Source organism: Gorilla gorilla, chromosome 8, assembly GCF_029281585.2.
Source record: "Gorilla gorilla gorilla isolate KB3781 chromosome 8, NHGRI_mGorGor1-v2.1_pri, whole genome shotgun sequence".
Classification (NCBI taxonomy): Eukaryota; Metazoa; Chordata; class Mammalia; order Primates; family Hominidae; genus Gorilla; species Gorilla gorilla.
The window spans coordinates 72,894,674-72,952,935 of NC_073232.2; the positions used below are offsets into that span (position 1 = coordinate 72,894,674).

The following is a 58,262-nucleotide window of genomic DNA, read 5'->3' on the forward strand; positions in this document are numbered from 1 at the left end:
CCTGAAAGCCCTGTGAAGACAGAGGTCTTGGCTTTTTTATTCCTTAACAGTTTTCTTACTCCCAAATTAGCATGTAGCAGCAGCTACACAGATGAGAATCTCTTTCTTTGTTCCCCACAGTTTCTACCTTGAACAATTCTCCCTGCCAACATGCAGCATCATCCTGTAGCCTTATAGTTTCCCCAACATCTAATATATGTTCTTCCAGTAACTGGAGACTGAGATGCTGCAGGGCCAGACAGCTGTGTTCTTAGCCAAGTGACAAGCAAGGCTTTGTTGGGCTCTTTTTACATTATTCACCTTAGAGTCCAAGCTGAGCAACTCAAAACTATACACATGGGGCCAGAAAATCATCAGCTTCTGAGGGTCAGCTATATGATCTTACAAGAGCTCATTAGAGAGATGAAAAACTGCCTTGTAAATTCCAAAGCGTATCTCTAGCTCAAGATTGCCTCTCTTCATATTGTCTCCTTTTTTCCAGTGGCTCCAATAGACAAAAACTGTAGCAAAAATTGTTAATTTTGGGGACTTGTTCTGTTTCCAGTATTGAGAATTTAAATTCCAAGCTGCCCACTAGCTGCAAAAAGCAAGGAAGTTGTGTCACATTCACTTTCCTCTGCAGCTTTTCCTGATAAGTGTGTTCCCTCTAGAATTTATGAAATTGAAAGCATTTAACATTTTATATCAATTTTATCATATTAATACATCTAGATGTAATAGCCACAAAACACAAAGCCATTAAATTTTTTTTTCTATTGCAAACTAAATCCATAGCAGTAAACCCAGCATTTGCAGTTAGGTTAGCATTACTGCTGTGGGAAAGATTCAGGTTGGAAAGCAGATGGGGGAGGGTACAGGGGGTGGTGAAGAAGGAGGCAGCTCTTGTAACAGGGCAGCAGCGGGGCTGAAGAAGAGGCTGGATGGAGTCTTGGCGCCCTCCCCACCCTCCCACCCCAGCTTTGCTCCAGCCCTGAGAACTTCTAACATTTTTGGGGCCACCTAACACTCACTTTTATAATTTGTCACTGTTGTTTTTTTTCCCCTCCCACCTGGAGAAGAGAATAAAAAACAAAGCCAATCCCCAGATGTATACTTTCCCCCTCACTTCATCCAGCACAGCTCAAAGAAGCCAGGGTTGGATCCATTTCTAACCCCAAAGGTCACTGTGGCTTCTAACAGCAGATGGCAGTTCAGCTGCTGCTCTCAAACCATGGAGGGCTCGATAGACACCCAGTTATCAAACGCTTATCACCATTCCCCTTCATTCTTCCTTTTCCCAAACAGTGATGGAGCCAAATCTTAGTGAATCAGGGTTGTTCTAGCAAATTCCACTTCTGGGCCAGGTGCAATGACTCACACCTGTAATCTCAGCACTTAGAGAGGCTGAGGCAGGAGGATCACTTAAGGCCAGGAGCTCAAGATAAACCTGGGCAACATAGCAGGACCCCATCTTTACAGAAAAAAAAAAAAAGAGCCTGGGATGTTGGCACGTGCTTGTAGTCCCAGCTATTCAGGAGGATACATACCTGTAGTCCCAGCTGAGGCAGGAGGATCACTTGTGCCCAGGAGCTCAAGGCTGCAGTGAGCTATGATTTTGCCACTGCACTCCAGCCTGGGTGATAGAGTCAGAAGTAAAAAAAAATTGCTTCTGATGCCAACTGTATTGGGGATTCCCAAGAACACTTCTGGGCTAAAGAAATTGCTAGGAGGACTGACAGGACTTGGCATATAGTCACGGTATGGCTACAACTTATTACAGCAAGGTCAGCAAAGGGGAGAGGTCACAGGGCCATGTCCAGAGGAAACGTGGTACCAGCTTCCAAGCATCCTCTCCTAGTGGAGCCACATAGGATGTGCTGAATTCCTCCAGCAACACGCTGTGACAACAAATGCAAAATGTTGTCACAGAAGCTCCTTAGAGACTCAGTGCCTGGGCTTTTTATTGGGGGGCTGCTCATGTAGACACTGTCCATTGTGCACAAATCAAGATTCCAGATTCCCAGAAAAAAAGCAGGTGTTCCGCAGAAACCATATTGTTTAGGTACAGTGAGCCATTTGATCAGTGAGGGAGGAGGGAACCCTTCTGAAATCCAGGTTCCCAAACCTTCCCAAAATTCACATTCCCAGATACCAGACAAGGATAGGATAGCCGTCTCAGGCCACTTCAAAGGCAACTCTACTTCAATTGATTTTTTTCTTTCTTTTTTTTTTTTTTGAGAAGGAATCTCACTCTATCACCAGGCTGGAGTGTAGTGGCGCAATTTTGGCTCACTGCAACCTCTAACTCTCGGGTTCAAGCGATTCTTATGCCTCAGCCTCCGGAGTAGCTAGGGTTACAAGCACATGCCACCACGTCCAGCTAATTTTTGTACTTTTTTTAGTACAGAGTGTCACCGTGTTGGCCAGGATGGTCTCAATCTCCTGACCTTGTGATCCGCCAGCCTCAGCCTTCCAAAGTGCTGGGATTACAGGTGTGAGCCACCATGCCTGGCCACTTCAATTGATTATTAGTTTGCAAGTTTCTAATGCTTTCAATGGTTCAACCCCTGTTTGATGTTAGTTCTGAGTTCAGACTTATGAATGACAGACACACTAAGGCAGCTGTGAGATTATCAAATTCACTCGGCTGAATTTTTGTGATGGTTGCTATTATCTATTTTTATTTGTGTATATTTGAATGCCAAATACCAAAATTCAAGCATATACTTTGCGATGAATTGTTTGAAAAGCGGAGATTTATTAAATGAGGAAAGATTCCTTTCGAAGCTTTTTGTGCAGTATGCAAAAATAGAGAAAGGCACCAGCACATAGTAACAGCTAAACGTGGAAGATATATGATTTCCTCAACTAATACTATATAAAGTGGTAAACAAATTTTTTTATTAAAAAGAATTCAAGGCCGAGTGCGGTGACACACACTTGTAATCCTTGCACTTTGGGAGGCCTAGGTGGGTGGATTGCCTGAGCTCAGTAGTTCAAGACGAGCCTAGGCAACATGGTGAAACCTTGTCTCTACTAAAATTACAAAAAATTAGTGTGGCATGGTGGCGAGCACCTGTAATTCCAGCTACTCGGGAGGCTGAGGCAAGAGAATTGCTTGAACTTGGGAGGTGGAGGTTGCAGTGAGCTGAGATTGCACCACTGTATGATGGTGTCAACTGGGCAACAGAGCGAGACTGCCTCAAAAAAAATAAAAAATAAAAAATAAAAAGTAAAAAGAATTCAGATTGAGATATAGTAATTGCAGTGGAAGTTGTAACTATCTGCCACACTATATAACAGCAGCAGTCTTTCAGCTCAAATGACAATTTGAAAGTACTACTGCTAGAAGTATTTTCTGATTCCAAAGATGCAATAAAATTTTGAAGAGCCAGGATGAAATCTACTGCAACAACAACAAAAGTAATAGCTTCACTATGATCACAGAGATGATCAATGATCTAAATGCCTCACCTATTTACAGCAGAGCCATGGATACAAGTAAGCACAAGGCAGAAGATATTTTCCCTTTGCTTCTGAACTGCTTTTGGTGGCGATAACACAAATACAAATTGTGGTTGATGTTTGCATAAAGGCACAGACATGCTTGGTCCAAGCTGAAGTACAGCATGAATGATTCCAACTTGTGGGCCGTCCGACCCACATTCTGCATCATGAGGTCCAAATAGCATCTGATGTTCTTTGCATTTTCATTGAAGTAACTGTCATAAAATTGTTCTCTTACTTCAGCATTTACACGATTAGAATTGAGTGATTAAAGGATTGTTTGATTTTTTTTGGCATTCGATATTCTTCATTTCCTTTGTAGTTAGAAACTCATTGGCTCCTGTAACGAACACAGTTGAGAAAGTTGTTAGTTTATGTAAAGTCTTGAAATGATATTTTAATTCTCAAGAAAAGATTCCAACATTTTTGTTTACTTTAAAAATAATCCATTGATTGAAGTTTACTTGCTTTTTTGTTCATGGTTTTTTTTTTTACTAGGAAACAAATATTTTATTCCTTTTTTCTGTTGTTCAGACAGATCGTGATACAGAAAACAGCAGTCTGGCACAGAGGCTCGGTTGGTTGATTTCCACAGGCACATGGAGGACAGGAAGGGCAGGATCTTGTTTGAGCTCCCGCTGTCATTATGACCTTTGACCTCTTCCTGTACCCTCTGCAGCAGCGCTGCATGGAGCCTACTGGGTCTCTAACCTACCTCACTCACCTCTCTGACCACTGACAGGCAGCGCAAAGGATGCAGGAGTTCTCTGCTGACCAAGGGGACATGGGCAGAGAAGCAAAGGCCCCTTACTCTCCCTCTGTCCATTCCAGTGTGCTGGCAGCAACAGAATGGGAATCCTTCAGTCATCACCTGCTGGAGACTCAACTTCAAGGACAGAAGCCTGTGTCCACAAAAACTCAGCTGTAGGTTGAAGTCTCAGAAGCAGGAAGGTTGGAGGTGGGTGGGATACCAGAGCCCCTGTGGTTATTGCTGATAAGATATGTAAGGGCTACATTCCCCAAGGGCAGATTAGAAGCCCTGGGCCTGGGCTGGGCATGGTGGCTGACACCTGTAATCCCAGAATTTTGAGAGGCCAAGGTAGGTGGATTGCTTGAGGCCAGGAAAAACCCCATCTCTACTAAAAATACAAAAATTAGCTGAGTGTGGTGCTGCCTGCCTATAATCCCAGCTCCTCGGGAGACCCAGGCATGAGAATCCCTTGAACCCAGGTTGCAGTGAGCTGAGATCATGCCACTGCATTCTGGTTTGGGTGACAGAGTGGGACTCTGGAAAAAAAAAGAAAAAAAGCAGCAGCCCCAGACCTGGAATCCCTGGGTGCTATGTGAAGGGCAGGGCAGATGGAGCCCCCTGAGGCTTCCCCAGGGAGAAAAATAACCATGGAAGGGTTTAGTAGCCTCCTGAAGGCAATGCTGGGCTCACAAACTCCTTGCTTTGCTTTGTATCTCTAATTGCTGATCTTCAGAACAGACTGAGGTTGGAGTGGGATAAGGAAGCGAGGTTCTTGTAAAAGGAGTGAAGAGACTCCATAAAGATGATGAAAGTGATGCAAACCTTCCCAGGTCCCAACACAACTGGAGACTCCTGCCCATGCTCTAAAGGGAAGGAGCTAGACTCTCCAGGGAAAAAAGCAGACCCCCAGGAGTGAGAGGTGATGGGGGGCAGATAGGAGCAGATGGCCGCATGGCTCAGCCTCTGCCCAGGAAAGTGAGTCCACAGTTCACCAACAGTAATAACCATGAACAAGTAGCCATGAACACTACAGTCAGCAAACACACACACAGACACATCACAGGAGTTGGAGGAGCCTGCAGGCTGCAGTGGTAAGGCAAGAGATTAGTTGGATCATCAGGTGGAGGAATGGTGTTAGAAGGGACAGGGAAGGGCGTGGGGGGACACACAAGTTATTGGCTTCTCTTGGGGAAAGATTTGTTGCTGAAGTGGCTGTTTTCTTAAGCATCAACATTTGCATCTAAAAGTTCAAGCAGCTGCCTTCAGGTTCCAGAGGCTTCCCACTGGAAGGCTGCACTTCATTCAGCTCTCTGCTTTCTGGAGCTTTGTTGCATTTGCAGTGATGAGGTTCTCCACCTGGGCTTCCTCCTGTCCTGGGGTCCTGGGCTTCTGATTGAAACTGCACTTGTATCTGCAACCTAGGATAAGGAGGATCCCAATGGAGAAGAGGACCACAGCACATACCCACCCCCTAATCCTTAGGGTCTGGTAGTCATAATGAAAAGGGTCAATTTGCTTCTCCCTCTCAACTGCATCGGCCAGGACAATGTGGGCCAACAGGCTGCATAGAAAGATCAGCACCACCTCCATGGTGCCGGCACAGTCAGTCCCCTCTGAGATGATCCCAGGAGGATGTGTCAAGTCCCAAGGAGGCTGGGAGTGGCATGTTCATAGTTTTCAATCTCTTTAGGGATAGGATTATACAAATTGAAAGAGCAAACGTTACTGAAATAATCCATGGCATAATGGAACCTGAACCATTAAAGAAATAATGGAGGCTGGGCGAGGTGGCTCACACCTGTAATCCCAGCACTTTGGGAGGCTGAGGCGGGTGGATCACTTGAGGTCAGGAATTCGAGACCAGCCTGGTCAATATGGTGAAAACTTGTCTCTACTGAAAATATGAAAAATTAGCCAGACATGGTGGCATGTGCCTGTAATCCCAGCTACTGGGGAGGCTGAGGCAGGAGAATCACTTGAATCTTGGAGGCGGAGGTTGCAGTGACCCGAGATCATGCCACTGCACTCCAGCCTGGGAGACAGAATGAGACCCGGTCTGAAAAAAAAAAAAAAAGGAATATTCACAATATTCACAAGTGTCAAGACTGTTCTTAAAATGGAAAAACGTTAGGCCGGGTGCCGTGGCTCATGCCTGTAATTCCAGCACTTTGGGAGGCCAAGGTGGGCAGATCACGAGGTCAGGAGTTCAAAACCAGCCTGGCCAACATAGTGAAGCCCTGTCTCTACTGAAATTACAAAAATTAGCCAGGTGTGGTGGTACAAGCCTGTAGTACCAGCTACTTGGGACGCTGAGGCAGGAGAATCGCTTGAACCCAGGAGGCGGATGTTGCAGTGAGCCAAGATCATGCTACTGCACTCCAGCCTGGGTGACAGTGAGACTCCCTCAAAAAAAAAAAAAAAAAAAAAAGAAAAAGAAAGAAAAAAAATCATGAGCAGGAAAATAAATTGTGACTTGAAATGATAATCATTACTGTACTTGCCATGATGTCTTCTGAAATACATCTCATCCCTTGAATAAACTGACTCTTTTACGTGGATGGTACTAAATGCTTTTCCAGCATGGGAACAAGTGGGATTATCATCAGTGGTGGTAAAGAAGGGAATAGAAGCCGGGCGCGGTGGCTCATGCCTGTAATCCCAGCACTTTGGGAGGCCGAGGCGGGCGGATCACGAGGTCAAGAGATCGAGACCATCCTGGCCAACATGGTGAAACCCCGTTTCTACTAAAAATAAAAAAAAAATTAGCCAGGCTTGGTGGTGCACGTCTGTAGTCCCAGGTACTCGGGAGACTGAGGCAGGAGATTCGCTTGAACCCAGGAGGCAGAGGTTGCAGGGAGTTGAGATTGCGCCACTGCACTCCAGCCTGGGTAACAGAGTGAGACTCCGTCTCAAAAAAAAAAAAAAAAAAAAAAAAAGGAATAGAAATGGAGAAAAATGCTTCTGTTTTGGTCAGTGGACATTTATTTTTTATTTTTAACTTAAACTTCAATAGCTGTTGGAGTACAATTGGTTTTTGGTTATGGATGAATTATAAAATGGTGAATTTTGAGATCTTAGTGCACCTGTCACCCGAGTAGTGTACACTGTACCTAATGTGTAGTTTTTTGTTTTGTTTTGTTTTTTGAGACTGAGTTTCGCTCTTGTTGTCCAGGCCCAAGTGCAATGACGCGATTTCGGCTCACTGCAACCTCCACCTCTCGAGTTCAAGCAATTCCCCTGCCTCAGCCTCCCAAATAGCTGAGACTGCAAATGTGTGCCACCACGCCCAACTAATTTTGTATTTTTAGTAGAGATGTGGTTTCACCATGTTGGCTAGGCTTGTCTTGAACTCCTGACTCCCGCCTCCGCCTCCCAAAGTGCTGAGATTACAGGCATGAACCACTGCGCCTGGCCATGTGTAGTTTTTTAAATCTCCGGCCTCCTTCCCACCAGCCCCCTTCTGAGTCTCTAAAGTCCATTGTATCACTCTGTATGCCTCTGCGTACTCATAGCTTAGCTCCCACTTATAAGTGAGAACCTATGTTTTTTAGTTTTCCACTCCTGTCAGTGTCCTGTTTCCAATGTTCTGTCAGTGAACATTTTAAAAAGTTATTTTGATCAAGAGATCCAACATACTCCTGAAGAATGGAAAATGCAGGTTTGCCATAAAAGATGGTGTTACGTGGTTTAACAAATAAAATTTGAAGAGCAATTCCGAGTTATCTTTACAACAGTGTACAGGCTGGTAATGCTCATGTCCAGCGTGTATTCTCAGGGTGAGCGTCCAGTGGACCAGAACCAAGCAAGTGGAGCCACAGGCGCAAGTGGAGCCACAGGCGCAAGTGGAGCCACAGGCGCAAGTGGAGCCACAGGCGCAAGTGGAGCCACAGGCGCAAGTGGAGCCACAGGCGCAAGTGGAGCCACAGGCGCAAGTGGAGCCACAGGCGCAAGTGGAGCCACAGGCGCAAGTGGAGCCACAGGCGCAAGTGGAGGTGGTGCTGCCGTGGCGCAGCGGGGCCACAGGAACCGACCGTGTCTGGAGAAATTCCACTCCTGAATTCTGCCAAACGAGGAAGTGTTGAGGACAGCCAAATCATCAGGGAGATGTAATTCATAAGAAACCTGTGTAATTTAAATACTCATAATTTATTTCAGCTAACGAATAAAATTGCAGTATTGCACTCGGTGCATCTGGGAACTAACTACCCAAGGTGGCTGAAACCTCAGGCCGTTTCTAAAGGAGCGGCGCGAGGACTTCTGGGAAATGTAGTCTTCACTTTCTCAGGGAGCGGCGCGAGGGCTTGTGGGAAATGTAGCGTGCACTTTCTAAGGGAGCGGCGCGAGGACTTGTGGGAAATGTAGTGTGCACTTTTTGGCCCCGGTCGCGGGAGCTGCTTTGGGCTTTCTGCGCATGTTCGCGGTGTGGCTCCAGGTTTGTTTTTCTCCGGTGCAGCCTGGTAGGGAGGGCTCCCGGCATCTCCCAGCGTCGGGGCAGAGGATGCCGAGGGTAGAGTACGGGAGGGCTGGAGCGAGGGTGGACTGGAGGTGCCGCTTGGCCTGGAGGTGGGAGAGAGGGAGCGGCTTTGCCGCCTGGCCTGCGTCCTAATCCTGCCCTGGTTCTTCTGCTCCCGAAGGGAACGCAGGTCCCGCGCCTGTGACAAGTAAGGTTGGATTTTCTCTTCCCTGAGGTGAAGGATGCCCGGAGGCCTCGGCAGGACCGCGCAGAAACGGGCCTTCTGCCCAAAAGATGCTGCTTCTCTCCCTATTCTTTCCCCTCAGAATCTCGCTGTCTCCTTCCAACCACCTGTGGTCGGCATCCCCGCGTTGTCACTGCGACGCAGAGGCGAGCGAGGTGGCGGGAAGCACCCGCGGGGCGGGGAGGGACCCTGCGGGCGCGGACTCCACACCAAGCCTCTGCTCAGCGTCACCCCGCTTGCTGTGTCCTCGCAGGTCGCAGCTTCATGGCCTGATGCCTTCAGGAAGTATTTTGAAGTCATCGTGGCTGTGGATTGGGGGATTTCTTGTTTCCACTGACCTGTGAGGCCGCGCACGTGGAGGGAGGCACCCCGGGTCCTCCGGCACTATCCCGCCTCGCCTGTGTCCCTAGTAGCAGTGGGCATTTCCAGACGGTGCAGCTTGTGGCTAAAGTGACAGGAAGATGTAGGAGCTTTCAGTCTTGGATGAGGATTCGAACTGAAGGGCTTAGGCCCAGCTGTCTTGGAGCAAAACCTCTGTTGTGGGGTGAGAAGGGAAAGGGGGGGTGAGGGTGCAGGGACCCTCCTAGGAGGACACCGGACCAGTTGGGCCGAGACCTCATTAGAGATCTAGAGCACGGATGGGAGGAGCAGAGGCTCGATTTGTGTCCTGTCCAGACTCCCACAGGCTGGGTGATGGTGAGAGATTTGTGCCCATTCAGATGTGGCGGCAGAGGAGGGCAAGGCCGAAGGAGCAGATAGCACCGCTTCTTGGGGAGTTGTGAAGGCATCATGCGGAGGGCCGAGCTTAGCAGCCAAGTGGAGGACAGCACCCTCCATGCCTGGATTCGTTACTCGCTCGTTCTAGATGTTGAGCTGCTGGCACATTGCAGCACAACTAGAGATGTACGGATGCCCCCATCTTGATCTTACAGAATCAGAGGTGCAACCGCAAGAAAGGTCTGTAAGTTATCTATTTCGGCTTTATTTAAAAGATGGGATGGGGTGGGGTGGACAGGAAACAAGCTTAACATGTTAAGTGACTGTTGACATTGACACATTTTGTTGTGGCAGAGTCAAGAACAGACACTGAGTCGCTTGAGGACTCAGGCAGGTGTTTGCTGCATTGACAACAGAGTAAGAAAAAAATCCGTTTGCTTTTTAAAATCCAAAGATGGTTTTGAGAACCTGAAACCAAGTTAGAGCAAGTTCGTTTTCCTTCCAAAAAAACTGGGCTCTGCCGGGCGCAGTGGATCACGCCTGTAATCACAGCACTTTGGGAGGCTGAGGCCGGCAGATCACGAGATCAGGAGTTCGAGACCAGCCTGACCAACATGGTGAAACCCCGTCTTTACTAAAAATACAAAAAATTAGCCCGACGTGGTGGTGCGCACCTGTAGTCCCAGCTACTTGGGAGGCGGAGGCAGGAGAATCACCTGAACCCAGGAGGCAGAGGTTGCAGTGAGCCAAGACTGTGCCATTGCACTCCAGCCTGGGTGACAGGGCAGGACTCTGTCTCAAAAAATCAAACAAAAAAAAAAAAAACTGGGCTGAAAAATACCACATCACTTTTTTCAAAACCTTGTTGGGATTCTCTGGTTTATAATAAAGATTAAAACCTGAGTATTTTTGTTTAGCATCAGTTTTAATGAAAGTATTATGTTCCATTCTTTGGCTTTTCCTAACTTGCTTAATTAGTTTAATATATTGGTTTGCATACTCTGTTAGAGTACAGCATAAGTTGTTTATAAGTCAGTAGAAAACCAAACGTTTTCACATTTGAAAACTAATGTGTCCAAGCAGTACATAACCATGCCAGAGTCATGCATGGACGTGTGAGTATCTCCCTTTTAGAGATGTTTTGCCAGCTGGGAGGTGGACCTTTTTAGGCAAGTGACATTTCTCATGTTCTTTTCTTATTTGTAAGTTACACCCTCTCGGTTTTCTCTGCTCTGCCAACACTAGTGGAAGATGATCACATCCCAGGTAAGTTGTTTATTTTTTCACAGTTTTGCTTAAAAGTAATTATTGAGGTTTAAAAAATGTCTATACATTCATATGAAAGTAGAAATAACATCCTGGAAAATATAGAGGAGAGGTCACATTATAGTTCATGGGTCAAATGCAGCCTAATGTCTGTTTTTTTATGGTCCACAAATGAAGGATGGTTTTTATACTTTTAGGTGGCTGAGGGAAAAAAAACAAGAGTATTATTTTGCTTGGAAATTGTATGAAATTCAGACTTCATTGTATATGAAGTTTTATTGGGACTCAGCTATACTCATGTATTTATGTATTGCCTGTTGGTACTTTCACACTACAAAGGCAGAGTTGACTGATTGCAGCAGAGACTGTAATGGCCTACAAGCGTAAAATATTTACTGTGTGATTCTTTACAGAAAATGTTTGCTGATTTCTGATAGAGAGTTGATGAAGAGTAAGACAAAAATGTCATATAGGTGAATGCAGATCTAGTGATCTTACAGTTGTGAAACTGGAACATAAAACAGTTTGTCGGTGGGCTTTATTAGGTGACATTGTGAAACTTCTGATGACAGTCTTGCAGGTACTTACAAAAGTAGTACAACAAAGTGAGTAATTCATGTGCAGTCCAGGGGAAAACTTAACAGATAGCAAAAGAAAGTATATGATTAAAAAATTCAGATAGGCCGGGCACATTGGCTCACGCCTGTAATCCCAGCACTTTGGAAGGCTGAGGCGGGTGGATCATGAGGTCAGGAGTTCGCGACCAGCCTGACCAACATGGTGAAACCCTGTCTCTACTAAAATTACAAAAATTAGCTGGGCATGGTGGTGCATGCCTGTAATCCCAGCTAGTCAGGAGGCTGAGGCAGGAGTATCACTTGAACCCAGGAGGCGGAGGTTGCAGTGAGCTGAGATTGTGCCACTGCGCTCCAGCCTGGGCAACAGAGTGAGACTCCGTCTCAGGAAAAAAAAAAAAAAAAAAAAATCCAATGAATTGTGTAGCATTAGGACTCATGGTTGTTTAAAGAAACAGTCCTGGTAGGCTAGGGTGATCATGGGTTGTTAGGATGTGGCAGGCTTTGTGACAGCCTTAGAGACTGGGCAGAACTGGAATATTTGCAATAACTTTTGAGGGATTCTACCTAAAAAAAAAATTGTGGTAAAACACACATCACATGAAATTCACAAGCCATTTTAAAGTATAGAATTCAGTGACTTTAGTACATTCACAATGTTGTACAACCATAACCACCATTTATTTCTGGAATATTTTCATCACACCAAAAGGAAACACAGCACCCTTAATAAGCAGTATTGTAACTTAATAAGGAGTTGCTCCGTTTTCCCCCCTGTGCTCCCAGCCCCTAACAACCAATAATCTCCTTTCTGTCTTTATAGATTTGCCTATTTTGGATATGGAATATGAATGGAATCATACAATTTGTGTCTGATCTCTCACTTAGAATAATGTTTTCAAGACCCATTTATGTTGTAGTTGTATATCAGTACTTTGTCCCTTTTTATGACTGAACAATATTCTATTATATGGATATATCACCTTTTGTTTATCCATTCATCTGTTGATGGACATTGGGGGTCATCCTGTGTTTTGCTGTTGTGGAGAGTGCTCCTTTGAGCATTCATGTACAAATATTTGTTTGAATACATGCTTTCAATTGTTTTGGGTATATACCTACAAGTGAAATTGCTGGGTGATATGGTAATTTTACATTTAATTTATTGTGAAACCGACAGTTTTCCACAGCAGGGTGCTTTGCAATCCATAGGAATTTTTAGTTAGCTTTTCTATTTCTGCAAAAAAGTATGTTGAGTTTTTGATAAGTATTGGATTGGGTAAGTATTAGAGTGGGTGATAACACTTTGGGGAGTGTTATCTTAATATTAAATCTTATAATCAATGAACATAAGATTTTTTTTCCCTAGGTCTTCTTTCCTTCATTAATATTTTGTAGTTTTCAGTGTACAAGTGTTGCATATCCTTGCTTAAATTTATTAAATAGTTTTTCATTTAAATGCTATTGTAAATTATATGAAATTCAGACTTCAGTGTCTATAAAGTTTTATCGGGACTCAGCCATACTCGTGTATTTATGTATAGCCTGTGGGTACTTTCACACTACGAGGGCAGAGTTGACTGGTTGCAGTAGAGACTGTGATAGCCCACAAGCCTAAAATTTCTTTTGTTTAAATGCTACTGTAAGTGGAATTGTTAATTTGCTTTTTGACTGCTCATTGTAATGACTACACAACTAATTTTTGAGTGTTGATCTTATATCTTGTAATTTTGCTGAATTTGTTTCCTACTTCTAGTAGTTTCTTTGTGGATTCTTTAGTATTTTCTGCATATAAGATCATGTCATCTGCAAACAAAACTATTTCATTTCTTTCTTTCTAATTTGGGTTTATTTATTTATTTACTTAGCCTAATTGCTCTGGCTGGAATTTTTAGTACAATGTTGAATATATGTGGCCAAAGCAGGCATCTTTATTTATTGTTAGTTTTTTGCTTTAGCAATCTTAACTATTTTTGGATGTACAGTTCAGAAGCAGTGTTAAGTATATTCATATTGTACATCTAATCACCAGAATTTTTTCATCTTGGGAAATTGAAATTCTCTACCCATTAAACAATAACTCCCCATTTTCCCCTCCTCCTTGCCCCTGGCAACCACCATCCTACTTTCTGTTTCTATGAGTTTCACTATTTTTGCTATATCTCATATAAGTGAAATCATACAGTATTTGTCTTATTGTGACTGGCTTATTTCACCTAGCATAATGTCCTCAAGCTTCCTCAGTGTTGTAGCATGTGTCAGAATTTATCTCCTTTCTGATGTTGAATGATATTTCATTGTACCCATGTTTTGTTTATTCATTCATCTGTCAGTGGACATTTGGGTTCCTTCCTCCTTTTAACTGTTGTGAATAATGCTACTGTGAACATGGGGTACAACTATTCTTTGAGATCCTTCTTTCAGTTCTTTTGGTTATATACTCAGAAGTGGTATGGCTGGAACCTATGGTAATTCTATTTTTAATTTCTTGAGGAAACACCGACCTGTTTTCTACAGAAGGTGCACCATTTTACAGTCCCATCCTCAGTGTACAGGATTCTGATTTCTCCATATCCTTGCCAACACTCGTTATTTTCTTTTGTTGTTTTGATAGCAGCCATTGTAATGGGTGTATGGTAATTTTTCACTGTGGTTTTGATTTGTATTTCCCTAATGATCAGTGATGTTGAGCATATTTTCATAAGCTTGCTGACCATTTATATATCTTTAATGGAGAAATGTCTGTTCAAGTCCTTTGTCCATCTTCGAATCAGGTTATTTTGTTTGTTTTGAGTTGTAGGGGTTCTTTATATATTTTTTATATTAATTCTTCATCAGATACATGAATTGCAAATATTTCCTCCTGTTGTGTTGGTTGTCTTTTCATTCAGTTAACTGTGTCCTTTGATGCACAATTTTTAAGTTTGATGTAGTCCAATTTATTTTTATTTCTGTTGCCTGTGGTTTTTGGTATTATATCCAAGAAAACATTGCCACACGAATCCATTCTCCTATGTGTTCTGCCATGAGTTTTGAAACTTTAGTTCTTAGATTTAGGTCTTTGATTCATTTTGAGTTAATTTTTTTGTTTTTGTTTTGTTTTGCATGTGGCTATCCAGTTTTACCAACACTATTTGTTAGAAAAATTGTCCTTTCCCTATTGACTGTTCTTGACAACTTTGTTGAAAATCATTTTACCATACATGCATGGGTTTTCAAGATTATTTTGGCTAGTTGAGATCCCTTGAAATTCTATGTAAACTTCAGGATGATTTATTTCTATTTCTGTTACTATGTCTCCTTTGTAGACTGAGTTTTTTTTTTTTTTAATCAATATGTAGTGTTTTTCTCTTGTAACAATTTTTGATTTAAAGTCTCTTTTGTCTCAGTATAGCCACCCTGGCATTCTTTAGGTTACTATCCTCTTCTGTCATTTCAATTTCAACCTATTGTGTTGTGTGTTTGTATCTAAAGAGAGTGTCTTGTAGACAATATATACCTGGATCATATATTTGTATTTATTTTGCCAATTTATTTTTATTTTTATTATTTATTTTATTTTATTCTATTTTTTGAGACAGAGTCTTACTGCATCACCCAGGCTGGAGTGCAGTGGTGCGATCTTGACTCTCTGCAACCTCTGCCTCCAGCGTTCAAGCAGTTCTTCTGCCTCAGCCTCCTGAGTAGCTGGGATTACAGGTGCGCACCACTACACCTGGCTAATTTTTGTTTTTTGTTTTTTTTTTTTTTTCAGTAGAGACGGGGTTTCACCGTATTGGTCAGGCTGGTCTCAAACTCCTGACCTCGTGATCCGCCCACCTCAGCCTCCCAAAGTGCTGGGATTACAGGTGTGAGCCACCATGCCCAGCCTATTTTGCCAATTTCTGTCTTTTAGTTGGGAGTTTAGTTTATTTACATTTAGAGTAAATGATAAACTGATAAAGGACTTATGCCATTTTGCTATTTGTTTTCCATACGTATTACATCTTTTTTGTTTTCAGTTTTTCTGTGTATGCCTTCTTTTGTGTTTTTTTTTTCTAATGTGCCATTTTAATTCCTTTTGTATTTCTTTGTAGTCATTATTTACCTAGTGTTAATACTTGGAATTGCAATTAGCATCTTGAATTTATAACAATCTAGCTTGCATTAATACTAACTAAGCCTTAATATTATATAAAAACTCTCCTCCTATACAGCTTTGTCCCTGTCCTTTGTCTTCTTATTGTCTCATTTTATGCCTTCATAAATAGCGTGCACATTACCATAGATTTATAATTATTGTTTTATGTATTTGTCTTTTAAATCATATAGAAAAAAGAGAGAATATAAAAGCCAAGAATACAATAAGACTGGCTTTTGCATTTACTTACAGTAGTTACTTTTACCATTTGTATTTTTTGTGTGTTTCAATTGGAGTTACCGTCTAATGTCCTTTTGTTTCAACCTTAAGGACTTCCTTTTGCATTTCTTGTAGGACAGATCTAGTACTAATAAATTCTCTCAGATTCTGTTGATCTAGGAATGTTTTAATTTCTCTTTCATTTTTGAAAGGCAGTTTTGCCAAATGTAGAATTTTTGATATATTTTTTTTTCTTTTGGCACTTGAAAGGTGCCATTATCCTACTGCCTCTGGCCTTCATGGTTCCTAATAAAAGGCTGGCTGTTAATCTTATTTCAGATCCTTTGTACATGGTTAGTCCCTTATCTCTTGCTACTTTTGAGATTCTTTGTCTTGTGACAATTTATTATTTCTCTCAGTTTGAAGTTCTTTGAGCTTATCCTAATTATAGTTTCTTGAGAGTCTTGGGCATAGAGATTCATGTCTTTCATCAATTTGGAAGGTCTTCAGACATTATTTCTTCAGATATTTTTTGGTTCCCTTTTCTCCTCTTCATCAGCAACTCTTGTTATTAACTTGTTGGTATGCTCGATGTTGTCTCATGGATCTCTTAGGCACTGTCCATTTTTCACCATTCTTTTTCTCTGCTCCACAGAATGAGTAATCTCCATCAGTGTCTTCAATTTTGCTGATTCTTTGTTCTCTTTGAGCTCCAATCTTTTATTAAATCTTTTGACTGATTTTAAAAAAATTTAGTTTTTGTACTTGTCAGCTCCAGGCATTCCTAATTACATTTATGTAATTTTGTTCTGTATATTAATATTTTATATTTGGCAGGGCATCGCTCACCTGGTTTCTGTTAGTTCTTTGTCTGGTTTCATTTAGCTTTTTGCACACATTTAGAACAGTTGATTTAAATTCTTTATCTAGTAAGAACAATAACAAAGGTGTCTTTGAGGACAGGTTTTATTCCTTTTTTCTGTGTGTCTGTGGGTCATATTATCTTCTTTGCATTCCTCATAATTTTTTATTGAAAACTGAACATTTTGAATATTAAAATGTGTTAATTCTAGAAATCAGATTCTTTTCCCCAGAATTTGTTGTTGCTGTTTATTTTGCATTGTTTCTTTATTTTGTGACTTTTCAAAACTATTTTTGTAAAGTTCTTTGTTGTACATGGTCACAGAAACCTCTGTTCTCTTAGTTTAGTGGTCAGTTTGTGATCTGACAGAGATTTCTTTAAACGCCCAAAGCCAAAACAAAACAAAAAACTATTCTGGTCTTTGCATATTGGCCCTGTTTTAGGGCGCTCTTGTAATGGTTTGCCAGGCCATTTACATCTCTGTGTAAAGCTTTACTTCCTGCTTACACTGAGCCTGAAGGTCAACCAGACTGAAAGCTTAGGTTCCTCTCAGGTTTTTTGTGAGCGTGCATATTGCCCTGGCCTTGCACATGACCTCAATTCCCTGGTTTATGCAGGAGCTTTTCAAACCCCTTATCCCCACCCCGGCCCCCATGTATTTCCTTCCCAGTTTTTCCACTCCCAGTTTTATCAGTCCATCTGCTGCTTTTCTCATCTGGCTGCTGAGACCAGATAATTGCCTTTAAATGCTTTCAACTAGCACTTCCTGGAAGACTAGCCCTGAGAAAGTTCCAAGGCAGGCAAAACAAAGACAAGCCTGTGAGCCACTTCTTCAGAGAGCCCGCATAGACAGATCAAAATACACAACCACAGTTCTCTGAAAACAAAGTGCATACTGTCCACTTTGGCACAGGCATCAGCAAGCCATGCCAGGAATGTTCTGGGTTTACTAGGTTTTTAATTAGATTGGAGAATTCTGAAAAGCTTGATGCTGAGAGGGTTATTTTTGTTTTTCCAGCTTAATTGTTGCTTTAGTTTGGGATGGAATTTTGGAATTACCTGTTCCATTTTCAGCCTGCTTCCCACATCAATTTTTGAGTAATTACTCTGTGGCACAACAGATATGCCTGGCCCATCTTGTTCTTTTCCTGCACTACCTTTGCCATCAGCCATTTCTCCAAAGGACATTGTTCTTTCTAGTGGAGGATGGAATTTAAAAACCAAGATCTGGGTGCTCATTGCTAGAGGCTGTCACTGCCTCAGACCCTCTCAATTGACAGAGATAAGAAATACATGTATGTAAGTGTACATACACACACACAGAAATACACATGTGTACACTTATTTTTGTATTGGTCTGTCTATACATGTTTTTAAAACAATGAGTTTACATAGACATTTCCCAGTTTCAATCTTAACCCCATAGCCTTTCTGTTTTCCATCTTTGTAACTTCTTTCTCCAATAGTGAGAAACCAGGCTATATCATTATCCACAATATTTATTTGTTCCTTCTCCCTGTTTGCATCCAATCTTTTTTTTTTTTTTTTTTTTTTTTTTGAGATGGAGTTTCACTCTTGGTGCCCAGGCCAGAGTGCAATGGCATGATCTCAGCTCACTGCAACCTCCACCTTCTGGGTTCAAGTGATTCTCCTACCTCAGCCTCTGAAGTAGCTGGGATTAGAGGCATGTGCCACCATGACTGGATACTTTTGTATTTTTAGTAGAGACGGGGTTTCTTCATGTTGGTCAGGCTGGTCTCGAACTCCCAACCTTAGGTGATCTGCCCGCCTTGGCCTCCCAAAGTGTTGGGATTACAGGCATGAGCCACTGCGCCCAGCCTGTATCTAATCTCTTAAACCTGCCAGTGCTACCTGTCTCCTCAGCTCTGGTTTGATCCCTTAGATCACCGTCTTCCTGGAATAATCCATACTTGCTATATTAAACATTCAAATCAGATTTGATGTATTAAAACATTTTAGAAGTTAAAAGGGGCCATTTGACAAAGTCTTATTTTTGGAAAAACATTATTACTTTATGTAAGCTTATCAAAAATAAAATTTCTGCTTATTGGCAGCACAGTATCTGAACCTGTCTCTCCAGGTTGTGAAGCCACTACTTTGTCCATTAAGTTATAAGGACACTTATCTCATTCATGAAGGAAGGCAGAGCTTCCTAATCACCTCCTAAAGGCCATGCCTCTTCATGCTATTGCAATGATATTAGATTTCAACATATGAAGTTGTGAAGGGCACAAACATTCAGACCATAACACTAAGTATTTTATTCTACTGGATACTATCATAAATGGGATTATTTTCTGAATTTCCTTTTGGATGGTTCATTGTTGGAGTATTTTTTTTTTTTTTTACAAAAAACCTAATTGTTATGTGTTGATTTTGTACTCTGCAACTTCGCCGAAACCATTTGTTAGCTCATAGTTTTTTTGTGGATTATTTGCTAAATAATGTTATCTGCAAATAGAGTACTTTTACTTTTGCCTTTCAATTTGAATGTCTTTTATTTCTTTTTCTTGCCTATTTGCTCTGGCTAGAACTTTTAATACAGTGTTGAATTGCAGTGGTGAAAGCACTATCCTTTGCCTGTTCATGATCTTAGAGGGGATGTTTCAGTCTTTCACTATGGAGTATGTTACCTGTGAGTTTTTTATATATGCGCTTTATTATGTTGAAGAACTTTGCTTCCTTTCCTCTGTTTTCTGAGTTTTATTATCCTTGAATGGTATTGGGTTTTGTATTTTTTTCTGCATCATTGATATGATCACATGTTTATTCATTTGTTTTATTGATGTGGTGTCTTACACTGATTAATTTTCTTGTATTGAACCACTCTTGCATTCCTGGGATAGATCCAACTTGGTCATAGTATGTAATGTTTTTAATATGCTGCCAAATTTTGTTTGCTAGTATTTCATTGATAATTTTTTGCATCTGTATTCATAAGGGATATTAGCCTGTAATTTTGTTTTCCTGTGAAGTCTTTTTTTGGCTTTGGTATCAAGATAATGCTGGCCGGCATTATAAAACTCATGGGAATTAGTTAGGAAGTATTCCCTTCTAATTTTTGGAAATGTTTGAGGAAGATTAGTGTTACTTCTTTAATTTGATAGAATTGAGCAGTGAAGCCATCTTACCCTGGATTTTTTTCCCTTGGGCAGTTTTTAAAAAAATTACTGATATATCTCTTTACTTGTTATAAGTATGTTGAGATTTTCTATTTCTTCTTGAGTCAGTTTTAGTAATGTGTGTGCTTCTAGGAAATGTGTCTATTTCATTGAGTTACTTAATTTATTAGTGTACAGTTGTTCATAGTATTCTCTTATAACCCATTTTTTTTTGTAATGTCACTTTCATTGCTGATTTTAGTCCTTTAAATTTTTTTTCTTTAGTCAATCTAGCTAAAAGCTTATGAATTTTGTTCTATTTAAGGAATCAGCTTTTGGATTTTTTGGTTCTCTGTAGTTTTCTATTTTCTGTTCACTTATCTTTGCTGTAATATGTATTATATCCTTCCTTCTGCTAGCTTTGGGTTTAGTTTGATCCTTCTTTGCTAGTTGCTGAAGGTGTAAAGTTATTGATTTCTTTCTTTTTGAAAATAGGCATTTATTGCTATAAATCTCCCTATAGGCATATTCTTGGCTGCATCCCATAAGTTGTGATACAGTCTCTTTACTTTTTCACCCATTTCTAAGTATTTTTAAATTTCCTTTGTGCTTTCTTATTTGATCATTAAACTTTAATATCCACATTAAAAAATTTTTTCTGTTACTGATTTCTAGCTTTATCCTATTATGGTCAGAAAATATATATATTTTTTATTATTTCAGTCTTTTTAAATTTACTGAGATTTATTTTGTGCCCTAATCTGTGGGCTTCCCTGTAGAATGTTTCTTGTGCACTTGAGAATAATGCATATTTTGCTATTGGTAGGTAGAGTATTCCACATACTTCTCTTAGGCCTACTTGGTTTATACCATTATTCAAATACTCTCTTTTCTTACTGATCTTCTGTCTGGATATTCTATCCATTAATGAAAGCAGAGCAATGAAGTGTCCAACTATTATTACCGAACTCTGCATTTCTTCATTTAAATCCGTCAGTGTTTGCTTTATATGTTTGGTTCTATTTTCTTTGATCCACGTATGTTTGCAATTGATTTTTTTATTAACACTTTTCCAGTTGTATAATGTCCTTCTTTGTCTCTTATGACAGTTTTTTACTTAAAGTCTGTTTTTTTTGTTGTTGTTGTTGTTTGTTTTTCTAGTATTAGTGTAGCTACCCAGCACTCTTTTGGTTATTATTTGCATAAATATCTTTCTTCATCCTTTCACATTCAGCTTACTGGCTTTGGATCTACTATGAGTTTCTTGGAGACAGCTTATGGTTAGATCTTTTTCTTTTGTTCCTCTTATTTTCTGTTTTTAATTTTTATGGATACATAGTGAGTATATATATTTATGTGATTTATATACATGAGATATTTTGATATAGGCCTACAATGTGTAAAATCACATCAGAGTGAGTGGGGTATCCATCACCTACAGCACTTATCCTTTCTTTGTGTTACAATCAAATTATACTCTTAATTATTTTAAAATGTACAATAAATTATTTTTGGGATTTGTGTCAAGATGGCCGAATAGGAACAGCTCTGGTCTGCAGCTCCCAGAGAGATTGACACAGAATGTGGGTGATTTCTGCATTTTCAACTGAGGTACTTGGGTCATCTCACTGGGACCAGTGGGACAGTCAGTGCAGCCCATGGAGGGTGAGCTGAAACAGGATGTGGTGTCGTCTCACCCAGGAAGTGCAACGGGTCTGGGAACTCCCTCTCTTAGCCAAGGGAAACCATTAGGGACTGAGCCATGAGGAATGGTGCACTCTGGCCCAGATACTGCACTTTTCACACAGTCTTCACAACCTGCAGACCAGGAGATTCCCTCTGGTGCCTATGCCACCAGGGCCTGGGTTTCAAGCACAAAACTGGGCAGCCGTTTGGGCAGACACCAAGCTAGCTGCAGGAGCTTTTTTTTCATACCCCAGTGGTGCCTGGAACGCCCGTGAGACAGAACCATTCACTACCCTGGAAAGGGGGCTGAAGCCAGGAGCCAGTGGCCTGGCTCAACGGGTCCTACCCCCACGGAGCCCAGCAAGCTAAGATCCACTGGCTTGAAATTCTCACTGCCAGCCCAGCAGTCTGAGCTCAACCTGGGATACTCGAACCTGGTGGGAGGAGGGCCGTCTGCCATGGCTGAGGCTTGAGTAGGCAGTTTTACCCTCACAGTGTAAACAAAGCTGCCTGGAAGATTGAACTGGGTGGAACACACCACAGCTCAGCAAGGCTGAGACTGCCTCTCTAGATTCCTCCTCTCTGGGCAGGGCATCTCTGACAAAAAAGGCAGCATCCCCAGTCAGGGGCTTATAGATAAAAGCCCCATCTCCCTGGGATAGAGCACCTGGGGGAAGGGGCGGCTGTGGGCACAGTTTCAGCAGACTTAAAGATTGCTTCCTGATGGCTCTGAAGAGAGCAGCAGATCTCCCAGCACTGCGTTCAAGCTCTGCTAAAGGCCAGACTGCCTTCTCAAATGGGTCACTGACCCCCGTGTCTCCTGACTGGGAGACACCTTCCAGTAGGGGCCAACAGACACCTCATACAGGAGAGCTCCAGCTGGCCTCTGGCAGGTGACCCTCTAGGACAAAGCTTCCAGAGGAAGGAACAGGCAGAAATCTTTGCTGTTCGGCAGCCTCTGCTGGTGATACCCAGGCAAAGAGGGTCTGGAGTGGAACTCCAGCAAACTCCAGCAGACTTGCAGCAGAGGGGCCTGACTGTTAGAAGGAAAACTAACAAACAGAAAGGAATAACATCAACATCAACAAAAAGGACATCCACTCAGAGACCCCATCTGAAGGTCACCAACATCAAACACCAAAGGTAAGGAAATCCACGAAGATGGGGAGAAACCAGTGCAAAAGGCTGAAAATTCCAAAAACCAGAATGCCTATTCTCCTCCGAAGGATCACAACTCCTTGCCAGCAAGGGAAGAAAACTGGATGGAGAATGAGTTTGACAAATTGACAGAAGTAGGCTTCAGAAGGTAGGTAATAACTAACTACTCCAAGCTAAAGGAGCATGTTCTATCCCAATGCAAGAAAGCTAAGAACATTGAAAAAATATTAGACGTATTGCTAACTAGAATAACCAGTTTAGAGAAGAACATAAATCACCTGATGGAGCTGAAAAACACAGCACGAGAACTTCATGAAGCATACACAAGTATCAATAGCTGACTCAATCAAGCAGAAGAAAGGATATAAGAGATTGAAGATCAGATTAATGAAATAAAGTGAGAAGACAAGATTACAGAAAAAAGAACAAAAAGGAATGAACAAAGCTTCCAAGAAATATGGGACTATGTGAAAAGACCAAATCTATGTTTGATTGGTGTACCTGAAAGTGACGGGGAGAATTGAACCAAGTTGGAAAACACCCTTCAGGATATTATCCAGGAGAACTTTCCCAACCTAGCAAGAGAGGCCAACATTCAAATTCAGGAAATACAGAGAATACCACAAAGGTACTCCTTGAAAAGAGCAACCCCAAGACACATAATTGTCAGATTCAGCAAGGTTGAAATGAAGGAAAAAATTTTAAGGGCAGCAAGAGAGAAAGGGCAGGTCACCCACAAAGGGAAGCCCATCAGACTAACAGCAGATCTCCCTGCAGAAACCCTACAAGCCAGAAAAGAGCGGGTGCCAATATTCAACATTCTTAAAAGAATTTTCAACCCAGAATTTCATATCCAGCCAAACTAAGCTTCATAAGTGAAGGAGAAATAAAATCCTTTACAGACAAGCAAATTCTGAGAGATTTTGTCACCACCAGGCCTGCCTTACAAGAGTTCCTGAAGGAAACACTAAATGTGGAAAGGAACAACCAGTACCAGCCGCTGCAACAACATACCAAATTGTAAAGACTATTGACACTATGAAAAACCTGCATCTACTAATGGGCAAAATAACCAGCTAGCATCCTAATGACAGGATCAAATTCACATATAACAATATTAACCTTAAATGTAAATGGGCTAAATGCCCCAATTAAAAGACACAGACTGGCAAATTGGATAAAGAGTCAACACCCATCAGTGTGCTGTATTCAGGAGACCCATCTCATGTGCAAAGACACACATCAAAATAAAAGGATGGAGGAATATTTACCAAGCAAATGGAAAGCAAAAAAAGCAGGGGTTACAATCTTAGTCTCTGATAAAACAGGCTTTAAAACAATGAAGATCAAAAGAGACAAAGAAGGGCATTACATAATGGTAAAGGGATCAATGCAACAAGAAGAGCTAACTATCCTAAATATATATGCACTCAATACAGGAGCACCCAGATTCATAAAGCAAGTTTTTAGAGACCTAAAAAGACACTTAGACTCCCACACAATAATAGTGGGAGACTTTAACAGCCCACTGTCAATATTAGACAGTTCAACAAGACAGAAAATTAACAAGGATATTCAGAATGTTAACTCAGCTCTGGACCAAGCAGACCTAAGAGACATCTACAGAACTCTCCCACCCAAATCAACAGAATATATATTATTCGCAGCACCACAACACATTTATTCTAAAATTGACCACATAATTGGAAGTAAAACACTCCTCAGCAAATGCAAAAGAATGGAAATCATAACAGTCTCTCAGAACACAGTGCAATCAAATTAGAAATCAGGATTAAGAATCTCACTCAAAACTGCACAATTACATGAAAACTGAACTACCTGCTCCTGAATGACTGCTGGGTAAATAATGAAATTAAGGCAGAAATAAAGAAGTTATTTGAAACGAATGAGAACAAAGACACAACGTACCAGAATCTCTGGGACACATTTAAAGTAGTGTCTAGAGGGAAATTTGTAGCACTAAATGCCCACAACAGAAAGCAGGAAAGACGTAAAATAGACACCCTAACATCATAATTAAATGAACTAGAGAAGCAAGAGCAAACAAATTCGAAAGCTAGCAGAAGACAAGAAATAACTAAGATCAGAGCAGAACTGATGGAGATAGAGATACGAAAAACCCTTCAAAAAACCAATGAATCCAGGAGCTGGTTTTTTGAAAAGATCAACAAAATAGAATAGCCAGAAGAATAAAGAAGAAAAGAGAGAAGAATCAAATAGATGCAATAAAAAATGATAAAGGGGCTATCACTACTGATCCCACAGAAATACAAACTACCATCAGATAATACTATAAACACCGCTATGCAAATAAACTAGAAAATCTAGAAGAAATGGATAGATTCTTGGACACATACATCCTCCCAAGTCTAAAGCAGGAAGAAGTCAAATCCCTGAATAGACCAATAACAAATTCTGAAATTGAGGCAGTAATAGCCTACCCACCAAAAAAGGTCTAGGACCAGACGGATTCACAGCCAGATACTACCAGAGGTACAAAGAGGAGCTGATACCATTCCCTCTGAAACTATTCCAAGTAATAGAAAAAGAGGGAATCCTCTCTAACTCATTTTATGAGGCCAGCATCGTCCTGATACCAAAACCTTGCAGGGACACAACAAAAAAAGAAAATTTCAGGCCAATATCCCTGATGAACATCTATGCAAAAATCCTCAATAAAATACTGTCAAACCAAATCCAGCAGCACATCAAAAAGCTTATCCACCACAATCAAGTTGGCTTCATCCCTGGGATGCAAGGCTGGTTCAATATAGGCAAATCAATAAACATAATCCATCACATACAGAGAACCAATGAAAAAAACCACATGAATATCTCAATAGGTGCAGAAAAGGCCTTTGACAAAGTTAAACACCACTTCATGCTAAAAACTCTCAAAAAAACTAGGTATTGATGGAATGTATCTCAAAATAATAAGAGCTATTTATGACAAACCCACAGCCAATATACTGAATGGACAAAAACTGGAAGCATTCCCTTTGAAAATCAGCACAAGACAAGGATGCCCTCTCTTACCACTCCTATTCAACATGATATTGGAAGTTCTGGCCAGGGCATTCAGGCAACAGAAAGAAATAAAGGTATTCAGATAGGAAAAGAGGAAGTCAAATTGTCTCTGTTTGCAGATGACATGATTGTATATATAGAAAACTCCATCGTATCAGCCCAAAATCTCCTAAAGCTGATAAGCAACTTCAGAAAAGTCTCAGGATACAAAATCATTGTGCAAAAATCACAACCATTCCTATACACCAGTAATAGACAAACAGCCAAATCATGAGTGAACTCCCATTCACAATTTCTACAAACAAAATTAAATACTTTGAAATACAGCTTACACAGGATGTGAAGGACCTCTTCAAGGAGAACTACAAAACACTGCTCAAGGAAATAAGAGAGGACACACACAAATGGAGAAACATTCCATGCTTATGGATAGGAAGAATCAGTATCATGAAAATGGGCATACTGCAAAGTAATTTATAGGTTCAACGCTATCCCCATCAAGTTACCATTAACATCCTTCACAGAATTAGAAAAAACTACTTTAAGTTTCATATGGAACCAAAAAAGAGCCCAGATAGCCAAGACAATTCTAAGCAAAAAGAACAAAGCTGGAGGCATCACACTACCTGACTTCAAACTATACTACAATGCTACAGTAACCAAAACAGCATGGTACTGGTACCAAAACAGATATATAGATCAATGGAATAGAACAGAGGCCTCAGAAATAACACCACACATCTACAACCATCTGATCTTTGGCAGACCTGACAAAAACAAGCAATGGGAAATGGATTCCCTATTTAATAAATGGTGTTGGGAAAACTGGCTAGCCATATGCAGAAAACTGAAACTGGACCCTCTCCTTACACCGTATACAAAAATTAATTCAAGATGGATTAAAGACTTAAATGTAAGACCTAAAACCATAAAAACCCTAGAAGAAAGCCTAGACAATACCATTCAGGACATAGGTGTAGGCAAAGACTTCATGACTAAAACACCAAAAGCAATGGCAACAAGAGCCAAAATTGACAAATGGGATCTAATTAAACTAAAGAGCTTCTGCACAGCAAAAGAAACTATCATCGGAGTGAACAGGTAACCTACAGAATGAGAGAAAATTTTTGCAATCTATCCATCTGACATAGGTTTAATATCCAGAATCTACAAAGAACTTAAACAAATTTACAAGAAAAAAACAACCCCATCAAAAAGTGGGTGAAGGATATGAACAGTCGCTTCTCAAAAGAAGACATTTGTGTGTCCGACAAACATATGAAAAAAAGCTCATCATCGCTGGTCATTAGAGAAATGCAAATCAAAACCACAATGAGATACCACCTCCTACCATTTAGAATGGCAAGCATTAAAAAGTCAGGAAACAACAGATGCTGGAGAGGATGTGGAGAAATAAGAACGATTTTATACTGTTGGTGGGAGTGTAAATTAGTTCAACCATTGTGGAAGACAGTGTGGTGATTCCTCAAGAATCTAGAACCAGAAATACCATTTGACTCAGCAATCCCATTACTAGGAATATACCCAAAGGATTATAAATCATTCTACCATAAGGACACTTGCATATGTATGTTTTTTGTGGCACTATTCACAATAGCATAGACTTGGAATGAATGTAAATGCCCATCAATGGTAGACTGGATAAAGAAAATGTGGTACATATACACCATGGAATACTATGCAGCCATAAAAAAGGATGAGTTCATGTCCTTTGCCGGGACATGGATGATGGTGGAAACCATCATTCTCAGCAAACTAACACAGGAACAGAAAACCAAACATTGCATGTTCTCACTCATAAGTGGGAGTTGGACAATGAGAACACATGGACACAGGGAGGGGAACATCTCACACCAGGGCCTGTGGGAGGGTGGTGGGGTAGGGGAGAGATAACATTAGCAGAAATACCTTATGTAGATGATGGGTTGATGGGTGCAGCAAACCACCATGGCACATGCATACCTATGTAACAAACCTGCATGTTCTGCAAGTGTACCCCAGAACTTAAAGTATAATAAAAAAAATTGTTGACTATAGTCACCCTGTTGTACTATCAAATACTCGATCTTATTCATTCTAATTACATTTTTGTATGCATTATTTGAAGAAATTTATCCACTCTGCCAATCTCTGCCATTTTTCTTATTTATTTAATCCTAATTTCTCTTTTAAGACCAAATCCAGATGAAAACTTGGCTTATAATCTTTTAACAGTTCCCTTGTTTGTCGTGAATCACATTTCAACCCAAAGGATTCCCTTTAGCATTCCTTGCAGAGTAGATCTAGTAAAAATGTACTCCCTTAGCTTGTGTTCATCTGGGAATGTCCTCATTATTGACAGCCATGTTTCCCATGCATAGAATTCTCAGCTGACAGCTTTTTCTTTCATCACTTTGAATATATCAATCCAGTATCTTCTAACCTCCAAGGTTTCTGCTGATGATCTTTTTGAGGTTCTTTTGTATATGACAAATTGCTTCTCCTTTCCATTTGATTCTCTGTCATTTTTTTTTTCTGACTGTTTGCTTATAACATGACTTGGTGGATGTATTTGAGTTTATTTTGAGTTTATTGTGCTTCCTGGATGTGTAGATTTGTGTCTTTCACCAAATTTAGGGAGTTTAATTTTGGCTTTTCGGCAAATACTCTATTTCCTTGTCTCTCTTGTATTCTTCTACATTTCCCATAATGTTTTTGCTGGTCAGCTTGATGGTGTCCCATAGGTCCTTTGGGTTCCATTTATTTTTCTTAATTCTTTTTTGCTCTGATTCTCAAACTTGATAATTTCAATAGTCTTATACTTAAATTCACAGATATTTTTGGCATTCCCAAATCTGCTGTTGAACTCCTCTGGTGAATTCATTATTTCAATTATGGTACTTTTTAGTTTTAGAATGTCTATTTGGTGCTTTTTTATAATTTCAATCTCTTTATTGATATTTGGTTTGTAAGTTGTTTCATGGTTCTCTCTGGTGCTCGTATGTTTTCTTCTAGCTTTTGAGCATATTTAAGACAGTTGATTTAAAGTCTTTGTTTAAGAAGTGTTATGTTTGGTTTGCCTCTGGGATATATCTGTCAATTTCTATTTTTCCTTTGATTGGACAACACTTCCAGTTTCTTAGTATGCTTTGTGATTTTCTTGTTCCTGTTGAAAGTGGGTATTTTAATATTATAATTTAGTAACTTTAGAAATCACTTTCTCATTCTTCTCTAGACTTTGCTCTTCTTAATAACTGAAGTCTTCAGTATCCATTTGTTTTTATGAATTTTTCAAACTTTTTTTTGCAGTCTTATGTGTGGTCACTGAATTCTCTCTCTTTAGCTTGTGTTCAGGTAGTGTTTTAACAGGCATTTTTCCTGGAAGGCCAGGTTTCAAACAACCACCACCAAACAAAAAAGAAAAAGGAAAAGAAAAAGAAAAAACAAAAAACTAAAACAAAAATACAACAAAACCCCTTTCTTATTATTTGCAAATTGGCTCTGTCCTGGGGCACTTTTTAAGCACTTAGTCTGGTCCATTTAGAACTTCATCTTAGTCCACTGGACTGAGGGGAGGAGCCAAGATGGCTGAATAGGAACAGCTCCAGTCTACAGCTCCCAGTGTGAGCGAGGCAGAAGATGGGTGATTTCTGCATTTCCATCTGAGGTACCGGGTTCATCTCACTAGGGAGTGCCAGACAGTGGGTGCAGGTCAGTGGGTGCATACACCGTGCATGAGCCAAAGAAGGGCGAGGCATTGCCTCACTTGGGAAGCACAAGGCGTCAGGGAGTTCCCTTTCCTAGTCAAAGAAAGGGGTGGCAGATGGCACCTGGAAAATGGGGTCACTCCCAACCGAATACTGCACTTTTCCGACGGGCTTAAAAAACTGCGCACCAGGAGACTGTATCCCACACCTGGCTTGGAGGGTCCTATGTCCACGGAGTCTCACTGATTGCTAGCACAGCGGTCTGAGATCAAACTGCAAGGTGGCAGCGAGGCTGGGGGAGGGGCGCCCGCCATTGCCCAGGCTTGCTTAGGTAAACAAAGCAGCTGGGAAGCTCCAACTGGGTGGAGCCCACCACAGCTCAAGGAGGCCTGCCTGCCTCTGTAGGCTTCACCTCTGGGGCAGGGCACAGACAAAAAGACAGCAGTAACCTCTGCAGACTTAAATGTCCCTGTCTGACAGCTTTGAAGAGAGCAGTGGTTCTCCCAGCATGCAGCTGGAGATCTGAGAAAGGGCAGACTGCCTCCTGAAGTGGGTCCCTGACCCCTGACCCCCAAGCAGCCTAACTGGGAGGCAACCCCCAGCAGAGGCAGACTTACACCTCACATGGCCAGGTACTCCAACAGACCTGCAGCTGAGGGTCCTGTCTGTTAGAAGGAAAACTAACAAACAGAAAGGACAACCACAACAAAAACCCATCTGTACATCACCATCATCAAAGACCAAAAGTAGATAAAACCACAAAGATGGGGAAAAAACAGAGCAGAAAAACTGGAAACTCTAAAAAGCAGAGCGCCTCTCCTCCTTCAAAGGAACGCAGTTCCTCACCAGCAACGGAAAAAAGCTGGATGGAGAATGACTTTGACGAGCTGAGAGAAGAAGGCTTCACACGATCAAATTACTCCGAGCTATGGGAGGACATTCAAACCAAAGGCAAAGAAGTTGAAAACTTTGAAAAAAATTTAGAAAAATGTATAACTAGAATAACCAATACAGAGAAGTGCTTAAAGGAGTGTATGGAGCTGAAAACCAAGGCCCGAGAACTACGTGAAGAATGCAGAAGCCTCAGGAGCCGATGTGATCAGCTGGAAGAAGGGTATCAGTGATGGAAGATGAAATGAATGAAATGAAGCGAGAAGGGAAATTTAGAGAAAAAAGAATAAAAAGAAACGAGCAAAGCCTCCAAGAAATATGGGACTATGTGAAAAGACCAAATCTATGTCTGATTGGTGTACCTGAAAGTGACGGGGAGAATGGAACCAAGTTGGAAAATACTCTGCAGGATATTATCCAGGAGAACTTCCCCAATCTAGCAAGGCAGGGCTACATTCAGATTCAGGAAATACAGAGAATGCCACAAAGATACTCCTCGAGAAGAGCAACTCCAAGACACATAATTATCAGATTCACCAAAGTTGAAATGAAGGAAAAAATGTTAAGGGCAGCCAGAGAGAAAGGTCAGGTTACCCTCAAAGGGAAGCCCATCAGACTAACAGCAGATCTCTTGGCAGAAACCCTACAAGCTAGAAGAGAGTGGGGGCCAATATTCAACATTCTTAAAGAAAAGAATTTTGAACCCAGAATTTCATATCCAGCCCAACTAATCTTCATAAGTGAAGGAGAAATAAAATACTTTACAGACAAGCAAATGCTGAGAGATTTTGTCACCACCAGGCCTGCGCTAAAAGGGCTCCTGAAGGAAGCACTAAACATGGAAAGGAACAACCTGTACCAGCCACTGCAAAATCATGCCAAAATGTAAAGACCATCGAGACTAAGAAGAAACTGCATCAACTAACGAGCAAAATAACCAGCTAACATCATAATGACAGGATCAAATTCACACATAAAAATATTAACTTTAAATGTAAATGGACTAAATGCTCCAATTAAAAGACACAGACTGGCAAATTGGATAAAGAGTCAAGACCCATCAGTGTGCTGTATTCAGGAAACCCATCTCACGTGCAGAGACACACATAGGCTCAAAATAAAAGGATGGAGGAAGATCTACCAAGCAAATGAAAAGCAAAAAAAGATGGGTTGCAATCCTAGTCTCGGATCAAACAGACTTTAAACCAACAAAGATCAAAAGAGACGAAGAAGGCCATTACATAATGGTAAAGGGATCGATTCAACAAGAAGAGCTAACTATCCTAAATATATACGCACCCAATACAGGAGCACCCAGATTCATAAAGCAAGTCCTGAGTGACCTACAAAGAGACTTAGACTCCCACACATTAATAATGGGAGACTTTAACACCCCACTGTCAACATTAGACAGATCAACGAGACAGAAAGTGAAAAAGGATACCCAGGAACTGAACTCAGCTCTGCACCAAGCAGACCTAATAGACATCTACAGAACTCTCCACCCCAAATCAACAGAATATACATTTTTTTTCAGCACCACACCACACCTATTCCAAAATTGACCACATACTGGGAAGTAAAGCTCTCCTCAGCAAACGTAAAAGAACAGAAATTATAACAAACTATCTCTCAGACCACAGTGCAATCAAACTAGAACTCAGGATTAATAATCCCACTCAAAACCGCTCAACTACATGGAAACTGAACAACCTGCCCCTGAATGACTACTGGGTACATAACAAAATGAAGGCAGAAATAAAGATGTTCTTTGAAACCAATGAGAACAAAGACACAACATACCAGAATCTCTGGGATCCATTCAAAGCAGTGTATAGAGGGAAATGTATAGCACTACATGCCCACAAGAGAAAGCAGGAAAGATCCAAAATTGACACCCTAACATCGCAATTAAAAGAACTAGAAAAGCAAGAGCAAACAGATTCAAAAGCTAGCAGAAGGCAAGAAATAGCTAAAATCAGAGCAGAACTGAAGGAAATAGAGACACAGAAAAACCCTTCAAAAAATTAATGAATCCAGGAGCTGGTTTTTTGAAAGGGTCAACAAAATTGATAAACCGCTAGCAAGACTAATAAAGAAAAAGAGAAGAATCAAATAGACATAATAAAAAATGATAAAGGGGATATCACCACCGATCCCACAGAAATACAAACTACCTTCAAAGAATACTACAAACACCTCTACGCAAATAAACTAGAAAATCTAGAAGAAATGGATAAATTCCTCGACACATAAACCCTCCCAAGACTAAACCAGGAAGAAGTTGAATCTCTGAATAGACCAATAACAGGAGCTGAAATTGTGGCAATAATTAATAACTTACCAACCAAAAAGAGTCCAGGACCAGGTGGACTCACAGCCGAATTCTACCAAGGGTACAAGGAAGAACTGGTACCATTCCTTCTGAAACTATTCCAATCAATAGAAAAGGAGGGAATCCTCCCTAACTCATTTTATGAGGCCAGCATCATTCTGATACCAAAGCCGGGCAGAGACACAACCAAAAAAGAGAATTTTAGACCAATATCCTTGATGAACATTGATGCAAAAATCCTCAATAAAATACTGGCAAACCAAATCCAGCAGCACATCAAAAAGCTTATCCACCATGATCAAGTGGGCTTCATCCCTGGGATGCAAGGCTGGTTCAATATATGCAAATCAATAAATGTAATCCAGCATATAAACAGAACCAAAGACAAAAACCACGTGATTATCTCAATAGATGCAGAAAAGGCCTTTGACAAAATTCAACAACCCTTCATGCTAAAAACTTTCAGTAAATTAGGTATTGATGAGACGTATCTCAAAATAATAAGAGCTATCTATGACAAACCCACAGCCAATATCATACTGAATGAGCAAAAACTGGAAGCATTCCCTTTGAAAACTGGCACAAGACAGGGATGCCCTGTCTCACCACTCCTATTCAACATAGTGTTGGAAGTTCTGGCCAGGGCAATTAGGCAGGAGAAGGAAATAAAGGGTATTCAATTAGGAAAAGAGGAAGTCAAATTGTCCCTGTTTGCAGATGACATGATTGTGTATCTAGAAAACCCCATCGTCGCAGCCCAAAATCTCCTTAAGCTGATAAGCAACTTCAGCAAAGTCTCAGGATACAAAATCAGTGTACAAAAATCACAAGCATTCTTATACACCAACAACAGACAAACAGAGAGCCAAATCATGAGTGAACTCCCATTCACAATTGCTTCAAAGAGAATAAAATACCTAGGAATCCAACTTACAAGGGATGTGAAGGACCTCTTCAAGGAGAACTACAAACCACTGCTCAAGGAAATAAAAGAGGATACAAACAAATGGAAGAACATTCCATGCTCATGGGTAGGAAGAATCAATATCGTGAAAATGGCCATACTGCCCAAGGTAATTTACAGATTCAATGCCATCCCCATCAAGCTGCCAATGACTTTCTTCACAGAACTGGAAAAACTACTTTAAAGTTCATACGGAACCAAAAAAGAGCCCGCATCGCCAACTCAATCCTAAGCCAAAAGAACAAAGCTGGAGGCATCACACTACCTGACTTCAAACTATACTACAAGGCGACAGTAACCAAAACAGCATGGTACTGGTACCAAAACAGAGATATAGATCAACGGAACAGAACAGAGCTCTCAGGAATATCGCTGCATATCTACAACTGTCTGATCTTTGAAAAACCTGAGAAAAATAAGCAATGGGGAAAGGATTCCCTATTTAATAAATGGTGCTGGGAAAACTGGCTAGCCATATGCAGTAAGCTGAAACTGGATCCCTTCCTTACACCTTATACAAAAATCAATTCAAGATGGATTAAAGACTTCAACGTTAGACCTAAAACCATAAAAACCCTAGAAGAAAACCTAGGCATTACCATTCAGGACATAGGCATGGGCAAGGACTTCATGTCTAAAACACCAAAAGCAATGGCAACCAAAGCCAAAATTGACAAATGGGATCTAATTAAACTAAAGAGTTTCTGCACAGCAAAAGAAACTACCATCAGAGTGAACAGGCAACCTGCAAAATGGAGAAAATTTTCACAACCTACTCATCTGACAAAGGGCTAATATCCAGATTCTACAATGAACTCAAACAAATTTACAAGAAATAAACAAACAACCCTATCAAAATGTGGGTGAAGGACATGAACAGACACTTCTCAAAAGAAGACATTTATGCAGCCAAAAAACACATGAAAAAATGCTCACCATCACTGGCCATCAGAGAAATGCAAATTAAAACCACAGTGAGTTACCATCTCACACCAGTTAGAATGGCAATCATTAAAAAGTCAGGAAACGACAGGTGCTGGAGAGGATGTGGAGAAATAGGAACACTTTTACATTGTTGGTGGGATTGTAAACTAGTTCAACCGTTGTGGAGGTAAGTGTGGCGATTCCTCAGGGATCTACAACTAGAAATACCATTTGACCCAGCCATCCCATTACTGGGTATATACCCAAAGGACTATAAATCATGCTGCTATAAAGACACATGCACACGTATGTTTATTGTGGCATTATTCACAATAGCAAAGACTTGGAACCAACCCAAATGTCCAACAATGATAGACTGGATTAAGAAAATGTGGCCCATATACACCATGGAATACTATGCAGCCATAAAAAATGATGAGTTCATGTCCTTTGTAAGGACATGGATGAAATTGGAAATCATCATTCTCAGTAAACTATCGCAAGAACAAAAAACCAAACACCGCATATTCTCACTCATAGGTGGGAATTGAACAATGAGAATACATGGACACAGGAAGGGGAACATCACACTCTGGGGCCTGTTGTGGGTTGGGGGGAGGGTTGAGGGATAGCATTGGGAGATATACCTAATGCTAGATGATGAGTTAGTGGGTGCAGTGCACCAGCATGGCACATGTATACATATGTAACTAATCTGCACATTGTGCACATGTTCCCTAAACTTAAAGTATAATAATAATAATAATAATAATAATAATAAAAAGAACTTCATCTTAGTCTTCACTACTTGCTTGAACCGAGCATAGAGATTAGCCAGAAGTAAAACCTTAGGGTCTTTTTGGGTCTTTGCCAAGCTTCTCCTGTCCTGGGTTTGTGCTTGCCATTCTGAATTCCCTAACCCATTTATACCTAGTGTTCCATTATTGGAATGCTAAGCATGTGGGGGTTATTTATATCTTACTGCTTAAGGTCATTTCAAGGTCTGATTGCAAAAATTAATAAAATTGTAACCTCAGGCATAAATGGGCTATAATGTACACAGTGCTCTTGATTGCCCTCATTTCCCCCCACAAAAAAGCCTCTTTAGCTTTTTTTCTTCTAGATTTCATTGTAGAATGGAATTTATCTCCTAGATTTATTTATATTTTAGAAAGTATTCTTTTATTAACTCTTCAAGTTTTTATTTTATGATAATTTGTGCAATTTTATACATTTAGGTTTGTACAATTCTGCATTTTACATCCATTTTGTATTCTTTCTTTCTTTCTTTTTCTTTTTCTTTTTTTTTTTTTTGACAGAGTTTCACTCTTTTTGCCCAGGCTGGAGTACAGTGGTGCGATCTTGGCTCACTGCAACATCTGCCTCCTGGATTTTCAAGTGATTCTCCTGTCTTAGCCTCCTGAGTAGCTGGGATTACAGGTACCTGCCACCACGCCTGGCTAATTTTTGTATTTTTAGTAAAGAAGGGGTTTCACCATGTTGACCAGGCTGGTCTTGAACTCCTAACCTCGTGAGCCTCCCGCCTTGGCCTACCAAAGTGCTGGGATTACAGGAGTGAGTGACTGCACCTGGCCTATTTTATTTTCTAGCAGTGTTCACAGAGTATTTGTTTTGTTTTCACAGTTAGACAAATATTAACATTGATTTTGGAACGCTGTTTTTTTCTTCTCTGACATATATATATTTTTGAGATGGAGTCTCACCCTGTTACCCAGGCTGGAGTTCAGTGGCACGATCTTGGCTCACTGCAACGTCCTCCTCCCGGATTCAAGAGGTTCTCCTGTCTCAGCCTCCTGAGTAGCCGGGATTACAGGCATCCACTGCCATGCATGGCTATTTTTTGTATTTTTAGTAGAGACGGGGTTTCACCATGTTGGCCAGGCTGGTCTTGAACTCCAGACCTTAGGTCTCTCCCAAGCTTCAGAATCATCTCTGTAACCTTCCAGTGGACATGCTCACTTCCATGACATGAAGACATTCCAAGATCTGCATGGCCTGCATGTGTCTTATTGTCACTCTGTACTCTCACCTCCCCCAACACCCAACCTCCTGGTTCTAATTTCCAGACCTTCTAAGGCCCCTATACAGGCCCTCTGGAAGTAGCCCTTCCTCTCTTCCTTTGCTTAGTGAATTCCCTCTTCCACATCTCCACTGCTGCCCCTTAATATAGACAATCTACCTCTAACACTGCTCTCCAGCACAGTCTCCACTCTACTTTGGTGGCATTGCTTCCTGAGTGAAAACTGAATTATGTTACAGGGATTCAGGTGTGTTATTTTCAGTTCACCATCAACTTCTGCTATTTGCATCAATGACTTGAAGTTGGGGGAGCAGGGAGCCTATGGCCTAAAGGAAGTGTGCAAGATTATTGTGTTTATGTCATATACTGCCAGTCCTTTAGGGCATGGGAGGAAACTATCAGCATGCCTATTTATATTTTTATCTAAAAAAGAGAACAAAATTAAGCTTTCCTTATATGTGGATTGTATTTTATTTACTTTATAAATAAATATAAACTAAACTAGTAGTTGCTAAACATTTTTGTGGATTAGATGAGTGATAAATATTTGGAGAACACTAACAGGATTAAAGCCAAAAGTATTTCCTAGTCTCCCTCATCTCCCATGCCTCTGCAACCTTTATCTCATCACAGGTAAGACATGCTCTTATCCTGTTAAACCGTTCCATTGACTTGCCACATATTTTTTCAGGTTTTTAACCTTTTCTTAAGTTTTTGTTATATGTTTGCAAAGGAACTAAAGTTTTATCACTTCAGTGAAGTCTAATATGTTGACACACTCTCACATGAATTTGCCCAGAACACTTTTATGATCCATCTGTGTTGCACATATCTGTGGTGTGAGTCCTTTTAAGTCCTGTGGTAGATATGTCTCTGTATGTATGTTTCCTTATGAGAAGATATGTTCCTCTCTTGTAAGGAAGACTCTTGTATTCAAATTGGAATACTCAGAAACTAAGAAAGCTCTAGGCACATGTAGGTACTAAATACTTTTGCATTAAGTAATTAATGCACCAACAGGATATTTCTGCTATGATCTTTCACCCACAATGTGTAACATAAAACAACATATATCATGGAGGCCCTTTATAACATTTTCTATTTAATTTTCAACAACAAAAATGGTAAGAATTAGTCCCTAAACATCTTTTCTCACATCAGCTGATTCTTATTGCGTCAGACTGAGCAGAACTGTGATTTTCCAGGGATCAGTGTCATTTAGGGATTTGACTATGGGCTTCACTCAAGAGGAGTGGCAGCATCTGGACCCTGCTCAGAGGACCCTGTACAGGAATGTGATGCTGGAGAACTACAGCCACCTTGTCTCAGTAGGTAGGTAGGAATTGTTTCCCATGTAGAAGGCCAGAATGCATGTCCTTTCTTATCAATAGAAACTTGTGGAAATTTTGTAAAATATAACATTTAGCTTTGAAATTTAGAGGTCAAAGACAATGTATCCCTTTTGGATACCAGAAAGAATATTTTCCTCTGCCCCATGACAGGATTAAATGAGGTGTGTGTGTGTGTGTGTGTGTGTGTGTGTGTGTGTGTGTGTGTGTGTATACTGTTTGGGGTATACTGTCTTCCTTCTTCAGGGAAACCCACCCAGTTTGTCAGAAGTAATATAATTCTCATTCACAGGGTATTGCATTCCTAAACCAGAAGTGATCCTCAAATTGGAGACAGGCAAGGAGCCATGGATATTAGAGGAAAAATTTCGAAGCCAGAGTCATCTGGGTGAGTTAGTGCCAGATGGAATTTAAAGGTAGGCAGATCACAAAGGGTAAGTTCAGATAATAAGACCATTGAAATGTTCTTCAGGAATCATATTTTAGAGGCTCTAGATCTTTGGAAGTAACATGTTGACATGACCCAAATATCCAGTGGCTCTGAATCACCCAGCATCTCCCAGTATCACTTCCATACACACATCTTTTTTTTAAATTGTGGTATAAATTATATAGTTAAGTCACAGCTTAATAAAATTAAATATATATATATATATATATATATATATATATATATATATATATATATGAGACACTCATGTATCCATCATTGAGATGAATATATAGAGTGTTTTTCAGCACCCCTGGAAAGCTCCCTGGTGTGGTCTTCCCATTCAAGAGCATCCATCCTTCTATAAAATATTAAATATATTTTTCTATACATGCTTTTTTGAGTTGCTCATTCGTTAGCATTCTACCATATTCACATTTTTTTACAGAATTATTTTAAAATAGCCTGGGCCCAGTGGTTCATGCCTGTAATCCCAGCAATTTGGGAGGCTGAGGTGGGAGAATCTCTTGAGCCCAGGAATTTGAGACCAGCTTCGTCAACACAGGGAGACCCTATCTCTATCAAAACTTAAAAAATTAGCCAGGCATGGTGGCACACACCTGTGGTCCCATGCCTGGCTGATTTTTGTGATCTCAGCTACTGGGGAGCTGAGCTGAGAGTCTTGCTTTAGCCCAGGAAGAGGCTGCAGTGAGCTGTGTTTGTGCCATTGCACTGCAGCCTGGGTGACAGAGCAAGATTCTGTCTCTAAAATATAAAAAGCATTTAAAATTAAAATTAAACATTGAAACAGTAATGATTTCAGTGTGAAGCCTGAAAAAATTTGTGTTTGAAAAAGCTCTCTGGGTAATTCTGATAAACATTATTTATTAGGTACCATGATATAAATATCTATGTAGGGCACTGAGAGAAAATCATAGGTAAAGTAATGGCTGCCAGGAACATAGTTGGTGAACGAAAACAGAACTGCATGAAATATTTTAAAATTCAGTGTTTAACAAAGAATATTGTTATACCAATCCAGCTGATGTTTGTGCTTAAATGAATTATACAAATGGTCCTTTCATGTTTTTTAGTAAATGAACCTGGAAGTGGTGGGAAAATTTGGGAAGGCAACTTTTTAAAAACATTGTTAGACTGTAAGCTGACAATGAAAAAAAATCAGTATAAAATTATGATGGGAATGAGCAATTTATGAGGGACAAACAGATGAACTTACCTAGAGTGAATTACATTCATTATAGACTTGTAAAAGAATGGCTTGGTTCTAATCTGAATCTAAACGTAAAGATATGTCTACTTCAGTGATACCTTGTTAAAAAAAAAGTGTTTGTTCTTGGAACATTGGACTCAGTATAATATAGTACAGTTGATGGAATAAAGGGCAAATCCCATAGCCGGAATAGAACCATAAGCCTGATCCTGTGGCAACGATGACTTGTTCACTCATTGATTTCACTCTTATTGTTGCATACTTTTATTCCTAGTGAATCAGAGCTAGAAAAACAATTAAGCGAGATGCAGTGGCTCATGTCTGTAATCCTAGCCCTTTTGAAGGCCATTAAGCCAGATGCAGTGGCTCATGTCTGTAATCCTAGCCCTTTTGAAGGCCAATGTGGGTGAATTGCTTGAGGCCAGGAGTTTGAGACCAGCCTGGCTAACATTGCAAAATCCTGTCTCTACTAAAAACATAAAAACTAGCTGAGCATGGTGGTGCATGCCTGTAGTCCCAGCTACTTGGGAGGTTGAGGCATGAGAATCGCTTGAACCCAGGAAGCGGAGGTTGCAGTGAGCTGAGATCATGCCACTACACTCCAGCCTGGGTGACAGAGGAAGACTCTGTCTCAAAAACAACAACAACACACAGAATTGGAGCCTGGATTATAGGACTATCTATGAATTAGAACTTTTAGAAATTTGATTTGTTGCTGCTGTGTTGAGTTGAAAAGAGGTATAAGACTGGAAGTGTGCACATTGTTGTCATAATTTAGGTGTGAGGAGATAATGGCTTAAACTGAGCCTTCAAACTTAATGCTAACTTTATTTCTTTTACATATCCTTGTCAACTAATCTTTCTTGTCACTCTGTATTTCAGAATTAATTAATACCAGTAGAAACTATTCAAGAATGAAGTTCAATGAGTTTAACAAAGGTGGAAAATGTTTCTGTGATGAAAGCATGAAATAATTCATTTTGAAGAGGAACCTTGTGAATATAATAAAAATGGGAACAGCTTCTGGCTGAATGAAGACCTCATTTGGCATCAGAAGATTAAAAATTGGGAGCAACCTTTTGAATACAATGAATGTGGGAAAGCTTTCCCTGAGAATTCACTCTTCCTTGTACATAAGAGAGCTTACACAGGACAGAAAACATGCAAATATACTGAACATGGGAAAACCTGTTATATGTCATTTTTTATTACTCATCAGCAAACACATCCAAGCGAGAACCACTATGAATGTAATGAATGTGGAGAAAGTATCTTTGAGGAATCCATTCTCTTTGAACATCAGAATGTTTACCCATTCAGCCAGAATTTAAATCCCACTCTAATTCAGAGAACCCACTCAATTAGCAATATTATTGAATATAATGAATGTGGAACCTTTTTCAGTGAAAAATTAGCCCTTCATTTACAACAGAGAACACATCCAGGGGAAAAACCTTATGAATGTCATGAATGTGGAAAAACCTTCACCCAGAAGTCAGCCCACACAAGACATCAGAGAACACACACAGGGAAAACCCTATGAATGTCACGGATGTGGGAAGACCTTCTATAAGAATTCAGACCTCATTAGAAATCAAAGAATTCACACAGGGGAGAGACCTTACAGATGTCATGAATGGAGAAATCCTTCAGTGAAAAGTCATCCCTTACTCAACATCAGAGAACACACATGGGGAGAAATCATATGAATGTCATGAATGTGGGAAATCCTCGTTTAAGTCAGTTCTAACTGTGCATCAGAAAACACACAGGGGAGAAGCCCTATGAATGCTATGCATGTGGGAACACCTTTCTCAGAAAATCCGATGTCATTAAACATCAGAGAATTCACACAGGAGAAAAACCTTATGAATGTAATGAATGTGGGAAGTCATTCTCTGAGAAGTCAACCCTTACTAAACATCTAAGAACACACAGATTGGAAATCTTATGAATGTATTCAATGTGGAAAATTTTTCTGCTGCTACTACAGTTTCACAGAACATCTGAGAAGACACACAGGGGAGAAACCTTTTGGATGTAATGAATGTGGGAAAACCTTCCATCAGAAGTTGGCCCTAATTGTTCACCAGAGAACTCATATAAGACAGAAACCCTATGGATGTAATGAATGTGGAAAATCATTCTGTGTGAAGTCAAAACTCATTGCATATCATAGAACATACACAGGGGAGAAACCCTATGAATGTAATGTTTGTGGAAAATTATTATTAAGTCAAAACTAACTGTACATCAGAGAACACACTTGAGGTGAAACCCTATAAATGTAGTAAGTGAGGGAAATTACTCTGGGTGAAGTCAGAACTTTGTAGAGCAGAGAACATAAAGGGTGAGAGAAATCTGTTAATATAATGATAATGAGAACACCTTTGCCCTGAAGTCAGTTCTCACAGTAGAGAAGAGAACTTAAAGAGGGAAAAAACAATATGAAGATATGGAGTGCAGGAAAACATTATTCTGGAATTTGGGCCATAGATTATGTTTAAAAACTAAAAGTGAAAAACACTTATGGTGAATGAATATAGGAAACATTTTGCTCAATGCCACACCTCAGTAAACATCAGAGAGTTCACACAGGGTGAAACCTGGCTCAGCATCCCTAAGTTGAGAAGGGATGCATTTTTTTGCTACTACTACAGTTTCACAGAATATCTGAGAAGACACACAGGGGAGAAACTTTTTGGGTGTAATGAATGTGGGAAAACCTTTCACCAGAAGTGAGCCCTAATTGTTCACCACAGAACTCATATAAGACAGAAACCCTATGGATGTAATGAATGTGGAAAATCATTCTGTGTGAAGTCAAGAGGCCACAGAAAATGCACAAACTATAGGAAAGCATTTACTATGAGGTTATATTTTATAGAGTATATGTAATAAGAAGTACCTTCTTAGTGAACATCAGATAGTAGAGAAAGTATTTTTAACTGTATCCAATGTGTGGACATTTTAGGTTAAAATCTAAATTTAATATAGACCAGAGGTGTTGAATTGCAGGATATCTAGCAATTTAAGAAAATGTAGAGAAAAGGTTTTTTTTTGTTTGTTTGTTTTTTGTTTTTTTTTTTTTTGAGACAGAGTCTCGCTCTGCCACCCAGGCTGGAGTGCAGTGGCATGATCTTGGCTCACTGCAAGCTCTGCCTCCTGGGTTCATACCATTCTCCTTCCTCAGCCTCCCAAGTAGCTGGGACTACAGGCGCCTGCCACCACACCTGACTAATTTTTTGTATTTTTAGTGGAGACAGGGTTTCACCATGGTCTTGATCTCCTGACCTTGTGATCTGCCCGCCTTGGCCTCCTAAAGTGCTGGGATTACAGGTGTGAGCCACCACGCAAAAAAAGGTTTTTATTGAGAAATAGCATTTTACTTTGCTAATATCCAGTTCAGTTCATTGTCAAGACTGCTGTTTTCTGACACTTGAAAAGATGCCATACTGGAGCCAATGACTATAACTAGGTCAAAGGTTTATTGCTTAGCCATATGTAAAATAAGGGAAGAGTTTTTAGCAAAGGGAACCATAAGCAAGAGTGCTTTTGTATGTCCAGGAAGAAAGAGACCCTTAATTTGGGGCCATAGGACAGGAGCCCACCAGCAGGATTTTTGAATAATCCTGGGGCAGACTAATTTCGGGTGACCCGTCTCAGAATGGTGGATCAAAGGGGCAAGTCAACTTGCCTTGTATGCAGCTTAAGAGGATTAGTAGAAGAGAGTGGGTCCAGATTTCTGGTGGTTTCTGCCCTAGCAGATGTCCAACACATAAGCCAGGACATTCTGCTCTGAGTGACTTATTGTACCCAACTCTATTTCTCTCCAAAGTGAAATACATTTTTCACAGGTGATATAACTTTTTAAAATGTATATAGAGATATAACTTAAATATGGGGCTTTGAAAAAGCACAAATAGGCTGAGCACGGTGGCTTGCACCTGTAATCCCAGTACTTTGGGAGGCTGAGGTGGGCAAGACCTGAGGTCAGGAGTTCCAGACCAGCCTGGCCAACATGATGAAACCCTGTCTCTACTAAAAATACAAAAATTAGCCAGGCATGATGGTGCACATCTGTAGTCCCGGCTACTAGAGAGTCTGAGGTGGAGGATCACTTGAACCTGGGAGGTGGAGGTTTCATTGAGCTGAGATCATGCCACTGCACTCCAGCCTGAGTGACAGACACTTTCAAAAAAAAAAAAAATAGATTTTGCTATTGGGTAAGGTATAGTAGTCAGCAGCAGAATGGACTGATTGAGGACAACTATAAAATTACAAAAAATATTTAAATGCAACTTATTGCTATAGAAGCAAAGAGAACTAAAGGAGCAAAATTCTAGAGAGTGGTAAATCCCAGAAAGCACATGCACAGAATGCAGCTCTTTGCTCTGGGGACCCTTTCCACTTCTGGCTATAGGGAAGAGCCTGAATACTGAACTTGGTTCAGGCAGAGGGCCATACCCTGGGGGTCAGGGGAAGGCATGGGGGGGGACCAGAAACCAGGAGAACAATCAAGACTGCAATTAAAAAAAAATGGATACATTAGGGGCTTCAAACACATATAATTTCTCAAGAAATTTCTAGATATCTCATGCTGCATAGGGCAGGAGGCTGAAAAGCTAATTTGAGAAGAAAACAAGTAGAATTTTTGTTTTGTTTTGCATTTTGCAATATGGAGGATAAATGATTAGACCTTAGGAAGTGCCAGTGGGTTGGTCCTTTCATGAACATGCCATCAGTAAAAGCCCTGGAAACAAGGTCATACCAGAGATTCATTGTGTCTTGTCACAACTGAAAACAATATCTGAGTGGAATATTCAAAAACTTGCTTAGAAAGAAAACTCTAGGACAGATGGCTTCACTGAAGTTATTCCAAATATTTAATAAATAAAGCATACCAGGCTTTTATAAACTCTTCTAGAAGAAAAAAGTTGGAACTTTTCCAATTCAGTTTTTCAGGCCAGTGCAACCTTGATACCAAAACCAATAAAACAAACAAACAAACAAAAAACATAAAGCTATAGACCAAAGTCTCATAGATTTAGATGCAAAATCCTAAAATTGAAAAAAAAAGTCTAGTCATATCCATAAACTGTATCATCACCAAGAGATGTTTATTAGGGCAATCAAAAGATGATTTATTATTTTAAAAAAAATCAATGTGGCCTTCCCTTCCTCTTTCTTTTGATTCCCCTCTTTGAGTTTGTATGTGTCTCTTTTGCCTTCCCTTCCCAGAGTGGAGGAGTTAGACCTGCATTGTGGGATGAGAGGAGTTGTGGCTATGTGTCTGCTGGCACCAAGAGGGCTGAGGGTGAGGTGTGGAAGGGACAGGGGGAGGAGATGGGCAGCATTGTTGAGAGATTGGTACCACTGAGCAAATACGTTGAGAATGATGATGGCAAGGTTTCTCCCTGTTAGAGAAGATATTTGCAGAAATAGGAATGAGGAGAGCTAGAAAACCTGGAATGTGGGATTAGAATAGAACTCATATCTTTTAAATACATAGGAACAATAGAGAAATTGTTGGGTGTGCCCATATACATATATTTTGTGATTCATTCTACCAAGAGGACATAAAGGCAGTGACAGCTCAGTAACAGTAAACACACCAACTGCCAAGTTATTATTTCCTAAATACTATCCACAAGAAAGGGGACCAGGGATGATTCCTAGTCAGAGATTGGGAGAAAAAGAAGATGAGCCTGAATCATTTCATGTACCTAACAGTAAGAAAATACTCTGGCTGGGCTCAGTGGCTCATGTCTGTAATTCTAGCATGTTAGGAGGTCGAGGTGGGTGGGTTGCTTGAGCCCAGGAGTTTGAGACCAGCCCAGGCAACATGGCAAAACTGTCTCTACAAAAAATATAAAAATTAGCCAGGCGTGGTGGCATGCACCTGTCATCCAAGATACTCAGGAGGCAGAGAGGTGGGAGGATCACTTGAACCTGGGAGATTGAGACTGCATCGAGCTGTGATCATGCCACTGCACTCCAGCCTGGAAGACAGAGTGAGACCCTGTCTCAGGAAAAAAGAAAAAAAAAAAGATGTTGCTCAGCAAGTTAATGGACAAACTGTGCAACATCAAGAAACCTTTAACATTCTTCAAAGAAATAGAAAACACAATCCTAAAATTTATATGGAAACCACAAAAGACCTAGAATAGTCAGAGTTATCCTGAGCAAAAGGAATCAAACTGGAGGGATCATATTACCTGACTTCAAATTATTCTACAGAGCTACAGTAACTAAAACAGCATGATACTGGCATAAAAACAGACACATAGGAACAGAATAGACAACCCAGAAACAAATTCATACATCTACAGTGAACTCACTTTTGACAAAGTGATGAAGAACATACATTGGGGTAAAGATAGTGTCTTTAATAACTGGTGCTGGGAAAGCTGGATATCCGTATGCAGAAGAATGAAACTAGACCCCTATCTCTTAGCATATACAAAAATCAAAATTAATTAAAAAGTTAAATCTAAGACCTCAAACTATGAAACAGCTAAAAGAAAACATTGGGGAATCTCTCCAGGACATTGGAGTGGGCAAAGATTTTTTGTGTAATACCTGACAAACAGGCAACCAAAGCAAAAGTGGACAAGTGGGATCACATCAAGTTAAAAACCTGTATTGCAAAGGAAACAACAAAGTGAAGAGACAACCCATAGAATGGGAAAGAATATTTGCAAACTATCCATCTGTATTAGGCCATTCTTGAAGTACTATAAAGAAATACATGAGACTGGGTAATTTATAAAGAAGAGGTTTAATTGGCTCACGGTTTTGCAGGCTGTACAGGAAGCATGGTGCTAACATCTGATCAGCTTGTAGGGAGGCATCTGGAAGCTTCCAACCATTGTGGAAGGCAAAAGGGGAATAAGTATCTCACATGGCAGGAGCAAGGGCAAAGAGAGGGGGAGGGAGGTGCCACACACTTAACCAGATCTTGTGAGTACTCAGGTCTTGTGAGGGTTGCTTGAGGTCAGGGATACCCCATTTACCCTGATGTGTTTATATACATTTCATGACCGTATCAAAATATCTCATGTACCCCCATAAACATATACACCTATTTGTACCCACAAAAATTTAAAAATAATTTCAATGTTTGAAGACTCATTATTAAAATAATAGCAGTTTATATAAATTTAATATTTCAATAAAACTCCCAATATTTATTCTTAACACTGGAAAAACTTTTCCAAAATGCATATGGCAGAAATATGGGCGTTGATGAAAGGACAGCATCAATTAATGAGGGATCCTCCCCCTTGACGAAAATACCTTCCACCAAGACCCACCTTTAATGCTGAGGATTACATCTCAAAATGAGATTTGGGCAGGGACAAATATCCAAACTATATCACTAGCTATATCAGGAGCTGTAACTATAACTATATCAGATGCTATAACAATTCTATAGAAAAAATTAATCTGAAAACTGGACAAAAATCTGAATAGACATTTCTCGAAAGAAGACATACAAATGGCAAACAGGCATATGAAAAGGTACTCAACATCATTGATCCATTAGAGAAAAGCAAATCAAAACTACAATGAGATATCATCTCATCCCAGTTAAAATATCTTCTGTCCAAAAGACAGGTAACAACAAATGCTGAAGAGGATGTGGAGAAAAGGAACCCTCCTGCACTGTGGAAGTGTATATTAGTACAACCACTATGGAGAACAGTTTGTAGGTACCTCAAAAACTAAAAATAGAGCTACCATACAATCCAGCAATTCCACTGGTAGGTATATACCCCAAAGAAAGGAAATCAGTATATTGAAGATAAATCTGCACCACGTTTACTGTAGCACTACTCGCAATAGCCAAGATTTGGAAGCAATCCAAGTGTCCATCAGCAGATGAATGGATAAATAAAATATGGTACGTATACACAGTGGAGTACTATTCAGCCATAAAAAAGAATGAGATCCTGTCATTTGCAACATTATAGATGGAACTACAGATCATTAAGTGAAATAAGCCAGGCACAGCAAGACAGACATCACATGTTCTGACTTATTTATTGGAGCTAAAGATGAAAACAACTGAACTTATAGAGAGTAGAAGAATGTTTACCAGAGGCTGGGAAAGGTAGTGGGGGCATGATGAGGGGGAACTGGGGAATGTTAATGGGCACAAAAAGGTAGAATGACTAAGACCTAGTATTGATAGCACAACAAGGTTACTACAGTCAATAATAATTGTACATTTTTAAGGTATAATTGAATTGTTTGTAACACAAAGGATAAATGCTTGAGGTTATGGATATCCCATTTACCCTGATGTGATTATTAGACATTGCAAGCCTGTATCAATATATCATGTACCCCATAGATGTATACACCTAGTATGTACCCAAGAAAATTAAAAATAAAGTAAAAATTTCAATGATTAGGAAGACCATTATTAACATCAGTTTTCTTTAAATGTTTCTGTAAATTTAATACAATTTCAATAAACCTTCCAATATTTATTCTTAGTACTGGAAAAAGTTTTCCAAAATGTGTATGGCAGAAATAGGGCCAAAGTAGGCAAGAAAACTATTTTTGAGATGTCGGTTTTCCTCAAATTGTTCTATTAATTAAACACCACCTGAATTAAAATTTGACAGTGGATTATAAATTTATGTGAATATTCAAAACAATTGTGAATACATGAGTCCAGAACCACAGCCATACCCCATGAGGTGCTTGGGACATTTTCAGCAAATGTGCCAATGAAATCCAAGGGGAAAGACACATCTTCAAAATGTGGTGTTAACTTTGACTCCCCAAAGCATATATAAGGCCTCAACTCATCATAGATCTAAATACAAGAGCTCAAAGTTAAAACTTACAGAAGAAAAACAGAAAATTTTTGTAGGTTTGAGTTAGGTGATGATTTCTCTATGGACAATACAAATATGGAATGTACACAAATTTAATGCACTTAAAGTAATAAAAACGATGTACTCACTTTAAACTTTGATAAATTAGATTTTGTTAAATTCAAAAGCTGGTGTTTTTAAAGCACACAATTAAGGAAATGGAAAGGTGAGTTATGGACTGAAAAAAGTACTTGTAAAACAGCTTTGGATAAGAATAGAAAAATCCCAAAAAGAAAATTGGTGAAAGATTGGTATGAAAAGTTCACTACAGAAAAAATACGAATGGCAAATAAGCCTGATTTGGGGGAGTGTTTTCAATACCAATGCTAATTTTTGGAATGTCCTGTGTTTAATTTTTTGGAGTGTGTGATTTGCAACATGCCCCTGCTGCATGGAGGAAGAAGAGATGGTAAAATGAACAGAAGTAATAATTGTAAACATAAAGTCTCAACCACTATTAATATGGGCCAAATTTCTGATCTGGAAACCAGCTCAATTTTCCTATGCAATTGATGTTTATGGAGGCCTTTTTTGAGGGGAATAAACATAGAAATTGACTGTCAAACCATTCTTGCATTGCTGTAAAGAAATACATGAGACTGGGTAATATAAAGTAAAGAGGTTATAAAGGAAAGAAGTTTAATTGGCTCAGGTTCTGCAGGCTTTGCAGGAAGTATGGTGCTGGCATCTACTCGGCTTCTGGTGAAGCCTCAACTTTCAGTCATAACAGAAGGCAAAGCAGGAGCAAGAGAGAGGGAGTTGGGGGATGTGCCAGATTCTTTTAGATGACCAGATCTTGGGAGAATTCAGTATCAGGAAGACAGCACTAAGCCGTATGAGGGTTCCATCCCCATGATCACCTCCCACCAGGACCTACCTTCAGCACTGGGAATTACAATGCAACATCAGATTTAAGCAGGCAAAAATATCCAAAGTATAGGATTGACCTCCCAGTCTTAAAGGTTGAGAAATTTAACATTTGTCATCTGAGTTTCTTTCTCAATAAACTCATCATTAGGACTCCCACATAGTTTCATGGAACTGAAACTTTACAGATCACCACAACTGGACAAGGAGAGTTGTTGCCAGTTGACTCCTCTTCCTTCTCTCCCGTTCCTGTTTTCCCACAGGTGGTTACAATGAGATGCTAGACCTCTCATCTAACCATCTGCCGCCTGTTGATCATATTCCTTACTCCCCTTAATTCCTGTCTATATAAACTCCTAACTTTAGTTGGGAGAGAGACGGATTTGAAGGTTAGACTGACAGCATCCACAATAAATCTCTTCTTCCCTGGCAATACTCGTCTTAGTGACTGGCTTTCTGTGCAGTGAGCAACCACAACTAGGCCAAACCCCTGGTGTTCAGCAACAATGCATTTGCTCTACTTGATCCTCTGAGCTAATATCTTTGTCTTGTAAAAACTTGCCTCACAGCCTCTCAGATCAGGGTATGCTCAATGAGGAAGAAAACATTAAGAACTATGTTATCCAGTTTTGTCTAAGGCTGCTGTGACCGGGCAGTTCACTGTGCAGTGAAAAGCCTCCAGAGCAACATGCAGCAGCCCTGTCATCACCCTGTGATCACCTAGATGACAGTTCGCACACCTGTGAAGCCAACTATAACCATAACTGGAGCCCAGGCCGAAGCTTTTTGCTGATAACAAATGAGCTGGAAAGGTGGGGTTGGCCCATGTCTCTTTGCATTGTATCTAAGCAATGTAGTTTGGGCCCTAGAAAAGAGTTCTACCTGACAATGAGCCATTCTGCCAAACAGTCAACTGGGGATTTCAAAACTTGGACTTGAAGGGATTTTCGGTATTCTCTAATAAAGATGCACTCTATGTCTATATCTTTTTGTATTTTCAAGTGCAAAAAGTAAACATTTTTGCTCAAATATTCCAATTTCCAAAGAATTCATATAACGGTATTGGATTGACCCCCAAATAAATGTAAGCTGAGAAATTGGGCAAGGCTGATAATGTTCATCTCCTCTCATGTTCATGGAATAGGGGATGTACCTAGTGAGATTTATAGTTGTATGGGCCTTGCTGTTGGCTTTTTTTGGACTAGTTTGAGACATTCAAGCCCTAGAATCCTTTAAAAATCAATAAGATCGATTGAGGACCCTCAGAATGTCTGCTCTTTTCATCTTTTCAATTACGCCAATCACTTTCTTCACTGATGACAAGCACTCAAATTGTATTTCTCTCTTTAATGCTAATATACGAATGTTAGAAATGAAAAACAGAAAACAAAGTGTGTATATAATGTGTCTGATACTTGGTTTTAAGTGAAACCAGTAATGTTCCAACTAAAGATGTGCTTTCCTAGTGTTACACAGCTCATTCAGGTGGTGCATTTCTCTAAGTGCACTGCTGGTATATGATGGGTGTTGGGAACAGGCCCCCCAAAATCTGGCCATAAACTGGCCCCAAAACTGGCCATAAACAAAATCTCTGCAGCACTGTGACATGTTCATGATGGCCATAATGCCCACGCTGGAAGTTTGTGGGTTTACCGGAATGAGGGCAAGGAACACCTGGTCCGCCCAGGGTGGAAAACTGCTTAAAGGCAGTCTTAAGCCACAAAGAATAGCATGAGCGATCTGTACCTTAAGGACATGCTCCTGCTGTAGTTAACTAGCCCAACCTATTCCTTTAATTTGGCCCATCCCTTTGTTTCCCATAAGGGATACTTTTAGTTAATTTAATATCTATAGAAACAATGCTAATGACTGGTTTGCTGTTAATAAATATGTGATTAAATCTCTGTTCATGGCTCTCAGCTCTGAAGGCTGAGAAACCCCTGATTTCCCACTTGACTCCTCTATATTTCTGTTTGTGTGTCTTTAATTGCTCTAGTGCTGCTGGGTTAGGGTCTCCCCAACTGAGCTGGTCTTGGCAACTGGTGTCCATCGTGCGGGCTCGAATCCAGGTTGAAGGGTTGCTGGAGCGATGGTTGGGGAACGTGGAATTAAGCAATCCCTGTGGTGAGTAAGAAGGGGAGCTCAGAAGCATCAGGGTACCAATGGGACAAGTGTGGGGTCTGGTTCATTCCACCTTGGAACTTTTTCACACTGATGATGAGGAGGAAGGAGAGTATAATGAAGTAACAGAAGAGGTTACAAAGCATGTTTATTTACCAGCTAAAGCTAAAGTGGCAAAGGAAGGAGAGGTTCATCCCTACCATTCTGCACCCCCTCATTATTATTTTGAAGAAAATGACCCTCCAGATCTTTCTTTTCCGGAGGACACTGGGTAAAAAGTAGTTGCCCCAGTGACTGAGCAGCACCTCAAGCGACTGCTTTTAGTTCTATTCAGGGAGAAATTCAGCAAGCTAGACGAGAGGGTGATTTAGAGGCTTGGCAGCTCCCTGTTAGAATACACCCCCTAGTTCAACAGGGAAATATTATAGCTACATTTGAGCTTTTTCTTTTTAAATTACTCAAAGAATTTAAACAAGCTATTCATACTAAAAAAGAATGTAGAAATAATCAGCAAATCAGGCCACCAGTTAGGGGAAAAAAGAAAACTGCTGAGTCTGAAATATGTCCAAAATGTAAAAAAGGAAAACATTGGGCTAATCAGTGTCACTCTAAGTTTGATAAAGATGGGAACCTGATTTCAGGAAATGCCATGAGGGGCCCATCCCGGGCCCCGTTCTAAACTGGGGCATTTCCAGCTCAGGCCATTCTCTCACCCCTGTTCAATGTCTGTCACCCACCACAGCCGGTAGTGCTGCAGTAGATTTATGCTGCACAAAAGCTGTGAGCCTTCTGCCTGGGGAACCCCCACAAAAGGTCCCAACAGGATTCTGTGTACCCTTGCCAGCAGGGACAATAGGATTACTTTTAGAAAGGTCTAAGTTTAAAAGGGATACAAATACATACAGGAGTCATTGATTCAGATTACAATGGGCAAATTCACATTGTTATATCTACTTTTGTTCCCTGGAAAGCAGAGCCAGGAGAGCACATAGCACAGCTCCTGATTGTGCCATATGTGGGAATGAGAAAAAGTGAAATTAAATGAACAGGAGGATTTGGAAGCACAAATAAACAACGCAAAGCACTTTATTGTATAAATAAAATCACTGATAAACGTCCTACCTGTGAAATAACCATTCAGGGAAAGAAATTTAAAGGTTTGGTAGATATAGCAGTGGACATTTCAATCATTTCTCTACAGCACTGGCCATGCGCGTGACCAATTCAACCCACTAAATTTAACATAGTTGGAGTTGGTAAAGTCCCTGAAGTATATCAAAGTAGTTATATTTTGCACTGTGAAGGGCCCAATGGACAACCTGGGACTATTCAACCAATTATAACTTCTGTACCTATAAATGTATGTGGGAGAGATTTATTACAACAATGGGGAGCACAAGTTCTAATTCCAGAACAATTATATAGCCCTCAAAGTCAACATACAATGCATGAAATGGGGTATGTCCCTGGCATGGGACTAGAAAAAAATTTGCAAGATTTGAAAGAACTGCTTCAAGTGGAAAGACAAAGTTCCCACCAAAGATTAGGATATCATTTTTGCTGGTGGCCATTGTTAAGCCTCCAGAACTTATACCTTTAAAATGGTTAACAGATAAGCCAATTTGGATAGAACAGTAGCCACTAAGTTAAGAGAAACTGGAGGTTTTGGAGAAATGAGTTACTGAACAATTAGAAAATGGGCACATAGCTCCAAAATTTTCCCCTTGGAATTCTCCAGTTTTTGTAATTAAGAAAAAATCAGGTAAATGGAGAATGTTAACTGACTTAAGAGCCATCAGTTCAGTTCTTTACTATCCCTTTAGCTGAGCAAGCCTGTAAATGGTTTGCATGTATAATTCCTGCAGTAAACAACCTGCAGCCTGCTAAGTGTTTTCATTGTTTCACAGATGGGTCTAGTAATAGTAAAGCTTCTTATTCTGGCTCAAAAAAGTAAAGTTACTCAGATGCCCTATAAAAAGCAAAGCTTGTAGCTGTAATCGAGATATTGGCTGCTTTTGTTATGCCTATTAATGTGATTTCTGATTCTTCATACGTGGTTCATTCCACAGAGTTAATTGAAAATGCTCAGTTATGATATCATACAGATAAACAACTGATGACAAAAACAAAAAAGGGGGAGAAATAGGGATTACAGGACAGTCCATACACAATTGAATCTAGCATTATTAACTTTAAATTTTTTGAGCCTGCCCAAAGGGCAGATGTTATCAGGAGCTGAACAGCATCTACAGAAACCAGCTGCAAAGACAGAAGCAGAACAACTGATTTGGTGGAGAGATTCAATAACAAAAAGTTGGGAAACAGGTAAAATAATAACTTGGGGTAGAGGTTATCCTTCTGTTTCTCCAGGCCAAAATGAACAGCTGATTTAGGTACCATTAAAATACCTGAAACCTTATCATAAGCCAGATGCCAAGGAAGAGATTCCAGGAGGATCCCGGGGACCACCCCCCCCATTGCAGCCAGGTTGATACTGATGCTGAGGAGGACTTCAGCTGTCATGAGCAATACCCGTCAAACACAGCCACCCACCTGGGGACAGATCAAGAAGCTGTCACTGATGATAAAAGAAAACCTGAGGAAAGTGGAACAACCAGTCACAATGAGTAATTTAATGGTAGCTATGATAGTGATGATCACCACTGCCATGAGTATTCCTTCAGTAAGGGCTGACACAGGGAACAATCATACTTATTGGGCATATTTATCAATCTTGGCTGGCAATAATGCCTGGATATAATCACTCTATGACACAGTTACACATGCTTTCTGATCTCTGGATTTACCATAATAAATCTGCTCCTATAATTGAGGCATACCACTCTAAAAAACCTATTTGTAAACAAAATTGAACCTGGCCAGAAAAAATGAATGTACTTGTTTAGGAAGATTGCATTGCAGAACAGACAGAGGTGCTGCAAAATGATTCCTATGGAATCATTATTGATTGGTCCCCTAAGGGGATATTTAGCATAAATTGAACCTCTCAGTCTGTGTGCCACGGCCACACTATGTTCAGCTGATCTGAACAAAATGGTCAGATGGTAGACATAATAAGAAGTACAGCAAGAGTTCTTATTATCTGGAACCATGGCGGTATAGTGGCACCTCAACCTCAAATGATATGGCCTGCTGTAGGAGCTAAACATTAAGGATTTGTGGAAACTATCAATAGCTCTTAATAAGATCAAAATTGGGGGAAGAATAAAAAAGCATCTAAAAGGACACTCCACAAACTTGTTTTTGGATATTGCAAAATTAAAAGAACAAATATTTAAAGCATCCCAGGCACACCTGGCCTTAATGCCAAGAACTGGAGTGCTGAAATGAGCTGCAGACAGATTAGCAGCTAGTAACCCATTAAAATGGATAAAAACACGTGGAAGCTCTGTAATTTTTATGATGATTGTGCTTTTAATCTGTGTCATTTGTCTTTGTATAGTCTGCAGATGTAGATCCTGACTCCTGTGAGAAGTAGCTCACCATGACGCAGCTGCCTTTGCTTTTATTGATTTGCAAATCAAAGAAGGGAGACATGTTGGGAACAGGCCCCCCCCCAAAATCTGGCCATAAACTGGCCCCAAAACTGACCATAAACAAAATCTCTGCAGCACTGTAACGTGTTCATAATGGCCATAATGCCCACGCTGGAAGGTGGTGGGTTTACTGGAATAAGGGCAAGGAACATCTGGCCCACCCAGGGCAGAAAACCACTTAAAGGCATTCTTAAGCCACAAACAATAGCATGAGCGATCTGTGCCTTAAGGACATGCTCCTGCTGCAGTTAACTAGCCCAACATATTCCTTTAATGTGGCCCATCCCTTCGTTTCCCATAAGGGATACTTTTAGTTAATTTAATATCTATAGAAACAATGCTAATAACTGGCTTGCTGTTAATAAATACCTGAGTAAATATTTGTTCAGGACTCTCAGCTCTGAAGGCTGTGAGACCCCTGATTTCCCACTTGGCACCTCTATATTTCTGTGTGTGTGTCTCTAATTCCTCTAGTGCTGCTGGGTTAGGGTCTCCCCAGCTGCTGGTCTCAGAAAGGTAATATTTTTTTAAATTCCAGTTTGGTTTATCTATACTGTTTTAGAATGTATGGGTTTCTCTAGACCCTCCATTACTTCAGGTGTGACATTTTATGCACGTCACTTGTTGCAGCCCACTGGTGTCCACATTCTGCCAAGTGATGTGCAGGATCCTCACCTCCATATAGGCCCATTTCTCCTTCTCAATTTACAACATAATTTACATGCATGAAGAACTATATCAGACCATAGAGAAATTTTTGCTTCAGTCATCAAACACAGTTTAGAAAAACTCAAGAAGCCTAGCCTATCATATTTATCCATGCTTTTATTATTTCTATTTTTCTTCATCCCTGATGTTGTTTCCTCCTTTTATCATTTTGTTTCTGAATCAGGAATTCCCTTTAGCCACCTCTTTAAAAAGATTGCTGTGTCCTTCCTTGAGTCCCAGGTCCCCCTGGCAGCCGGCACTGTGGATCTAGGATACACAGGGTGGGCATGGGCTGTAGGAGGTCTTGAAATTGTGGCAGGGGGTCTGCACTTGACCTAAAAGATAAGGCACCAGCACTTCTGAAACCAGACAGAATTGGATGGAAGCCATTATTTCAAGGTGATGGTCTGTATTTATGAGGATTAATCTTTTGGATAATCTGGAAGACCTGGGGGACTCACTGGAAAGATATAGTAATCATTTCAATAAATATTTAAGGACTAAACCAAGTTGAGGCTAGTAGGACCAGGGAGAAGCAGCTCCACACTACATATTGAGATCATCTAAAGACAGGAAATTGATGTTTTATATGAGGTTGATTTTGAAGAGTGAGGAGGCATATCTGGTCCCCAGTCTCATCTCTGGAAAGAACAGCACCTGATCCAACCCACCCTAATTTTCTGTTCTCTCCTGATTGTGAAGTCTATGAAAAGAAACACACAGGTCATTTTCAGAAAACGAAGACATGGTGTTAGTAGCAAAATCTCACTGTGGTTTGAAGGAACATTTATGAACTGTCAGGAAGGAGCCCTTCATTGCTCTGTTGTCCAGTCAAGAATGGGAGACACTAAGAGCTTGGCCAGGGCTTCAACTTAAGCTCCATGTGAATACCCTTGGCCTATGCTCCCTGGACATGCAGTTTACCATCTGCAGAGTATGGCCAGTTTGCCTGATGGGAGGAATCACATGCACTGCGAGCCACCCCTTGCAGCAAGAAGTCCACAAACAGGGCCTTTCCCTGGCAACAGTAAGTGAGGTCAGCTGGGGTCTGGAGCTGCCCAAGACTGGCCGCACGCTCCAAGGATGGGAATTGTAGTGCCCTAGAGGGAGCCTCTACCTGTGACTGCCTTAGGGCTGCCGTGAGAACCATGGTCCATATGGCGCCTGTGAGCAGAGATAGGGGAAAGAGGAGACACAGAGGTCAACAGGGATATGGAAGTGTCTTTTATTGCAATTAAGTTTTCTAGTCATCAAACCTCTTTGAGGTATAGAATCAGCTCTGAAACTGTCAGTGTTTTGATCATAGTATTCAGAGATTTATTTTTTAACTGAGATTTGCATTACTATGTATTTGCAGTAATGTTTTTGTTAAAAGTTGTATCATAATGTATTTAGCAAGAACTCAGCGTCTGTGAGAAACAAATGATACTAGAACTTCTTACTACCTTCTGTGATATAAAGTTTAAAATTATATGATGTAACCAGTAACTTTCCCGTTTTAAAAAATCACATAATCAAAAAAATAAACTTATAGTCTGTTTCTTACTGTTTTAATCAGTATATACTCATCCATGGGTACATTAATTTCTCTCACAGTCAAATACAATTATAAAATACATATTTTGGAATAATGTGACCCACAGATTCATGACACAATATAGTATGCATTAATTCTTTTTCATTATAGTTGTCTAATGCTGTGTCAGCTTCTCAACAAGGGGTCAAGCCCCAAAGGACCTAATGAATACACACGGCTTGAGTATCCAGCACAGCCCACATGGGTGGCACCCCTGGACAACTGAATGTCTGCTGACCTAATTTCTGAAATGTTTCTGCACATCAATTACCTATGTCCGCTTGGATGAAGTTGAAAAAATTCAAAAATCGCATAGTAGAATCTTAAAGTCTTTAATGTTTCCAGCAGTGAACCCAATGCCATGGGTGTGGTTTAAAGCACCCCCCATGGTTTAAACCAAGTCTTGTATGCAGCACCACCCAGCTGAATACCAGACTCAAGAATCAGAGGTAAGAAGGTGGCTGGAAGTTGTCCCGATTCTACAACATATGTAGTGCTGGGTCAGTTCAGTTCTAAAACAATGCATTTAGTAAAATGATGGATTTATACAGGAATTTTCCAAATGGGAGGTGTGGGAATAGCATATGAAGATTTGACAACAGATACATGGAAAGTTAAAAAGAAACGCAGAAATGCAAATCCCTTCTCACTCCTTCACACCTGGGGCAGTTTTGAGCGGCTTGGATGCTAAACGTACAGGAGACAAATTCAACAGCTTTATTGACTTTCACACACTCCCCATTGGCTTGGATGCTAAATGTACAGGAGACAAATTCAACAGCTTTATTGAGTTTCACACACTCCCCATTTCCAAAACAAAAAGAACAACAATAAAAGCAGATCCAGGGGAAAAAAGGATTGGAATGCCACCAATTTTAACAGAAGGTATGGAAATAATTCTGGCTCACACTGCCTGTGACTATTATAATAAAATCAGTCTCTAACATCATTTGAAATTTAGGA

At 40.3% G+C, this 58,262-nt stretch overlaps 2 protein-coding genes across 2 annotated transcripts; one reads left to right on the plus strand and one right to left on the minus strand.

Moving 5' to 3' along the window:
* Window positions 1–5,539: 5,539 nt before the first annotated feature.
* LOC101139613 (FXYD domain-containing ion transport regulator 6-like) lies at window positions 5,540–5,827 on the minus strand. Its single transcript, XM_055353936.2, has one exon. It carries the CDS (start codon window positions 5,825–5,827, stop codon window positions 5,540–5,542), a length of 288 nt encoding a protein of 95 aa, XP_055209911.2.
* Window positions 5,828–8,681: 2,854 nt separating this feature from the next.
* ZNF37A (zinc finger protein 37A) lies at window positions 8,682–48,095 on the plus strand. The gene is given in 14 exon segments (XM_063710140.1): window positions 8,682–8,744; window positions 8,872–8,898; window positions 9,017–9,895; window positions 10,897–10,917; window positions 37,775–37,901; window positions 38,211–38,306; window positions 40,462–40,536; window positions 40,539–41,106; window positions 41,108–41,214; window positions 41,217–41,267; window positions 41,270–41,342; window positions 41,344–41,508; window positions 41,510–41,802; window positions 41,805–48,095. Coding segments are annotated over 12 exon segments (1,764 nt in total). The 5' UTR covers window positions 8,682–8,744; window positions 8,872–8,898; window positions 9,017–9,799; the 3' UTR covers window positions 41,897–48,095.
* The last annotated feature ends 10,167 nt before the right edge of the window (window positions 48,096–58,262 follow it).

What these genes read in the sequence shown, in the direction of transcription:
- LOC101139613 (XM_055353936.2), bottom strand. Translation starts at nt 5,827, where the DNA reads ATGGAGGTGGTGCTGATCTTTCTATGCAGCCTGTTGGCCCACATTGTC.